General features: G+C 42.9%; 3 protein-coding genes across 4 annotated transcripts; 2 read left to right on the top strand and 1 right to left on the bottom strand.

The window, feature by feature from the left end:
• Positions 1 to 29,970: 29,970 nt before the first annotated feature.
• Positions 29,971 to 35,689, top strand: LOC109786223 (sphingoid long-chain bases kinase 1). Of its 2 annotated transcripts, none has more exons than XM_020344807.4 (9): positions 29,971 to 30,248; positions 30,754 to 31,261; positions 31,352 to 31,708; positions 32,533 to 32,626; positions 32,732 to 32,769; positions 32,855 to 33,001; positions 33,133 to 33,232; positions 34,194 to 35,146; positions 35,345 to 35,689. In XM_020344807.4, exons 2-9 carry the CDS (start codon positions 30,848 to 30,850, stop codon positions 35,492 to 35,494), a joined length of 2,253 nt encoding a protein of 750 aa, XP_020200396.1. In that variant the 5' UTR covers positions 29,971 to 30,248; positions 30,754 to 30,847; the 3' UTR covers positions 35,495 to 35,689. The 2 variants fall into 2 exon arrangements, with proteins under 2 accessions (XP_020200396.1, XP_020200395.1); XM_020344806.4 differs by having other exon boundaries at positions 29,979 to 30,248; positions 30,725 to 31,261.
• A 1,580-nt stretch (positions 35,690 to 37,269) lies between these two features.
• Positions 37,270 to 42,249, bottom strand: LOC109786218 (uncharacterized). Its single transcript, XM_040400516.1, has 7 exons — positions 42,150 to 42,249; positions 42,008 to 42,067; positions 41,851 to 41,910; positions 41,647 to 41,727; positions 41,419 to 41,551; positions 40,871 to 41,004; positions 37,270 to 39,218 (listed from the first exon to the last, which is right to left on the bottom strand). Exons 1-7 carry the CDS (start codon positions 42,247 to 42,249, stop codon positions 37,270 to 37,272), a joined length of 2,517 nt encoding a protein of 838 aa, XP_040256450.1.
• A 6,514-nt stretch (positions 42,250 to 48,763) lies between these two features.
• LOC109786224 (homeobox-leucine zipper protein HOX22) lies at positions 48,764 to 50,214 on the top strand. Its single transcript, XM_020344808.4, has 2 exons — positions 48,764 to 49,379; positions 49,481 to 50,214. Exons 1-2 carry the CDS (start codon positions 48,948 to 48,950, stop codon positions 49,808 to 49,810), a joined length of 762 nt encoding a protein of 253 aa, XP_020200397.1. The 5' UTR covers positions 48,764 to 48,947; the 3' UTR covers positions 49,811 to 50,214.
• The last annotated feature ends 21,875 nt before the right edge of the window (positions 50,215 to 72,089 follow it).

Below are 72,089 nucleotides of genomic sequence, written 5' to 3'. Positions count from 1 at the left end.
AGATTAAAAATTATGAGTGTTTTGCTGTGTGTGACTTGGGTGCTAGTGTTTCTACAATTCCGAAATCTTTATGTGATGTGCTTGGTCTTACTAATCTTGAAGAATGCTCTTTGAATTTGCACTTGGCGGATTCTACTATTAAAAAGCCTATGGGAAGAACTAATGATGTTCTTATTCTTGCAAATACGAATTATGTGCCCATAGATTTTATTGTTCTTCGTATTGATTGCAATCCGTCTTGTCCAATTATTCTTGGTAGACTGTTTTTACGCACTATCGGTGTCGTGATTGATATGAAAGAAGGCAATATTAAGTTTCAATTCCCTTTGAGGAAGGGTATGGAACACTTTCCTAGAACAAGAATTAAGCCACCTTATGAATCAATCATGAGGGCATCTTATGGATCTCGAACCAAAGATGACAAAACTTAGATCCTTGCTTTATGCCTAGCTAAGGGCGTAAAACTATAGCTCTTGTTGGGAGGCAACCCAATAAATAAATTTTATTTTTGCTTTTTGCTTTCTGTTCTTGAGTGTTAGCACAATTATGCTACTATTATGATTGTGTTTTTTGTGTTTTAATTAGTGTTTGTGCCAAGTAGAACCAATAGGATCTTCTTGGGTGATAGTTGTTTGATCTTGCTGAAAAAGACAGAAACTTTGCGCTCACGAAAATAATTCACATTTTTTATCAGAATTGCTACAGACTGTTCTGTTTTGACAGATTCTGTTTTCTTTGTGTTGTGTGCTTATTTTGATGGCTCTATGGTTTTCTTTGATGAGTTTTTGCCATAGAAAAGTTAGAATATAGTAGATATAATAAAAAAACAAAATTTTAATTGGTTTGATACAGTACTTATAGTAGTGGTTTGCTTTCTTACACTAACAGATCTCACGGAGGTTTTGTTGAGTTTTGTGTGATTGAAGTTTTCAAGTTTTGGGTTATCTTACGATGGGTGAAGGAAGGATAGAAGAGCCTAAGCTTGGGGATGCCCCGGCATCCCAAGCTATTATCCAAAAATGAGCAACCAACTAAGCTTGGGGATTCTCCCGAGTGGCATCCCCTCTTTCTTCCAACAACCATCAGTATTTTACTCGAAACTATATTTTTATTCGTCACATGATATGTGTTTTGCTTGGAGCGTCTTGTATGATATGAGTCTTTGCTTGTTTTATTTTGTGTTTTAAGTCATCAATCCTTGCTGGACACACCTATTTGAGAGAGCCAAAATTATGTCATGACTTGTTAAAATTGCTCTCTATGCTTCACTTAAATTTTTATGAGCAATAGACTTGCTCTAGTGCTTCACTTATATCTTTTTGAGCACAGTGTGCTTTAGTATTTTTGAATAAATGATCTCTTGCTTCACTTAATTTGTTTGAGAGTTAGTAAAATTTTCAAGAAATTCTCTGTTACTTCACTTTAATTAATTTGAGAGAAAGAAAAAATTTATGCTCATGATCTTCACTTATATTTGTTTGAGCTTGTCAAAAGCAACACATGAAAAAATAGTCCCAAAGTGATAGATATCCAAGAAGGATATAATAAAAACTTTCATGAAGATCATTCGACAAAATAAACTTGATTCTTAGTAATAGTTTTGAGATATGATGATGTGATATGTGAGTTATGTTGGTGGGTAATTATGCTTTAGTAAGAATATTGGTGTTAAGGTTTGTGATTCCCTATGCAAGTACGGAAGTCAATAGTCATGCAATGAAATTATATCCTACTTGTGGTGCATTATTCGGTGTTATTTATGCTTAATGCTTGCTTATGATATTATATGTTTCTTGGTTGGTCGCTTCTCAATCTTTTGCTGGCCTTCATTTTGCACTAAGTATGATCTCTACTTGTGCATCCAAAACCCGTAAACCAGTTTTGCCACATGAGTCCACTATATCTACCTATATGCGGTATTCTTTTGCCGTTCTAAGCAAATTTGTATGTGCCATCTCTAATTTTCAAAATAAACTTCTCTTTTGTGTGTTTGTTTCGCTCGCGGAGCAGTGAGGGGTGGCTAATATTTTGCACTAAGTGTTCAGAAAACAGGCAGAAAATACTATTTTTGCTTTATTTAATCTAAATAACAGAAAGTAAAAGGAGGGTATAGAGAGTTGTGCTTTCTAACTTCATCCATCTCATGCTCATCAAAAGGAATCCACTAGCAAGGTTGATCAAGTCTTGTTAACAAACTCTTTCCGAATCGCATGAAACCGGAGAATTTTCGAATAACACTAGGTTACCTCAACGGGGATATGCATGTCCCCAACAATAAGTATCATATTTCTTCTTGACAGTAGGAAGAGGGAATTCAAAACCTCCAATAGTAATCGTTGAAATTTTTCCAATAGAATTGATACTGTGGACTTGAGGTTGTTTCCTCGGGAAGTGTACCGTATGCTCATTACCATTAACATGAAAAGTGGCATTGCCTTTGTTGCAATCAATAACAGCCCCTGCATTATTCAAAAAGGGTCTACCAAGGATAATCGACATACTATCGTCCTCGGGAATATCAAGAATAACAAAGTCTGTTAAAATAGTAACGTTTGCAACCACAACAGGCACATCCTCACAAATACCGACGGGTATAACAGTTGATTTATCGGTCATTTGCAAAGATACTTCAGTAGGTGTCAACTTATTCAAATCAAGTCTACGATATAAATAGAGAGGCATAACACTAACACCGGCTCCAAGATCACATAAAGCAGTTTTAACATAGTTTCTTTTAATGGAGCATGGTATAGTTGGTACTCCGGGATCTCCTAGTTTCTTTGGTATTCCACCTTCAAAAGTATAATTGGCAAGCATGGTGGAAATTTCAGCTTCCGATATCTTTCATTTATTTGTAACAATATCTTTCATATACTTAGCATAAGGATTCATTTTAAGCATATCAGTCAAACGCATACGCAAAAATATAGGTCTAATAATTTCAGCAAAGCGCTCAAAATCATCATCATCCTTTTTCTTGGATGGTTTAGGAGGAAAAGGCATGGGTTTCTGAACCCATGGTTCTCTTTCTTTACCGTGCTTCCTAGCAACAAAGTTTCTCTTATCATAACGTTGATTCTTTGATTGTGGGTTATCAAGATCAACAGCAGGTTCAATCTCTACATCATTGTTATTGCCAGGTTGAGCATCAACATGAACATCATCATTAACATTATCACTAGGTTCATGTTCATTACCAGATTGTGTTTCAGCATCAGAAATAGAAATATCATTGGGATTCTCAGGTGTGTCAACAACAGGTTCACTAGAGGCATGCAAAGTCCTATCATTTTTCTTTTTCTTCTTCTTAGAAGGACTGGGTGTATCAACATTAGTTCTCTGAGAATCTTGCTCAACTCTCTTAGGGTGGCCCTCAGGATACAAAGGTCCCTGAGTCATTCTACCCCCTCTAGTCATAACTCTAACAGCATTATCATTTTTCTTATTATTTAATTCATTGAGCAAATCAGCTTGTGCTTTAAGCACTTGTTCTACCTGAGTGGTAACCATAGAAGCATGTTTACTAATAAGTTTAAGGTCACCTTTAACTCTAGACATATAATCACTCAAGTGTTCAATCATATAAGCATTACATTTCAATTGTCTACCAACATAAGCATTGAAGTTTTGTTGTTTAACAATCAAATTATCAAACTCATCCAAGCATTGGCTAGCAGACTTATTACGAGGAATATCACCTTCATCAAATCTATAGAGAGAATTTACCTTTACTGCCTATGTTGGGTTATTAAGACCATGTATTTCTTCAATAGGTGGTAAATTCTTGACATCTTCAGGTTTAATACCCTTTTCTTTCATAGATTTCTTTGCCTCTTGCATATCTTCGGGACTGATAAATAGAATACCCCTTTTCTTCGGAGTTGGCTTAGGAGTTCGTTCAGGAAGTGTCCAATCATTATCATTACTCAATATATTATTCAATAGCAATTCAGCTTGCTCAACAGCTCTTTCCCTGAAAACACAACCAGCACAACTCTCCAGGTGGTCTCTTGGAGCATCGGTTAGTCCATTATAAAAGATATCAAGTATTTCATTTTTTGAGAGGATGATCAGGCAAAGCATTAAGTAATCGGAGAAGCCTCCCCCAAGCTTGTGGGAGACTCTCTTCTTCAATTTGCACAAAATTATATATTTCCCTTAAGGCAGCTTGTTTCTTATGAGCGGGGAAATATTTAGCAGAGAAGTAATGAATCATATCCTGGGGACTATGCACACAACCAGGAGCAAGAGAATTAAACCATGTTTTAGCATCACCCTTTAATGAGAACGAAAATAACTTAAGGATATAGTAGTAACGAATTTTTTCCTCATGAGTTAATAGGGTGGCTATATCATTCAATTTAGTAAGATGTGCCACAAAAGTTTCAGATTCATAGCCATAAAAAGGATCAGATTCAACCAAAGTAATTAACTCGGGATCGACAGAGAAATCATAATCCTTATCAGAAATGCATATAGGTGAAGTAGCAAAAGCAGGGTCATATTTCATTCTAGCATTCAAAGACTTTTCTTTCAGCTTAGCTAACAGTTTCTTAAGATCATATCTATCTTTGCAAGCAAAAAGGTCTCTAGGAGTTTCTTCATCCATGACATAATCCTCAAGCACATCAGGCAATTCATATCTAGGGGGAGAATCTTCATCATCACTTTCATCAATATTATCTGTTTCAATAATTTCATTCTCTCTAACCCTAGCAAGTTGTTCATCAAGAAATTCACCTAATGGCACATTATTATCAAGCATAGAAGTAGTTTCATCATAAGCATCATGCATAGCAGAAGTGGCATCAACAATAACATGCGACATACCAGAATCAATAACAGGTGTAGGTGTCGCAAATTTACTCATAACAGAAGGTGAATCAAGTGCAGAGCTAGATGGCAGTTCCTTACCTCCCCTCGTAGTTGAGGGAAAAATCTTGGTTCTTTCATCTTTCAAGTTCCTCATAGTGATCAACAGATGTAAATCCCAATTGACTCAAAGATAGAGCTATGCTCCCCGGCAACGGCGCCAGAAAATAGTCTTAATAACCCACAAGTATAGGGGATCACAACAATTTTCGAGGGTAGAGTATTCAACCCAAATTTATTGATTCGACACAAGGGGAGCCAAAGAATATTCTCAAGTATTAGCAGTTGAGTTGTCAATTCAACCACACCTGAAGACTTAATATCTGGAGCAAAATATTTAGTAGCAAAGTAGTATGGAAGTAACGGTAACGGTGGCAAAAGTAACAGTAATAGTTTTTGTAGCAATCGTAACAATGGCAACGGAAAAGTAACTAAGCAAAGATCAATATGTGAGAAGCTCGCAGGCAATGGATCAATGATGGATAATTATGTCGGATGCGATTCCTCATGCAACAGTTATAACATAGGGTGCACAGAACTAGCTCCAGTTCATCAATGTAATGTAGGCATGTACTCCGAATATAGTCATACGTGCTTATGGAAAAGAACTTGCATGACATCTTTTGTCCTACCCTCCCGTGGCAGCGGGGTACTATTGGAAACTAAGGGATATTAAGGCCTCCTTTTAATAGAGTACCAGACCATAGCATTAACACTTAGTGAATACATGAACTCCTCAAACTACGGTCATCACCGGGAGTGGTCCCGATTATTGTCACATCGGGGTTGCCGGATCATAACACATAGTAGGTTACTATTGACTTGCAAGATAGGATCAAGAACTCACATATATTCATGAAAACATAATAGGTTCAGATCTGAAATCATGGCACTCGGGCCCTAGTGACGAGCATTAAGCATAGCAAAGTCATAGCAACATCAATCTTAGAACATAATGGATACTAGGGATCAAACCCTAACAAAACTAACTCGATTCCATGATAAATCTCATCCAACCCATCACCGTCCAGCAAGCCTACAATGAGATTACTCATGCACGGCGGTGAGCATCATGAAATTGGTGATGGAGGATGGTTGATGATGACGATGTCGACGGATTCCCCTCTCCGGAGCCCCAAACGGACTCCAGATCAGCCCTCCCGAGGAAGATTAGGGCTTGGCGGCGGCTCCGTATCGCAAAACATGATGAATCCTTCTCTCTGATTTTTTTCTCCCCGAACGTGAATATATGGAGTTGGAGTTGAGGTCGGTGGAGTCTCAGGGGGCCCACGAGGCAGGGGGCGCGCCCAAGGGGGGGCGCCCTGCACTCTCGTGGACAGGGTGTGGGCCCCCTGATGCTGATTCTTTCGCCATTATTTTTTATTAATTCCAAAATGTGTCTCCGTGGATTTTCAGGTCATTCCGAAAACTTTTATTTTTGCACAAAAATAACACCATGGCAGTTCTGCTGAAAACAGCGTCAGTTCGGGTTAGTTCCATTCAAATCATGCAAGTTAGAGTCCAAAACTAGGGCAAAAGTGTTTGGAAAAGTAGATACGTTGGAGACGTATCAAGGACGAGTAGGAGCTAAGCTTGGGGATGCTGATACGTCTCCAACGTATCTATAATTTTTTATTGTTCCATGCTGTTATATTATCAATCTTGGATGTTTTACAATCATTTATAGTCATTTTATATCATTTTTTGGTACTAACCTATTGACATAGTGCCAAGTGCCAGTTGCTGTTTTTTCCATGTTTTTTACATCACAGAAAATCAATATCAGACGGAGTCCAAATGCCCCGAAACTTTACAGGGAATTTTTATGGGCCAGAAGGAACACAACGGGCCTTGGCTGCGCCTGAGGGGTGCCCTGAGGGGGGCACAACGGGCCTTGGCTGCGCCCTGTTGGGTTGTGCCCACCTCGGGTGCCCCCCGAACCGCCTCTTTACTCTATAAATACCCCAATATTCCAGAAACCCTAGAAGAGGCGACAAAATATTATCCAGCCGCCGTAGAGTCCAGAACCACCAGATCCAATCTAGACACCATCTGGATGGGGTTCACCACCTCCATTGGTGCCTCTCCAATGATGCGTGAGTAGTTCTTTGTAGACCTTCGAGTCCGTAGTTAGTAGCTAGATGGCTTTCTCTCTCTCACTGGATTCTCAATACAATGGTCTCTTGGAGATCCATATGATGTAACTCTTTTTGCGGTGTGTTTGTTGGGATCTGATGAACTTTGAGTTTATGATCAGTTATATTTTTTTTTATCCATGAAAGTTATTTGAGTTTCTTTGATCTCTTATATGCATGATTGCGTATAGCCTCGTATTTCTTCTCCGATATTTGGGTTTTGTTTGGCCAACTTGATCTATTTATCTTGCAATGGGAAGAGGTGCTTTGTAGTGGGTTCGATCTTACGGTGCTTCATCCCAGTGACAGAAAGGGAAACGACACGCATGTATCGTTGCTACTAAGGATAAAATGATGGGGTCTATCTCTACATAGATAGATCTTGTCTACATCATGTCATCGTTTTTATTGCATTACTCCGTTTCTCCATGAACTTAATACACTAGATGCATGCTGGATAGCGGTCGATGTGTGGAGTAATAGTAGTAGATGCAGGCAGGAGTCGGTCTACTAATCTTGGACGTGATGCCTATATAATGATCATTGCCTGGATATCGTCATAATTATTTGAAGTTCTATCAATTGCCCAATTGCGATCTAGTTTTCTCTTGCATGTATTTTCAGTTCTATTACACCAAAAATACAAAAATACCTTGCTGCAATTTTCCTTATTTATTTTATTTAGCGTTCGATCTATCAATTTACTATAAATTTATGTCACGTCCGTTTGCCACTTGAGGCGCCGTACCCCGAAAGGGATTGACAACCCCTTTAACACGTCGGGTTGCGATGATTTGTTATCTGTGTGCAAGGGTTGTTTACATGTATTGCTTGGTTCTCCTACTGGTTCGATAACCTTGGTTTCATATCTGAGGGAAATACCTATTGCCGCTATGATGCATCATCCCTTCCTCTTTGGGGAAATACCGACGTAGCTTCAAGCGACATCAACAATGCAAATGATAACACTTAGAAATCACATTTACTCATATCAATGGCATAATCAACTAGCGAAAAATAATAACATATCTCAAATGCCAACAATTTATCAAAACAATCATGATATAATATGATAACATGGTATCTCCCTAGCCCTTTCTGAGGCTGCAAAACATAAATGCAGAGCACCTCCAAAGTTCAAGCACCGACTAAACATTGTAATTCATGGTAGAAAATATCCAGTCATGATGCACACAGTATTAACTATACTCAATGCTAAGAATGACAATAGCACTCTCAGGACTGGTGCTTTAATTGATAAGGCGATGACTCAACAATAAAAGTAAATAACATAAAAGTAAATAGATAGGACCTTCACAGAGGAAAGCAGAGATTTGCAGAGGTGCTAGAGCTCGAAGCTTTAAATCAGAGATGAATACATTTTGAGAGGTATGCTTTTCCTGTCAATGTTACGACCAAGAATTTTCAATATCTTCCATGCTACACACATTATCGGCGGTTCCCAAGTACAAAGGTTAAGTTTACTCCCCCTCAACCATTCAAACATAAGCCATGGATAGCCGAATTCATGGGTGCCTTCCATACAATCAACTTTCTGGGGGAGTTTGTTTTAGTATCTTTTTCTTTATTTTGATTACAGGACTGGGAAATCCCAATTATGAGCCTCTCTCGTGCAATGACAAGTGAATAAACACCCCCCATGAGAATAACCCACTTAGTATGGAAGATACTGACCGCCCCCTGTCGCTCCGTGAGCTGTATGGGCACACAAAACAGATGCTTATTTGAATGATTAGAGGTAGCACATGCAAATTTACTTGGAATGGCAGAGTAATACCGCATTTAGGAAGATATGGTGGACTCATCTGGAACAACTTTGGTTTAAGGATTTGGACGCACAAGCAGCATTCCCGCTTAGTACAGGTGAAAGCTAGCAATTAGATTGAGAGCGACAATGGTCATAATCATGCATTGCGAATAATTAACATTGAATACTAGCATGAGTAGGATATAAACACCATGAACATAAATATCGTGGAGGTTATGTTGGTTTTGAGTCAGCTACATGTTTGAACACGTGCCAAGTCAAGCCACTTGAAATATTCAGAGGGGGATACCATACTATCATACTACATCATAACCATTTTAATGCATGTTGACATTCAAGATAAATCATTATCCACTCCTAGCTTGGCATAAGCAACTATAATCTCTAATTGTCATCACAAACATGTTTACTCATAATATGCTGAATTATGGATACCGAGTTAAACATACAAAAACAAAAACAAGAAGAGTTCATACCAACTTTTCTTTGCCACAGTCACTTCATCAAATCATCATCATTATTTCCTTTCACTTGCACGATCGAATGATGTGAAAATAATAATACTGTAAGAGTGTCGTGGACTAAGCTGGAATCTACAAACATTTTATTCAAATGAGAAGACAAGGTAATATTGGCTATTCTTTAGATCAACGGCAGTGCATATATGAGAGCCACTCAAATATTTCATCATGGTCTTCTCCTTACGACGATTCAAAAAAAGAAAGGAAATTCATAGAAACACACTGAAATATTTTTGGAGTTTTTAGTTTTTCTGAAGAAAGCAAACTAACGAAGGAAAAAAAATGAAAAAAATATTTATACTGGAAAGCTCCCAACAAGCAAAAGAAGAAAAGAGAAATATTTTTTGGGTTTTCTTTTAATACTATAAACTAACTAAACAAGAAAGAAAAAACAAAAAGAAGCGAGAACTATTTTTGGATTTTTCAAAGTTTTTCAAACACACAAGAAGAAAGAGAAAATAAGACTAACAGGGACATAAAATGAAAGAGGATGAACGCCGACAACTTGAATGAATGTGTGAACATGATGTAACGTCAGTGAGAAATACATACTCCCCCGAGCTTAGGCTTTTGGCCTATCTTTGGTAATCACCACTTCTGACCAGGATAGTAGTTGAAATGATAGCTCGAGGTGGCGTTTTGTGTTGCCTCCTCACCAAGACCAGGGGCCTCTATCGCCGCGTTATACTCACGTGCCTTGTTCTCATAGACAAAATACCTCTGTTTGCTCTGAAAGTCAAAGAGAATAGGAGCAGGCAAAATAATAGAGACAACACGGTATTTATCAAATATCAAGTTATAGTCATATCTGTGAGTATTGTTCTTAACAAATTAATGGAACTGCATTGCCTAAAAATTTAGATGTTTATTAGGTAATATGGGGTCATTGGGTCGAGGAGAGACCCCAAGCCTTGCGGCTACGCGGGAGGCATAAATTATTTCGTGCAAATCACCATTACCCCCGTTGCGGTGCAACCTGTTGGGGAACGTTGCATGGAAAAAAAAATTCTATGCACACACAAGATCTATCCATGGAGATGTGTAGCTACGGGAGGGGGAGAGCATCTACATACCCTTTTAGATCTCTAAACAGGAGCGTTTATCAACGCGATTGATGTAATCGTACACCTTCACGATCTGTCCCGATCACGTACCGAACGTACGACACCTCCGTGTTCAGCACACGTTCAGCTCGATGACGTCCTCGCCTTCTTGATCCAGCAAGAGAGGCGAAGTAGTAGATGAGTTACGACAGCACGACAACGTGGTGACGGTGGTGGTGAAACTATTTCAACAGGGCTTCTCCAAGCACAACAGACATGGATGGAGGAGGAACTAGAACTAGAGGGAGAGGGGGCGCCGGCACATGGCTTGGTGAATTGTGGTGTCCCCCAGGGGCTAGCCCTACTCCTCTATTTATATGTTGAGCCCTGGGGTCGTTTCTTGGAGAAAGAGCCTCCTCAAAGTCGGTTTGGAACGCAAGGAAGAGTCCTTCTCGGTTTCCAGTATCAGACGCCACAGGCCTCGGCACCTGGGTCAGGGCCAGACGCCAGGGTCCCTGGCGTCTGGTCCCTAACCTCCGCAAAACTTCCTTTTGCACCAACCTAAAGCCCCGTGGGCCTTACCCATTGGCCCAACCATATCATCCTATATATCAATCTTTACCTTCGGACCATTCTGGAGATCCTCGTCATGTTCGTGATCTCATCCGGGACTTCGAACAACATCCGGTCACCAATATACATAACTCATATAATACTATATTGTCAACGAACGTTAAGCATGCAGACCATGTGGGTTCGAGAATGATGTAGACATGGCCGAGACGCTTCTCCGATCAATAACCAATAGGAGGACCATTCTTCAAATACGAATGTGATATGATACTGACATTAGCTAACAGACACACATTTAATTGGTTAGCTAATGCTCTCACTTGAGTTTCCAAATGCATGTGGCCACATATAGAGAGACATCATGGAATTGCATTTCTTTGGGCGCTCTGATTCATCATGGGTGGGCAACCAACATTGTATAGAAAGAAGGGGAATCTCAATAATATGCTTCCCCTTCTATTCTTTAACATGTTCCTCTTCTGTTCTTCTTTAGTAAGTACAGTATGTTCCTTGTCAGGAAGGGGAGCAGGGACATTTGCAGTCGACAGCTCTATTGGGCTGGTTCTGCTACATGATTTTGCACTTTGAGTTGGTCTGCCATAATATCCCGAAAATGGTGGGAGCCGCGCGGTCTTTGATAGACTAAACAGATAGTAACAGTTGTGCGCCTTCAGATGAATAGAGCTGGCATGTAGGTGATCAATAGGTGCATATTAGTAGCGACAAAACCCTGTGTTTTCCAGCCAGTTTCGCTTTCCCGATTTATTTATGGTGGTTATGGTGTACCCCTATTATCTACACTATGACCTACCTACTGGCTCTGCGCTCTCGTTATCATGGTTTGGTAATAAAATTTCTATACGGTACATTATGAACCTATCATCTGCCAACTATCCTTACATCTAGAGCTCCCAACAGGGGGCCTATTTTTTGTGTAGTTGTGCGAGATTATATTAATCTACTCACCATATTACAACACACATGGGCTCTCTCATCAGAATCCAGTGATAGCACCCAAGGGTTTACAGGGAGCCCCTATTATATTACAATATCCTCTGCATTACAAAGATATCTCACTACTATTTTATGTTTTCATGCTTTTCAGATATTGTACGTAATCACAATGAATATAAGAAAGCGCACATCAGAAGAATATTACGGAACAGTTCAATGGGTAACAAACTTGGCATCAAGGGATTGAGGTCCATTGTGGATGCAATGAAACCCACATGCTCCTGACCTATAGATATTTGTATTCAGAATATGATCCTAATGACTATTCTGAGCTCAAGGAGTCAAAGGCAGATGGCCTATCCTGTTCACCCAATAAGGTGCATGTTCTAATTTGGCAAGGTTTTATTGGTTGCACATATCTTGCATAAGGTGTCTTGCATTTATTTGCTTCATTGCACCGCCATCTGCTTAGTTTACTCATGATATATGTGAAGATGCCTTGCCCATCCATTATCAACACCTACTCCATTTGTCGTCATACCATGTTTTTCCATTCAAATGCTATTCTTGTGTTTTAGACATCCAAAAGGAAGAGGGTGATTGCAGAACCTGCAGGAGTACAAGCAAAGTCCTTGAAAAAGGTGGTGCTACCGGAGAAATCACATAGCACCCGACGTATATTGGCGATAGAACCAGCGCTGCAAAACCTAGTATATCGCAACTATGCTGGTCGCTGCTTTGCTCTTGTGAGTACCTATTGTCCTATCGCTGTCCTTACATTCATACCTGGTGGATTATGTGACATCATTGTGCATTATAGCTTGCTTATCCACTGTTCGCTCCAAATTCTTTTATATATTTTTTTATTTTTCGTCCGGAGTCTCATCCCGACTTGTGGGGGAATCATAGTCTCCATCATCCTTTCCTCACTTGGGACAACACTCTAATAATGAAGGTCATCACACTTTTATTTACTTACAACTCAAAAATTACAACTCGATACTTAGAACAAAATATGACTCTATGTGAATGCCTCCGGCGGTGTACCGGGATGTGCAATGAATCAAGAGTGACATGTAAAAAATGATGAACGGTGGCTTTGCCACAAATACGATGTCAACTACATGATCATGCAAAGCAATATGACAATGATGGAGCGTGTCATAATAAACGGAACGGTGGAAAGTTGCATGGCAATATATCTCGGAATGGCTATGGAAATGCCATAATAGGTAGGTATGGTGGCTGTTTTGAGGAAGGATATGCGGTGGGTTTATGGTACCGGCGGAAGTTGCACGGTACTAGAGAGGCTAGCAATGGCGGAAATGTGAGAGTGTGTATAATCCATGGACTCAACATTAGTCATAAAGAACTCACATACTTATTGCAAAAATCTATTAGTCATCGAAACAAAGTACTACATGCATGCTCCTAGGGGGACAGATTGGTAGGAAAAGACCATCGCTCGTCCCCGACCGCCACTCATAAGGAAGACAATCAATAAATAAATCATGCTCCGACTTCATCACATAACGGTTCACCATACGTGCATGCTATGGGAATCACAAACTTTAACACAAGTGTTTCTCAAATTCACAACTACTTACTAGCATGACTCTAGTATCACCATCTTCATATCTCAAAACAATCATAAGGAATCAAACTTCTCATAGTATCAATGCACTTTATATGAAAGTTTTTATTATATCCCTCTTGGATGCCTATCATATTAGGACTAATTTTATAACCAAAGCAAATTACCATGCTGTTCTAAAGACTCTCAAAATAATATAATGAAGTACGAGAGTTCATCAATTTCTATAAAATAAAACCACCGCCGTGCTCTAAAAAGGTATAAGTGAAGCACTAGAGCAAAATTGCCTAGCTCAAAAGATCTAAGTGAAGCACATAGACAATTCTAATAAATTACGATTCATGTGTGTGTCTCCCAAAAGGTGTGTACAGCAAGGATGATTGTGGAAAACTAAAAATCAAAGACTCAAATCATACAAGACGCTCCAAGCAAAACACATATCATGTGGTGAATAAAAATATAGCCTCAAGTAAAGTTACCGATAAACGAAGACGAAAGAGGGAATGCCTTCCTGGGGCATCCCCAAGCTTAGGATCTTTGGACTCCTTGAATATTACCTTGGGGTGCCTTAGGCATTCCCAAGCTTAGGATCTTTCCACTCCTTATTCCATAGTCCATCAAATCCTTACCCAAAACTTGAAAACTTCACAACACAAAACTTCAACAGAAAATCTCGTAAGCTCTGTTAGTATAAGAAAATAAATCACCACTTTTGGTACTGTTGTGAACTCATTCTTTATTTATATTGGTGTAATATCTACTATATTCCAACTTTTCCAAGGTTCATACCCCCTGATACTAGCCATAGATGCATCAAAATAAGCAAACAACACGTGAAAAACAGAATCTGTCAAAAACAGAACAGTCTGTAGCAATCTGGATATTTTGAATACTTCTGTAACTTTAAAAATACTGAGAAATTAGGAATTCCTAGATAATTTGTCTATTAATCTTCTTCAAAAAGAATCAACTAAAAATCACTCTTCAGCTAAAAATGAGAATTGTTTTCGTGAGCGCAAAAGTTTCTGTTTTTCAGCAAGATCAAATTAACTATCACCGTAGGCTATCCCAAAGGTCTTACTTGGCACAAACACTAATTAAAACACAAAACCACATCTAACCAGAGGCTAGATGAAATATTTATTGCAAAACAGAGCCTAAAAATCAATAACAAAAATAAAATTGGGTTGCCTTCCAACAAGAGCTATTGTTTAACGCCCTTAGCTAGGCATAAAACACGAATAGATCTAAGTGTTATCATCTTCGGCATGCAATCGATAAGTGGATCTCATAATAGACTCATAAGGCAATTTAATTTTCTTTCTAGGGAAGTGTTCCATGCCTTTCCTTAACGGAAATTTAAATCTAATGTTCCTTCTTTCATATCAATAATTGCACCAATCGTTCTAAGGAAAGGTCTACCAAGAATAATAGGACATGTAGGATTGCAATCTATATCAACAACAATGAAATCTATATCAAGAACAATGAAATCTACGAGCACATAATTCCTATTAGCAACAATAAGAACATCATTAATCCTTCCCATAGGTTTCTTAATAGTGGAATCCGCAAGATGCAAATTTAAGGAACAATCATCAAATTCACGGAAACCTAACACATCACATAAAGTTTGCGGAATCTTGGAAACACTAGCACCCAAATCACACAAAGCATATCATTCATAATCTTTAATTTTAATCTTAGTAGTAGGTTCCCACTCATCATAAAGTTTTCTAGGATTAGAAACTTCCAATTCAAGCTTTTCTTCAAAAGATTGCATCATAGCATCAACGATATGTTTAGTAAAAGCTTTGTTTTGATTATAAGCATGAGGAGAATTCAACATGGATTGTAACAAGGAAATACAATCTATTAAAGAACAATTATCGAAATTAAATTCCTTGAAATCCAAAAGAGTGGGTTCATTGCTACTTAAAGTTTTGACCTCTCCAATCCCACTTTTATCAATTTTTGCATCAAGATCTAAAAACTCTGAATCATTGGGACACCTTCGAACTAAAGTTGACTCATCTCCAGTCCCATATTTATCAATATTTACATTGGAAAACAAAGATTCAATAGGAGTCACATCAATCACTTTAAGATCTTCATCATTATTTTCACGGAAACTAGAAGAACACGCTTTTATAAACCAATCTTTTAGCACGCATCTTAGCGGTTCTTTCTTTGCACTCATCAATGGAAATTCTCATGGCTTTGAGAGACTCATTGATATCATGCTTAGGTGGAATAGATATAATTTTCAAAGAATCAACATCAAGAGAAATTCTATCCACGTTCCTAGCCAAATCATCGATCTTAAGCAAATTTTCTTCAATCAAAGCATTGAAATTCCTTTGCGAACTTATAAATTCCTTAACACTATTCTCAAAATCAGAGGGCATCTTATTATAATTTCCATAACAATTGTTGTAGGAATTACTAGGAAACGGCCTAGGATTAAAATTACCTCTATACGCGTTATTACCAAAATTGTTCCTACCAACAAAATTCACATCCAAAGATTCATTATTGTTTTCAATCAAAATAGACAAAGTCATATCATTAGGATTAATAGGAGCACTCTTATTAGAAAACAATTTTATAAGCTCATCCATCTTTCCACTCAAATAATCTCTTCAATTGCATGCACTTTTTTACTAGTGGAAGATCTTTCGGTATGCCATTGAGAATAATTAACCATAATATTATCTAGGAGTTTAGTAGCTTCTCCTAAAGTAATTTCCATAAAAGTACCTCCCGCGGCCGAATCTAAAAGATTTCTAGAAGCAAAATTCAATCCGGCATAATTTTTTTGTATAATCATCCACAAATTCAAACCATGCGTAGGGCAATTTCTAATAATTAATTTCATCCTCTCCCAAGATTGTGCAACATGTTCATGATCAAGTTGCTTCAAATTCATAATATCGTTCCTAAGGGAGATGATCTTAGTGGGAGGAAAATACTTGGAAATAAAAGCATCTTTACACTTGTTCCATTAATCAATACTATTTTTAGGCAAAGATGAAAACCAAGTTTTAGCACGATCTCAAAGTGAGAACGGAAATAGCTTTAATTTAACAATATCATTATCCACATACTTTTTCTTTTGCATATCACACAAATCAACGAAATTATTAAGATGGGATGCGGCATCTTCATTGGGAAGGCCGGAAAATTGATCTTTCATAACAAGATTCAGCAAAGCGGTATTAATTTCACAAGATTCCGCATTAGCATCGGGAGAAATTGGAGTACTAATAAAATCATTGTTGTTGGTATTGGAAAAGTCACACTATTTGCTATTATCTTGAGCTATCATGACAAAGCAAGCAATCCAACACACGAGGACACAAAAAGCAAATGAAGAAGACGAACGAAAGAGGGGTGAAGAAAAGGCGAATATTTTTGAAAATCTTTTAGAAGTGGGGGAGAGGAAAACGAGAGGCGAATGGCGAATAATGTAATGTGAGGGATGAGAGTTTATGATGGGTAATTGGTATGTCTTGGCTTGGCGTAGATCTCCCCGGCAACGGTGCCAGAAATTCTTCCTGCTACCTCTTTAGCTTGTGTTGGTTTTTCCCTTAAAGAGGAAAGGGTGATGCAGCAAAGTAGAGTAAGTATTTCCCTCAGTTTTGAGAACCAAGGTATCAATCCAGTAGGAGACAACACGCAAGCCACCGAATGCCTGCACAAACAAACACCAACTTGCACCCAACGTGATAAAGGGGTTGTCAATCCCTTCACGGTTATTTGCAACGTGAGATCTGATAGAGATGGATAAATGGTAAAGTAATGTTTTTGGTATTTTTGGTTTATGGAACGGAAAGTAAAAGATTGCAAAGAAAGTAAATAGGAAACTAGAATTGTAGATCGAAAACTTATATGATGGAAAATAGACCCGGGGGCCATAGGTTTCACTAGAGGCTTCTCTCAAAAAGGAATTATTACGGTGGGTGAACAAATTACTGCCGAGCAATTGATAGAAAAGCACAAAGTTATGACGATATCTAAGGCAATGATCATGAACATAGGCATCACGTCCATGTCAAGTAGACCGAAACGATTCTGCATCTACTACTATTACTCCACACGTCGACCGCTATCCAACATGCATCTAGAGTATTAAGTTCATAAAGAATGGAGTAACGCTTTAGAAAGATGACATGATGTAGAGGAATTAACTCAAGCAATATGATGAAAACCCCATCTTTTTATCCTCGATGACAACAATACAATACGTGTCGGTTCCCCTTCTGTCACTAGGATCGAGCACCGCAAGATTGAACCCAAAGCTAAGCACTTCTCCCATTGCAAGAAAAACCAATCTAGTTTGCCAAACCAAATCGATAGTTCGAAGAGACTTGCAAAGATATCAAATCATGCATATAAGAATTCAGAGAAGATTCAAATAATATTCATAGATAAGCTGATCATAAATCCACAATTCATCGAATTTCGGCAAACACACCGCAAAAGAGTATTACATCAAATAGATCTCCAAGAACATCGAGGAGAACTTTGTATTGAGAATCAAAGAGAGAGAAGAAGCCATCTAGCTACTAGCTATGGACCCGTAGGTCTGTGGTAAACTACTCACGCTTCATCGGAGAGGCAATGGTGTTGATGTAGAAGCCCTCCGTGATCGAATCCCCCTCCGGTAGGATGCTGGAAAAGGCCCCTAGATGGGATCTCATGGGTACAGAAGGTTGCAGCGGTGGAAAAGTGGTTCCGTGGCTCCCCTGGAAGTTTTTGGGGTATATGAGAATATATAGGAGGAAGATCTAGGTCAGGGGGTCACCGAGGGGCCCGCAAGGTCGGGGGGCGCGCCCTCCACCCTTGTGGCTACCTTGTGGCTCTTCTGACTTGCACTCCAAGTCTCCTTGGTGTCTTCTGGTCCAAGAAAAATCATCGCAAAAGTTTTATTCCGTTTGGTATTCTTTTTCTGCGAAACTCTAAAACAAGGAAAGAACATAAACTGGCACTGGGCTCTAGGTTAATAGGTTAGTCCCAAAAATCATATAAAATAGCATATTAATGCATATAAAACATCCAAAACAGATAATATAATAGCATAGAACAATCAAAAATTATAGATACGTTGGAGACGTATCACTTGACACCTTGATCTCCATCGTAGTGTCGTGGTCGTCTCGCCAACTATTGCTTCTACAACTATCGCTAACGCATAGTGATAAAGTAAAGCAATTACATGGCGTTTACATTTCATACAATAAAGAGACAACCATAAGGCTCCTGCCGGTTTCCAGTAACTTTTACAAAACATGATCATCTCATACAATAATGTATATCACATCATGTCTTGACCATATCACATCATAACATGCCCTGCAAAAACAAGTTAGACGTCCTCTACTTTGTTATTGCAAGTTTTACGTGGCTGCTACGGGCTTCTAGCAAGAACCGTTCTTACCTACGCATCAAAACCACAATGGTGATTTATCAAGTTTGCTGTTTTAACCTTCAACAAGGACCGACCGCAATCAAATTCGATTCAACTAAAGTAGGAGAAACAGACACCCGCCAGCCACCTTTATGCAAAACTAGTTGCATGTCTGTCGGTGGAACGGGTCTCATGAACGTGGTCATGTAAGGTTGGTCCGGGCCGCTTCATCCAAAAATACTGCCGAATCAAAATAAGACATTGGTGGTAAGCAGTATGACGATCACCGCCCACAACTCTTTGTGTTCTACTCGTGCATATCATCTACTCATAGACCTGGCTCGGATGCCACTGTTGGGTAACGTAGCATGAAATTTCAAAAAAAATCCTACGCTCGCGCAAGATCTATCTAGGAGATGCATAGCAACGAGAGGGGCAGAGTGTGTCCACGTACCCTCGTAGACCGAAAGCGTACGCATTTGACAACGTGGTTGATGTAGTCGAACTTCTTCTCATTCCGACCGATCAAGTACCGAACGTACGACACCTCCGAGTTTTGCACACGTTCAGCTCGATGACGTCCCTCGAACTCTTGATCTAGCAAAGTGTCGAGGAAGAAGATGAGTTCCGTCAGCATGACGGTGTGATGACGGTGATGGTGAAGTGATCCGCGCAGGGCTTCGCCTAAGCACTACAAATATATGACCGGAGGCGTAAACTGTGGAGGGGGGCACCGCACACGGCTAACAGTTGTTGGTGTGTGTTCTAGGAGCCCCCTCCCCATGTATATATAGGTGGGAGGGGGAGGGGAGCAGCCTTGGGGCGCCCCAAGTAGGAGGAATCCTACTTGGGGGCCTATTCCAATTCGCCCCCCCCCCCCCTTCCATATTTTTGGAGAGGGAAAAGGGAAGAGGAAGGGGAGAAGGAAAGGGGGCCGAACCCCCTCTTTTCCCTTTCCCCACTCGGCCTCTTCCTTGGGGGGGCGCCACCCTTGTGGGCTGGTGTGCTCCCCTCCTATGGCCCATGTGGCCCATATCTTTTCCCCGGGGGTTCCGGTAACCCCCCGGTACTCCGATAAATGCCCGGTACTATCCGGATCACAGCCGGTGTCCGGATACTATCATCCTATATATCAATATTTACCTCTCGACCATTTCGAGACTCCTCGTCATGTCTGTGATCTCATCCGGGACTCCGAACAACATTCGGTCACCAAATCACATAACTCATATAATACTAAACCATCATCGAACGTTAAGCGTGCGGACCCTACGGGTTCGAGAACCATGTAGATGATGACCCACAGATATAGGGGATCTATCGTAGTCCTTTCGATAAGTAAGAGTGTCGAACCCAACGAGGAGCAGAAGGAAAAGATAAGCGGTTTTCAGCAAGGTATTCTCTGCAAGCACTGAAATTATAGGTAACAGATAGTTTTGTGATAAGATAATTGGTAACGAGCAACAAGTAACAAAAGTAAATAAAGTGCAGCAAGGTGGCCCAATCCTTTTTGTAGAAAAGGACAAGCCTGGACAAACTCTTATATATAGAAAAGCGCTCGCGAGGACACATGGGAATTATCATCAAGCTAGTTTTCATCACGTTCATATGATTCACGTTCGGTACTTTGAGAATTTGATATGTGGGTGGACCAGTGCTTGGGTGTTGTCCTTACTTGAACAAGCATCCCACTTATGATTAACCCCTATTGCAAGCATCCGCAACTACAAAAGAAGTATTAAGGTAAACCTAACCATAGCATGAAACATGTGGATCCAAATCAGCCCCTTACGAAGCAACGCATAAACTAGGGTTTAAGCTTCTGTCACTCTAGCAACCCATCATCTACTTATTAATTCCCAATGCCTTCCTCTAGGCCCAAATAATGGTGAAGTGTCATGTAGTCGATGTTCACATAACACCACTAGAGGAGAGACAACATACATCTCATCAAAATATCGAACGAATACCAAATTCACATGACTACTAATAGCAAGACTTCTCCCATGTCCTCAGGAACAAACGTAACTACTCACAAAGCATATTCATGTTCATAATCAGAGGAGTATTAATATGCATATAGGATCTGAACATATTATCTTCCACCAAATAAACCAACTAGCATCAACTACAAGGAGTAATCAACACTACTAGCAACCTACAGGTACCAATCCCAGACTTAGAGACAAGAATTGGATACAAGAGATGAACTAGGATTTGAGAGGAGATGGTGCTGGTGAAGATGTTGATGGAGATTGCCCTCTCCCGATGAAAGGAGCGTTGGTGATGACGATGGCGATGATTTCCCCCTCCCGGAGGGAAGTGTCCCCAGCAGAACAGCTCTGTCGGAGCCCTAGATTGGTTCCGCCTTGTGGCGGCGGAGTCTCGTCCCAAAAGCTTGCTTATGATTTTTCTTTGGAGGAAAGACTTCATATAGCAGAAGATGGGCACCAGAGGGCCAACAGGGGGCCCACGAGGCAGGGGGCGCGCCCAGGGGGTAGGGCGCGCCCCCACCCTCATGGCCAGGGTGTGGGCCCCCTCAGGTATTTCTTCCGCTCAGTATTTTTTATTATTTCCAAAAATAACTTTCGTGGAGTTTCAGGACTTTTGGAGTTGTGCAGAATAGGTCTCTAATATTTGCTCCTTTTCCAGCCCAGAATTCCAGCTGCCGGCATTCTCCCTCCTTATGTAAACCTTGTAAAATAAGAGAGAATAGGCATAAGTATTATGATATAATGTGTAATAACAGCCCATAATGCAATAAATATCGATATAAAAGCATGATGCAAAATGGACGTATCAGTAGACATGACCGAGACACCTCTCTGGTCAATAACCAACAGCGGCACCTAGATGCTCATATTGGCTCCTACATATTCTACGAAGATCTTTATAGGTCGAACCGTAATGACAACATACGTTATTCACTTTGTCATCGGTATGTTACTTGCCCGAGATTCGATCATCATTATCTTCATACCTAGTTCAATCTCGTTACCGGCAAGTCTCTTTACTCGTTCCGTAATACATCATCCCGCAACTAACTCATTAGTCACTTTGCTTGCAAGGCTTCTTATGATGTGTATTAACGAGAGGGCCCAGAGATACCTCTCCGAAACTCGGAGCGGCAAATCCTAATCTCGGTCTATGCCAACTCAACAGACACCTTCGGAGATACCTGTAGGCATCTTTATAATCACCCGGTTATGTTGTGACGTTTGATAGCACATAAGGCATTCCTTCGGTATCCGGGAGTTGCATAATCTCATAGTCGAAGGAATATGTATTTGACATGAAGAAAGCAATAGCAATAAAACTGAACGATCATTATGCTAAGCTAACGGATGGGTCTTGTCCATCACATCATTCTCCTAATGATGTGATCCCATTATCAAATAACAACTCATGTCCATGGTTAGGAAACCTGAACCATCTTTGATCAACGAGCTAGTCAAGTAGAGGCTCACTAGGGACACAGTGTTTGTCTATGTATTCACACATGTATTTAGGTTTCCGATCAATACAATTCTAGGATGAATAGTAAACATTTATCATAAATAAGTAAATATAAAATAACAACTTTATTATTGCCTATAGGACATATTTCCTTCAATATATATATCCTAAGCATTGCGAGGATTTTTTTCCGGAATACGCACGAGTGTGCATATCATTCATTAAAGAAGGATTGGGAGAGAATCCTGGTGTCTACTACACAACCTTCTTCTTGTAGACGTTGTTGGGCCTCCAAGTGCAGAGGTTTGTAGGACAGTAGCAAATTTCCCTCAAGTGGATGACCTAAGGTTTATCAATCCGTGGGAGGCGTAGGATGAAGATGGTCTCTCTCAAGCAACCCTGCAACCAAATAACAAAGAGTCTCTTGTGTCCCCAACACACCCAATACAATGGTAAATTGTATAGGTGCACTAGTTCGGCGAAGAGATGGTGATACAAGTGCAATATAGATGGTAGATATAGGTTTTTGTAATCTGAAAATATAAAAACAGCAAGGTAACTAATAATAAAAGTGAGCACGAACGGTATTGCAATGTTAGGAAACAAGGCCTAGGGTTCATACTTTCACTAGTGCAAGTTCTCTCAACAATAATAACATAATTGGATCATATAACTATCCCTCAACATGCAACTAAGAGTCACTCCAAAGACACTAATAGAGGAGAACAAACGAAGAGATTATGGTAGGGTACGAAACCACCTCAAAGTTATCCTTTCTGATCTATCTATTCAAGAGTCCGTAGTAAAATAACATGAAGCTATTCTTTCTGTTCGATCTATCATAGCGTTCGTACTAGAATAACACCTTAAGACACAAATCAACCAAAACCCTAATGTCACCTAGATACTCCAATGTCACCTCAAGTATCCGTGGGTATGATTATACGATATGTATCACACAATCTCAGATTCATCTATTCAACCAACACAAAAGTACTTCAAAGAGTGCCCCAAAGTTTCTACCGGGGAGTCAAGACGAAAACGTGTGCCAACCCCTATGCATAGGTTCATGGGCGGAACCCGCAAGTTGATCACCAAAACATACATCAAGTGAATCAATAGAATAACCCATTGTCACCACGGTTATCCCACGCAAGACATACATCAAGTGTTCTCAAATCATTAAAGACTCAATCCGATAAGATAACTTCAAAGGGAAAACTCAATCCATTACAAGAGAGTAGAGGGGAAGAAACATCATAAGATCCAACTATAATAGCAAAGCTCGCGATACATCAAGATCGTATCACCTCAAGAACACGAGAGAGAGAGATCAAACACATAGCTACTGGTACATACCCTCAGCCCCGAGGGTGAACTACTCCCTCCTCGTCATGGAGAGCGCCGGGATGATGAAGATGGCCATCGGTGAGGGTTCCCCCCTCTGGCAGGGTGCCGGAACAGGGTCCGATTGGTCTTTGGTGGCTACAGAGGCTTGCGGCGGCGAACTCCCGATCTATTCTGTTCCCCGATGGTTTTAGGGTACATTGGTATATATAGGAGGAAGAAATACATCAGGGGAGCCACGAGGGGCCCACGAGGGTGGAGGGCGCGCCCCCTGCCTCGTGCCTTCCTCGTTGATTCCCTGACGTGCACTCCAAGTCCCCTAGATTGCTTCTGTTCCAAAAATAACTTTCCCGAAGGTTTCATTCCGTTTGGACTCCGTTTGATATTCCTTTTCTGCGAAACACTGAAACAAGGGAAAAACAGAAACTGGCACTGGGCTGTGGGTTAATAGGTTAGTCCCAAAAATAATATAAAAGTGCATAATAAAGCCCATAAACATCCAAAACAGATAATATAATAGCATGGAACAATCAAAAATTATAGATACGTTGGAGACGTATCAAATCCCAAGTCCGCAATTTACATAACTTGGCACAACACAAACACGGCCAACCCACAACATCATCCACACTACAGCTATTGTCGTGGTTTTGTCACAGGAGATGCCCTTGTGAAAGGACTTAGGTGCGAGGCCATGGCTATGGTGATTAGCTTAAAGGGGTTGAGCGGGATGAGAGACACGAGTTTACCCAGATTCGGCCCCTCATGAGTGAGGTAAAAGCCTACGTCCTGCTTTGTGTAGTATTGCTTGAGTATCGATTACAAGGGAGCAGAATCGCTTAACCTAGCTATCGATGGATTGTCACTTAAGTTTACCCGCCGCAGGGACTCGCCTTTATATACACAGGTCGAGGCCCTGGGCTTACAAGAGTCTGGGTCGGGTCACACTCCGTGATCGACCCTGGTTCTAAATCGCCTTGCCTTGCTAGGCAAGTCGCCATTGGGCGGCTTACACCTCCGGGTCACACGCCGTCTCCGGGTCTTGGCCTTCAGTTGGCCCGCCTCGTAAGCCGCCTCCAGGCTTTCATGTCTTGGCTTCTTAGGCCTGTCTAGGCTTCATCATTGAGTCCCCAACAGCGTAACCCGGCCCCTCATGGGCGGGTTACACCGTGGGGTTATATCCCCAATAGCTATACTGTACTGGACTACTCACTCCAAACCCACCTCGATAGCACCGCAAAAAACCCGTCGAGGTCACCCTTGAGAAGACCAGCCTGCCTCCAAATCCTACCTTCTGTGTTGATCTGCTCGAAGACATGATTTGTGGAGGGCGAGGCTCCATCAAACACGATGCCATTGCGGTGTTTCCATAGCTCCCATAATCCAAGAATGCAAATGGCCCATGTGGTTCGCATGTTCGCGTGTTCCTTCAACGTTTCATCGATCCTTGGAGCTAAATATGGTCTGTCGGTCGCCATATGCACCAAATGCTAAACTTCCCTGGTAAAAATGCAACTTACCAAGATATGGTCCAGGGTCTCTCCATGTTGGTCACAAAATGGGCATGTATCTTATGCAGAAGGCCACGACGAACCAACCGATCCGACGTCCAGCAGCGGTCTTTGATAGCGAGCCATGTAAAGAACCTACACTACAGCGGTGCCTTCGATTTTCCACGTGAATGAAGCCGTCGCCGTGACCTCAAGTCCGGCAAACTTGACCACATATGTTGATCGTGCCGAGAAGGCGCCGTTCTTTTCCCAAGACCAACCGATGTAGTCTTCGCTTTTCGTGTCCAAAGTCATGTCATGTGCACGTCGCCAAAGGTCCATGAACTACTGCAGCTCGACAGCAGAAAGATCCGGGCCGATACTCCCAACCCAGGCACCATTGATCAAGGTCATCCCAACCGTCATCGAAACTTTGATTCTCCTCGAAACTCTCGCGTAGATGGAAGGTGCAAGTTCGGTAACTCGAAAACTGTCAAGCCACCGATCTTCCCAAAATAGCGTCGGGTTACCATTCCCAACTCTCGCCCTGGTGGCTGCGTGAAACAATGTCAGGGACTCGGGAGGCACCTTAATGATAAAACCCGCCCATGGTCTAGAACGGTCTGACCTTTGGAGCCACGGCCAACGCGCTTGGAGCGCTAAGTTGAGCCAACGCAGGTTGGGAATGCCCAAGGCACCTGCCCACTTGGGCCTGCAACCCATGTCCCAAGCCACCTTCCAGTTTCCGCCTCTGCTTTACCACAACAAAGGAAACCATGACAAATTTTGGTCATGGCCGTCAACGTCCTCGCCGGTAGATCCAAAGCAAGCATTCCGTGTATCGGAATCGTAGAGAGGACGGAATTGATCAGGAGGAGTCGTCCACTCATCGGCAACATTGCCGACCTCCACTTGGGCAAGCACCCGACGAGTTGATCTACTAAACCTTGAAGTTGTGCAGCCGATTGCTTTCTCAGGGTCAAGGGTAGGCCCAAGTACTTGCAGGGAAAGGAAGATCCCTCATAGCCAACGGAGGCACAAACAACCGCCATATGTTCTTGGGAGCGTCTGATGGGTATTGCGGCGCTCTTCATCATGTTTACTGTAAACCGAGAGGAGTGACCAAACAACTGTAGTATGGCTCCACACATCTCAGTTTCCATCGCACTCGGTCGGAAGAAGACCATAACATCATCAGCAAACATGAAGACTCTCTGTTGCATGCCGAAACGTAGGTCTGGACAAAAAGCTCGAAGCTCGTGAGCATAATGAGAGCTCGATAGTTCGGCTCGTTTCGGCTCGTGCTCGTTAGTTAATGAACCAAGCTGAACATTGTTTTTTGCTCGTTAAGTTTAACGAGCTTAACGAGCGAGCAAACGAGTTTCACGAGCTAACTCGTTTAGCTCACTAATTTTCAAAAGTTTTACCTGAGACCCTAGTTCAAATCAGCCCACTAACAGAAGAGTTACTAGTTAGCCCAGCCTAGGGGCCTAGCACCCTAGCCCACTTTGGCACTTCTCCTAGACCTAGGAACTAGCCGCCAGGAGACCCTAGAACCAACCAGAAGCAGCCACTAGGAGCCAAACGTCCTTGTTTAATTGATGCCTAAATTTTCGATGGGATCATGGGATTATTGTGTGTTCTTTATTACCTTAATGTTTTTGTTCGATTTACTCTAAAGTGAATTTTTATGGGATCATGAAAATCTTCTGTGTTGTTTATTACCTTAACGAGCACTCGGGAACACTCGCGAGCATAACAAGCCCATAACAAACCAAGCTGAACAGAGGTTTTTGCTTGTTAATATTAACAAGCTTAATGATAACAAGCTTAACGCTAATGAGCTTAATGATAACGAGCCGAACGAGCCGAGCAGCTCGTTAATCCAGCCCTACCGAAACGTGCCAGAGGTGTGAATAACCCTGTCACGGTGACCCGTTTAAGAATTTGCTATCCGCCTCATGATGAAAATAAAGCCATCATCTTCTTCTTTTTTTCTTTTTTGAGGGTATCATCAACTTCTTTTTTACAGTGAGCACCAGAGCATATCCTTAAAAAATAATCTTATCGTCCCCACCCGTGTACGGTGTACCTAACTGTATACACTAAACAAGACCGGAACGACTTTGTCCATGATATTCAGAGCAAGATAGACTAGCTGGCGTGCTGCCCACCCGGCAAGAACAAAAAAAGAATAGTTCAATGCTTACCATTTTTAATTGCACTCCAAGTTTGAAACGAGGCGAATATTCTTTTCCTTGCCTTTCAAGGGCACACACGTCACATCTGCCAACGTCCAGACGACATGGCGGACACCTTGCTAGACTAAAACTAAAGCAGACAAGGCAAGTTGGACCGAATCCAGGTCAGACATGTGTTGAACCTTTGCGATGACGAAATGGGTTAATTTGGGAACCTGTACCAGGTACTTCCGTCGGCTAGCTGAAATTTCCAGTGGGCCTCCGCGAATAGGCAAAGTGTGCAACCACGGCTCCATTTGGTAATGGTTTGGCTGTTTGCTTATTTTAATCAGTTTGCAGATAAACTTATCTTCTTTTGTGCAGCTTATGAGATGAAACTTGCATTCCCAATTGATATTACTCCCTCTCTGTAAACTACTCCCTCTGTTCCTAAATATAAGTCTTTTTAGATATTTCAATATGAACTACATATGGATGTATATAGACGTATTTTAAAATGTAGATTCATTTTGCTTCGTATGTAGTTCATATTGAAAATCTTAAAAAAGACTTATATTTAGAAACAGAGGGAGTAATATAAGCAGAGGGAGTATCCTTTATAAAAAAACGCAGATGAAATTAATGGTACAACTGTTACTCAAACAGGCTTTAAAAAGAATCTTTTTTTCCTCAAATTCTCGTATGCACCAGCTTATAATAAGCACGATGCAACACGATTCAGCAATCGCAGTTTGTGCCATGTTGCTGATAGAATACTCTATGTTGTAGATCTTTAATCCCCATCCGCCGGGTCAAATAGTTTATTAATTGTGCACTGGAGACCATGGTAATCTTGATAGCAAATAACCTCAGAAACCCGATTACATATATTTTACGGTTGTCCGGTGCAGTTGTACTCAAATTGTACAAACACATAGTAACAAGGGTGATGTAGTATTAGATAATTAAAGAAACACATACTAAACATAAATCGCTAACAACATTACTAAGATGATTAATTAGTTTATTTGATCTCCTCACATGATATAGGTATGACCTCATGTCGTCCTTTCACCTATAGTTAGTGGAGGAGTCAGGAATCAAAGATCCAGTTTATAGGGAATTCTGGATCGGAAACCTAAACAACCCTAGGGACACACACATCCTGCAGAGAAGTACAGAAGAAAGAAAACATCAGGACATAGTTACAACACAACACAAAGAACAACCTCTTAAACATCAGATAGGTGCATGTGGTTTACATCATAACCACGTAGAGGGCACCACTAGCAACATAGATGAGGCTCTCGAGGTGGCACGGCATGGTAGAAGACAACAGAGAGGTAAACTTTAAAGGATACATGAGAGTTCCACCAAGACAACACCGGAACCACCGTCTAGGGCAAACTACGGGTAGTCACATCAAAGAGCTGCGCCCATTACCAACACAGTGCCATCCAACACTCACATGACGGGTGAACATTGCCCACGATAGAGTGAAAAGAAGATGAGAAAGGCTCTGCCTCGTCGAGCACACGCGAAAAGAAGCACAATTTTGTTGCCGGAAGGTGATCATTGCCCATGAGAGTGATGAAAAAGAGCGATGATGATGGAGTGACATGATCATAGAGAATGCCGCTAATGAAATTATCTCTATTAGGGGTGCTCTTTTGCCCTAGTGGAGTGTAAATGATGGTCGCCACACAACAAACAGAGAGACGACGACAGGAGCTACGGCGAGGGAGCGAGTAGTGGTGGCAGTGGTCTCGAGGGGTTCCCTTTATTGGAAACCTTTTACTATTGTTTGCACCTCGTCATTTTTTCCACATTTTTCATCACAGCTGCAAAATGGTGTGCTGCCACAGTATTACACCAGTCTGGCTCGACAATAGCATACTATTCATACAAGCAACGTGTGCGAGACATGCAGGGGAGGGGGAACGGGGGCCTAGTCGTGTAATGAGAGTACGGCTACACGTCAAAGAAGAATGACGACGACCCACAAGAGGGAACGGGCAATTATGGTAACAACGAGTTCCAACGCTGAAGTAGCAGTTGCGATAAAAATCACACGTCAAAGATATTTATGGCAAGAAGGGTATTGCTCGACTCTCCATTATATGCCTACTAGACAAAGTGGATCGTAATACCAACCTAAAATTGATTTATTAGCGGTGATGTCTTTAAATCGTCGAATATTTGCGCGCACCCTTATCAAAACCCCCCCCATTCCCCTATACAATAGGCTCGAGCCGACGAAGAGTGCAAAGAACAAAGTTATTTCTTTTTCGAATAAATGGCAAAGAGATTATTGACTCAAGCTCCATATTTCTATCTATGCGTGAATCTACAAATGTTTGATTACTACGCCTAGACCCAGATTTCATTGGGTACTTTCGGACTACAAACTACTCACTCCGTTCCAAAATAGATGACCCAATTTTGTACTAACTTGGGTCATCTATTTTGGAACGAAGGGAGTATGTACTAAAAAAACTTGTTTTTACCATCCATCCGAGATAGACTGACACAATAATTTCTGATGCAGTCAGAATCTGCACCCTCCATCTACCATCAAATCACCCAATCGTGCCAGCCACCGATTTGAACCATCAGAAAACTCCACTCCTCCAGTCCTCCTCCCCAGCTAGACGGACTTTTCCTCTCCACCCTCCTGTACCTTTCCTCTTCCTCCCCGATCCCTTCCTCCGCCACGCTGCTCTCATGCTCTGCCCTACCCAATCTCCCCTATAGTCCACCACCGCTGTGCTCCCCCAACAACCCCGCCGCTGACGCGCGTCGCCGCCATCGCCGCCCGCGTTCCTACTTCACCGCGTCGCTGCCGTCTCCGCCCCGTCCGCAATCCTGGACACTGGCTTTTGAGGTACGAGCTTTTGGTCATTCGGTGATTACTTGACCCGAACTGATCCTGTAAATTTTTCGCGTGCCGGTTCGCACCCGCCAAACAATCTAGATCCGCCCCGTCGTGCTCCCCATATCTCTGTATGAAACCACGAATTCTAGACCTTGGTGCGCATCTGGAAATGTGTTGTAGCACACGCAGTCGTGGAGATCTGAATTTGTATGGCTACAGGAGTTGAATTGTTTCAAGTTCCACAAAAGGTGTTCTAGGGTACTAGACAGTTTAGTAGATATTAGGCATAATATATCATCACTTTAGATGTTACAACAGTACCAGTGAGGAGCTGCCCTTTTGTGGCTATCAGTCTTTGGGGGATGAAGCTCATATGTGCTCATTGCCCTGAACACATGCTTTTGATCCATGGGAAGCAATGAACAGCTACCGGCTATATATATATGCATCTTACTTATATTTGTTCTGTTTCTCCTTTGTTGCAGATTATTTAATTATGCCAATCCTTTCACAGGGCAACTGGGGTCATCATGTGCCATACACTTCTTAAGCCGTATCAAACTCCTTACCCGTTCCGATGCTCTTAAGGTTCTGCTTAAAACAAAGAGATGGACGCAGGTGATCTAGAGAATCCAACATCCAGAAACTCATCTCAGAAATCCAGCCGCCGTTCCAGTAGCCGGCGTTCTCAAAAGTCAGCTGGGCAACAATCTTCCCCCACTGTATTTCCAGAGAAAAGAGGCAAATCTAGATCTTTGAGGCAAAAGCATGTGGCTGTTGACAATAAAGATGCCAAAAAGGGTAAAAACCATGAGCGTAGAACTGATACGGTGGATGAGAGGTCCAATTTTGTAGGTTTCGAAGTCTATTCTGGCAAACTGTTCTATGACAGGAAAAATAAAAGTATAGGAGCAGATGGTCATTTGTCATCAAACAAGAAAGCTGATACAACTGATGCAAGACTCACAAGTAAAGCCCTTATATGGGGTTCTACTGTACTCAGCCTTGAGGATGTCATCTCTGTAAGTTTCAGAGACCAAGATGCACTTCAATTGTTATTTGGCCCAGTTGACAATCCCGTGATTTTGTGTGACGTGTTTGTATCTTCGCAGGTATCTTATAATTCTGGTCTCCAACATTTTACTTTACATGCATATCCTGCTAAGAACTCTCTATTTGGAAAGACACATAGAGCTCGGAAGGACTTCCGGTTTATGGCCTCTACACTAGATGAGGCCATTTTGTGGGTAACATGCTTTGCAGAACAGAACATATACATTAATGTACTGCCACATCCTGCAACATCCAGTATTAAGCAAGACACAGATGCCCCCCTTGGTGGGGTTTTATTTGATTACCCGCCAATCAAATGCAGAACTCCGCAGAGAATACTTGTTATATTGAACCCTCGTTCTGGACATGGTCGATCAATTAAAGTTTTCCATGAGAAAGCAGAACCTATATTTAAGGTAACTTTTGATGTTTTCACCGTAAATCTTCTACCTTTTGCACTGCTTTTAAAAGCAATATTCGAAGCGACTGTATATATCTGTCTGGTGGTAAACTTGCTTCATGAAACTTCTATTGACCATTTGGTCTTCAGCCTTATGGAAATCTCATGAAGAAGATGATAGTACTCTCCTCTGTCGTTTCTTAAGTTATACTGTTATATTCTTGGCCTTTTAGTGTATTTAATAATTAACTTTGAGCCTTACTATTCATAGGTTTATATGATAAATTATAATAAGATGATAATACTTTAACAAAAAATCTACTGATGTACTGACCTAAAACGTCTTACAAAAGTTTGTGGAGGGAGTAATTTTCATATAGATAATCCGGGTAGTCTTAAACATATTGGTGGTTAATTTTGAGTTTGAGTACACAAATTTTAAAATAACAGGAAAGCATGAGTATTTCAGCTTCTTATTAATTCAACTTGTAATAGTAAAGGTGGAAAAAAAGGAATACAGTAATTGAACAGGAACAAATAGCTCTGTTAAATTCCACAGGGAAAATGTTTAGGCAATATGATTAGCATTTTAACTCATCTCCCGTGGCAGCATGAAATGTGCTAACTTGGGTACTGCTAATCTCGTTTTCTGTAGATTATTTAGAAGATAGTTGCATAAGCTGAAATTTCTAAGCTCCTGTTTATGATGGATATTGGCGATTTGGTGCGCTGATTTATGGATTTTTCCTATCATATATAAATATTAGACACTCTTATTCGTAACTATGTAGGTTTTATATTGTTTACCTCCAGCAACTAATCCCCTGTGATCTGGTGTAGCTTGCAGGTTTTCACATGGAAGTAGTTAAAACTACTCATGCTGGTCATGCGAAGTCTCTCGCGTCTACTTTTGATTTTGGCGCATTCCCTGATGGTATAAACTTTACACATGTTGCTAAGTAGTTTAGGTAAGGCCCAATATAGAGGCAACCATTGCAGCTGGTCTAATTAATACCTTGATTTTTTTATTCTATTTTAGGGATTGTCTGTGTTGGCGGTGATGGAATAGTAAATGAGGTTTGCACATAATGTTCATATCACTATTTTATATGTGTAGTCATGTAGTGACTTAAATGTCAGCTGAACATTGATAATTTTGCAGGTGTTCAACGGTCTTCTCACCAGAAGCGATAGAACAGAAGCTGTGTCAATTCCAGTTGGAATAATCCCAGCAGGATCTGACAACTCACTTATTTGGACTGTTCTGGGAGTTAAGGATCCTATTTCTGCTTCATTGTTGATTGTTAAGGTATGCCAAATTTATCACAACTTCTTCTTACATGAAGAACGGAATTTCAGCTTATGTTCTCACTTTCACCTTTTATGAAATTAGTTTATCACTTTTAAACTTTTCTCACAAGAACTATCCCTTGGTAACAGGGCGGCTTTACAACCCTGGACATATTGGCTGTTGAGTGGCTCCAATCCGGGCTTATACATTTCGGCACAACTGTTTCATACTATGGTTTTGTTAGTGATGGTAAGTTGGTAACTGCAAATGAGCTTTCACATTTTTTTTGTTTCACTATTATCATGTTTCCTCTGATATACTCCTCCACAGTTCCCTAAACCTTGTTGTTGGACATTTGCAAAGTCAAACTTTAGAAACTCTGCCTACCAACATCTCTAAAGATTTAGATTGATACTTGAAAATCCTATGCGTAAATTTATCTTGATAATTACTTTCATGATATACAGTTTCGTTCGGTTGTCAAAGTTGCATTTTAGAGACCATGTCAATGTCTAATGTCTAAAACAACAAAAGTAATACTGTATGACATACTTTCTCCGTCTGTAAAAATAAATGACAATCATACAACAAACTATTCTAATTTTGACTACTATACATAGACAAATATTTAGATTGGTAAGGTGAAAATAGTACCTTTAGAATTTTCATGAAAACGTTTTCATAATATAAAATTTCATAATTTTATACTAACATGCACCTATAAAATTTCATAGTTCTATACGAACATGCATATGGATAACCATGTCAATGTCTAAAATGTCATCTTACGAACTGCATGAGTATATAATGATTCCACAGATAGTCAAATATGAATCCTATTCTGATTTTTTAAATATCAGTACAAAAGTATTTTAGTAGGTGTTTTTTGTCGTGCATTTTTAATTTGGAGGACTTCGTCAACAGCAACAGCATATGATAACCCACTTTTAATTTGCCTTTTGTAAGTTTGCATTCAATCTAAAGTTCCCTGAGCAAATGGTGTAGCTTTGTCCTCCTAAGTCAATTCTTAATGAGTTTCAAGATCTGCGTATAGTTCTTAATTACTAATTTACTAGCGTACCTTATCTGCCATAACTGCAGACATAGAAATTTAGTTTCTTTGTCTACTATCAAGTATTTGTAGAAGTGCAGCGTGGCATAGCACTGAAAAAGTTTACTGAGCTGAAAAACTATTTCAACTTTGCTGCAGTCCTGGAACTTTCCGAGAAATACCAGAAGAGATTTGGCCCTCTTCGATATTTTGTGGCTGGAGTACTCAAATTTTTGTGTCTACCAAGTTACTTCTATGAGTTAGAATATCTTCCTTTGTCCAAGGACATGTCTGGGCATGGAAAAGGTACAGGACAAGACAAGGTTGAATTGTCTGATGTCTATACAGATGTAATGCGCAGTCGATCAAAAAGAGAAGGATTTCCACGAGCTTCCAGTTTTTCAAGTATTGACTCTATCATGACTCCAAGTAGGATGTCTCTTGGGGACTTCGACACATCAGGTGGTACAGCGGCAAGCAGTGAACCGTCAGAGTATGTTCGTGGTCTTGATCCAAAAGCGAAACGGCAATCTATGGGCAGAAGCAACATTGTTTCGGAACCAGAAGAAGTCCTACGCCCTCAACAGCATCATGCATCATACTGGCCAAGAACAAGGTCCAAAACAAGGACCGATAGAAATTCAGTTGGTGTCATTGCTTCTAATGATACACGGTTATCTTGGGCAGCCCCTTCAATGCATGATAAGGAGGACATTTCCTCGACAATATCAGATCCAGGACCTATTTGGGATAATGAACCAAAGTGGGACACTGGGCCAAGATGGGACACGGAGCCAACTTGGGAGCCTGACCACCCTATCGAACTTCCTGAAGCACCAGAAGATATAGAAATCGGAACATCTATGGAACTTGTGCCAAATTTGGATGAGAAATGGGTTGTCAGGAAGGGGCACTTTCTTGGTGTCCTAGTGTGTAACCACTCATGCAAAACAGTTCAAAGTTCCCAGATTGTCGCGCCAAATGCGAGCCATGATGACAACAGTCTGGACTTACTTTTAGTTGGCGGAAGGGGGAGATGGAAGCTGTTGAGATTTTTCATACTACTGCAATTTGGTCGCCATCTTTCTTTGCCATATGTGGAATATGTGAAGGTATCATGCAACTTCTGTCCTTGCTCACGTTATTTTTCTGCCATGTTTCATTTGTGCTTTTTGAAGAGCTTCCATTTGTCGTCCGGGGGTGGGGTGGGGTTCATTTTTGTCAGAAATATTACTTCCTTTTGCACAGTAATTGTTTGCTTCTAGTAACCACACTGACTCGGTCTTAACTGTTTGGTCCGACATTGACAGGTGAAATCAGTCAAGGTTAAACCTGGTGCAAACACCCACAATGGCTGTGGGATAGACGGCGAGCTCTGCCGCGTCAAGGGGCAGGTAGTCTGCTCCATGCTACCGGAGCAGTGCAGGCTTATTGGCCGGCAGTGTAAACAGTCTATTTAAGCGCCATGAATCTGCCGAGCTTCACGAGTTTTTGAGGCGCTGTATGATCTGTTGTCACTTGTAACAGTTGATTTTTGAGTTGTCTATATTATCGTTTACTTGCCAGTGAGGGTGCGAGTGACTGGTCGGTCTGACAATGTTGTGACGGTTCTGTATATTTGAGTGATTATAGAGGGATACCTCCATCCTTTTTTCTGTGATCTTGCTTTTGCTAGCATCTGCTAATGCTGCATTTTCCGCTTCAACCTAGAGCACTTTGTTGACCACAGCTTGTTAATTGCTGCCCATGAGGCCTTGTACAATGCAAGGTGCTTAGTAAAATAAACCGAGCTTTCCTTAAGCGCTTATCTCTACGGAAGTATCTATTCTCTACAAATAAGCAACATTGAGGCTTAAGAAAAAACTAGTAAGATGCCCGTGCCTTGCATGAAATAACTATGCATGTGTTCAGATTGACGTATGTCAGGTCATCCCATGTATGTTATCAATATGCTTTTCCAAATATTCAATTATGTTCCCGAGCTTACATACATCCAAATGAATAGTAAATGCAAACAATATAGAATTTTTCAGTATTACACACACGCACATAGACACACCATACGGGCTGGGCATTAGCCACCCAAACCAATACACACACGCACATACACACACCATACGGGCTGAGCATTAGCCACCCAAACCCAACACGAAAGCGTAAACAACTACTCCCTACATCATCCTTGGTAACAGGAACAAGAGCATCGTCAACCAGTAACCTGACAAACTGCAGTTAACTCTCATACAGAAAAAAAAAGATATTGTACACAGAATCCCAAAATAGACCAACACAGGAGAGCACAAAAAGGACGACGACGACTACATCGCTAGTCTCATGACCATGGGGTTCCAGCCATGTCGACGCCCATACACTTCCTGCACCACCATCACCAGCTTGCTGGATCTATGTCACAACAGTCCTCAAAGAGCTCCTTTCTGCAAGGTTGCTCAAGATGTTAGGAACTGACAAACACACAAAACTACATTGGTTGGATCCCCAGGACCTTCTTTTAGTCGTTTGCTCAAAACCATCTATGCTAACAATGTTGGCCCTCGAGCTCTGGCTTCATCCATCTTCTCACCTAAAAGGAAATCAGGTAATCAGTACTGCATATATATGATGGTCTGTAGTATATTTAGACAAACGAAAAAACAAGGAGCTTATAGAGGGTATGTACTCTGTAGTATATTTAGGCAAAGGAAAAAACAATGAACAACACTTGTACATTTTGTACAGAAGCAAAGAAACAAATTGTTAAGTAAAAGATGTTTTTGAATCGTATGTATTTAGAAGGGGTGAGTGCACATGCATGTAGATACAAAAATATTAGTACTGGACTACTTGTAACTTTCTTACATCAACCAGGTTTATGCGAAGAAAAACAAAATGCCAATAACAGACAGAAAGGAAACAAATATTCAGGGTGTGCCCTGAAAATTGGATGTGGAGCTACCAACCAAATGAAATGCGTTTATGACAAAGCAACCTGCTGTCGGCATTGTCTGAATTATTATTATTTTTAACAAAGGGAGTAACAAAGGAAACTACTAAAAAACAATTCAAACACACATATAATTGTTGTTACAAAAAATCATGAACACCAAAGCAAGTATCTAAGTTGTCTTTCCGTAAATCCTCCACATGACCCTAGTTAGATAGATATAATTTTTACGGCAACCAAATTGTACTTGAGTGATTTATACCTTGGACTACATGCTGAGAACTTCTTTGTAGACTATGTTCTTTGTAATATTTGCAGTGGAGTTGGACTGGCCTTCCTTTTTTTATCCGGTACAGTAAGAATCTTCATATTACTTCTAGATGTAGCCCTAGAAAGAGCAACATAGAGCTGCCCATGTGAAAATACCGGTTCAGGGAGGTATACACCAACATTTGGTATAGTTTGTCCTTGTGCCTTGTTAATGGTCATAGCAAAGCTAAGTCTAACTGGAAACTGCTTCCTCTTGAACCTAAATGGAAACATCTCATCATCTGATGGGCAAAGAGGAATTCGAGGAAGGAACACCCTCTTACTAGCATGCTGGCCCAACACAATCTCAGCATCGATTGCATTCCTCATGAATCCTCGGACAATCAACCTCGTCCCATTGCACAAACCACTCGCTGGGTCAATGTTGCGTAACAATATAATAGGGCAATTAATTTTCAGCTTTAGGATATGGGGAGGTAGCCCATTAGGTGTTAATGAATTCAAGAATTCTGCAGGGTAGTAGTTGTGTGGATCATCCTCCGCGTGATCAAAACTGTAGTATATCATCTCCTCCCCAGGAAACCTCTCAATCATTTTCATGTTAATCTTGTCAACGTACTCATTCCGAGTTGACAAAATTGCTCGGGACGTTATGTAATTTGGATCCAAGAGGTTTTCTTCTAGGGTCATCTGGAAAACACTTTCAATAAGCTTATCAATATCAGTGGCGTCGCTGGTGTATGGTACACAAATCTCATCTGGAAGCCGTATGTAATCATCATCCACGGTATCTTCAGTGCCATTCCCAACACTGAGAAGGTAATCAGCAAACCATGGATCGCTTTGAGCCCTCATATTACGGACAAGTCTTAGTTGTCTCATATTCTCCCAAAGGTAAGACTTACGCAGCGTCGCGTCAGTTATTTGGGACCTTGTTCCCTTACGAACAACAGGAAGCACTTGTCTGAAGTCTCCCCCAAACACAATTGTCTTTCCACCAAACGGCAAGTCAGGTCGAGCCATGATGTCCCTCATGCTATTGTCAAGGGCCTCGACCGCATGCCGCTTTGTCATGGAGGCCTCGTCCCAAATTATGAGGGACGCCCTCATAAGAAGCTTAGCTGTCCCACTTTGCTTGGTGAAACTGCAGACCCCACCGTCTTCGGTGTTCAATGGTATTTTAAATCTTGAGTGTGCAGTCCTCCCTCCAGGCAAGATGGATGCAGCAACGCCTGATGTCGCTGTTGCAACAGCTATTTTACCCTCGGCACGTACTTTTGCAAGTAGTGCTTTGTACAGATAAGTCTTTCCCGTGCCTCCGGGTCCATCAACAAAGAACACACCTCCTTGGCCACTATTGATGGTCGCAAGTATCTCATCATATGCATATCTCTGTTCTGGGTTTAGGAAAGATGACAAGCCAAGGTGTTCTGGGTCCACCTCTATCGTGGACTCCTCTATGATCTCCCTAGCCTCATTATCTGAGGCATCATATGACTCATCAATTTCTGGGAGAGGGAATGATGATATGTCCTTACCCATCGATTCAAGCATATTCTTTATATCTAATAACGCCATCTGCTCAACTGCATGCGGGCACATTTGTGTTAGTCGATAGTCTTCTGTCATAGCTTCCATGTGTCTGTCCCATAGGCCACGCACATTGCTGGGTTCACAAAAGACCAATATAGTGGCAAATAGCCTCCGAAGGGAAGATGGCATATGAAAAACCTTAGCTTCATCAAGACACTCGTTGATAGTATTATCTGACTCGATAAGACCCCTCCTTTCAGCAGCTTCACGGAATGTTGAGTAAACAATACCATTCACTGTTCTAAGGTCTTGGAAGGATGTAGCACCTGTGACATGGTTTAGAAGCACTCTAAGATAATACCTCTCCCCTTCAGCTGGATGTGCAGACACAATTCTCCCAATCTGCATGCGTTCATCCCTCCTTTTCCAATACTTTCCACCTGACATCCAAACAAAATAAGATGGGAAATCCTTATATAAAATTCCTCGAGCCAACTCATATTTCTTGTTTGCCTCAAAATACTCAGTTAGCATGGTCTTGGAAGCTCCTTCTTGAGAGAGGACATCATCCAGATTTGCGCCCGCTGGAAATGACACCATGTGCATATTAGGGAGGTGGAGTTGGAGTTGTCTAACAGATGGAAATATCTGACTAAGGTCAAAACCATATATCCTCCATAATGCTTCTGGTGGGGTAACCCACCTGGAATCTCGGTATTGCTTTATCTCATCAATGTTCCTATCACTATCCACCTCGTCGATAGAAACAGATGCTCGATCATGCCCCTTATATATGTATTTAAAGAGGTACTTTACAGCTTTTATGCTTGAGCAAACCTCGACATTGATGTGGCAATTATACCTTCTTAGTAGGTAAGGATTATATGGAACAACCCACCTATTGTCTAACTCTTGGCCACGTACCTTTGCACGGCGTCCATCATCTCTCCTCCTATATATGGGATATGAGTCCTTTCCCTGAAGGGTTGACACATTAAATGGTCGTGGATAATAGTTCTTGCAGCTACCTTTCTGCATGCACACGTTCTTGGGGTTTAGGACTCCACACGGGCCATGCATCATGTGCTTCACGACCATTTTGTACAACTCAGGATATTTGGATTTGTCTGGCAATTCAGCAGATATGAGACAGTCATATTGCTCTGGGCATGTTAGCTTGTACCTCCCCTCCATGATTAGGAGGAAATGAGCATGTGGTAGACCTCTTTTCTGGAACTCAACTACATACACATATGTTGCTACCTTACCAAAAATGTGCCTTTTAAAAAGTTGTATCTTGAGGTCTTCCAACTTTGCTCGAAATACTCGTACAATAAGATCAGGACGATCCCGTGGGGTTTGTCCAGGCTCTAGCTCACTAATTATTTCATCCCAATTAGGGTTGCAAGTCATGGTTAAAAAAATATTTGGCTTCCCATACTTTTGCACCAAGGCCATGGCATCAAGGTATCTTCGTCTCCTATCTCTTCTTCCCCCAATAAATGATGAAGGAACTATAGTCCGTTTGCCCACTTCATCCGCACGGTTTTCCCCAGCTTGAAGGCTATCGACAACACCTTGGTATAGATCAGCACGTATTTGTTCCTGGTGTTTTTTTATATAGTCCAATCTTGAGCTTTCAACCTTGATGTACATATCAACCACATATTGTTGGAATAGTCGTTTACCGTATAGCATGGTGTTAAATACACCACGACGCATTTGAAACTTGTAGCAATAGTAGTCTCTAACGGAGACGCATAATCGACTATTTGTATATGAACCTATAAAATGAGAGATAACAAAAGGACAATATTGGGAATCAGGAAAAGTAAGTACAATGAGGATAAACAACATTAACACATGTTATTTTCGTTATATGAATTACCTAGACTCTGTCGACCACTGCGACGGGACTGAAGCATCTCATTCAAGCTGACACCTTTCTTTGGGATTTCAGGATGCCAACCAATCTCCCCTCTTGGGAAGAATAAAGGGTAGGATAACGGATCATAACATCCATAATATGGTTGGGTGCTATATCTCTTGTTGTCGTTGCCGAACAATACTATGCTACGCTCAAAGTACTTACAGAGTTCACTATCCTCAACCCAAATAGCTGCAACCTCCGATGATATAGGCACATTATACCTCCGTTGGTCCAACCTCATGTCGGTGTTCAATTCAATACGGTATTCCTCAAGGTCATCGACTCCACCTAGATTCCTGAACGTTTCGGAATAAGGATTATCCTTCAGGATGTCAACAAGCCTTCGAATGACATCTCGGTCTAGGTTCGGGGAGCGCTGAAACCTATGTTGTAAACCGGGATCGTCATCATAGAAGTAGAGTTCCAAATGCTTTGGCCCATCTTGAGTTGGACCAAATGAGAAGATGTTGTGGTAAATCTGACCGTGAGCTCGAAACGTATAGACTCCTGACTTCATGTTTGTGTATTTGTTGTCCAGACTGACTCCAAGGGTAGTGAATGAAAAGTGTCCATTGAAGTATCGAATGTTATCCCTAAAATGCACGGCATTGGGATCTGAACTTGTGTATAGCATTTTAAGTTCCAAGGGTGGTTCTAAGTGTGCCAACTTAACTTTTCCAGACCGGCAACAAAATCCATTTGCCTCATACTGGAACCTCTTTGCACCACAATGCTTGCAATCAGGTTTAGGTGCCAGCATGTGAGTACTTGCAGGTATATTCTCATAGACACGATCATATGGATCAGGAACTGCTGTAAATGCATCCATCATGTCATCACAGTCTTCATCCATACATGAGATGAATAGTGTTATATAGGTCTTGCAGTTTTTGTGCAATACATGTAGGGAAGTAAGGCATCCACGACATTGGCAATACCTCTGCCAGCAAATATGAAGTACTCATCATCTTCTTCTTCAGACTGATTATCGTCCGCAACAAAGCTTTCTGTTGGGGAACCTAGACATATGAAGCCATTGGGAGCCAATAATGAATTGTCCATTCTAAGTTATAAGGATGGTTCTGAATGTGTGTTATAATATAATCAGTAATGAAAAGAAGGCATCCACACCACAAGCATACCTGTGTTAGTGAAAACTGTGTGATCCTCTTCCACCGCTTCAGGTATGCTCTCAAGATTACCTGTTATTTCAATGATAGCGTAAAATACCGGCTCAACCTTTGAAAAAAATGTAATGTAATCAGTAATGAAAAGAAGGCATCCACACCATAAGCATACCTGCGTTAGTGAAAACTATGTGATCCTCTTCCACCGTTTCAGGTATGCTTTCAAGATTACCTGTTATTTCAATGATAGTGTAAAATACCGGCTCAACCTTTGAAAAAATTGGTGGATAAAGGAATGTGTATGTGAGAATTACCTTGAACCGTAGCAGAAGTTTGCGCCAGCGTACTTGGGCAGCTAAAGACATAAGAGCTTGATGATAGATGTCCCACCAACGAACCTTTAGGGCACTGCATTACGACATAATCCTTATAGAGGGTATCTCGTTTGGCTGCGTAGCTTGCTTTACGCTGAGCTAGGAGTGCTTGCCGCTCTTCGGGTGGTAGGCTTTTCCTACGTGCTCGCTGGCGTGCATTTCTTTCTTGCCTCTCATCTAGCGTCAAACTTTGCCTACGTGCTCGCTGGCTTGCATTCCTCTCATCAAGTGTCATGCATTGTCTTTTCTCTCTTCTCTGTGCATTAACCCTTTCCTTCTTATTTGGTGTTAAATTTTGCCGACGTGCTCTCACACGTTCTCGCCTTGCTTGGATTTGTTGAGGGGTACGGCTAGCATATCTTAGTGCTTCGCGTGTACGCTTTCTCCCTACAGTATTTTACGATGAATTAATTAAGTGGGTAAACAAAATTACATAAGCACACACTTTCGCCTTATAGACTTACCTTTGGAGCTTTCTCCTCGCTCCAAGTACTCAATTGATGTCAGCATACCATTATTAGTAGAAAAAATCACAGCTGATTGGTTTGTCACTTCATCATCCGAAGAAGACGAGTAACTCAAATGCGTCACACATGTCGGCTCGCGTATAAATAGACCTGTCTGAGTCGGTGGCATGCCATTGGGCCCAGTTCTGTGGGACTTATTATTGTCATCGACCACTGTGTTATTTAAAGTTGAATCAATAGTCAGATAATACAAATATATGCAAACAGATTGTTCCGCCAAGCGATAAGGGACAAGATAGCAACCTTTTTGTTTTCCTTTATTGCTTTGTTGGCACGAGGATTGTAACATTTGGGCGCAAGACCTGATTATTTCTCCCCAAAACAGAAGAGTATGAGGTAGCCAAATGAATTAAAAGCTCAAAACACAAAAGCTAATAGGAATGTTATATGTAATCTAACAAGAATACTATTCTTTGCCAAAAGACAACATGATAATTTGTTTTAAGCCAACGACATGTATGATAAATTTAGAGCAATTTATATTTAGATCTGAAATTGCACATATGATAAATTTCATCATCATCAAGTAACAATATGAATAAAACAAATGATATGCACATGTATGGTAGCCAAAAACTACAAATCAGAACATAGTAGTATACATAAGTGATCAAGTATGAATTTTTCACAGCATTTCCATAGAACCTATTACAATAATTTCCAAGCATGTCTAATAATAGGCTTCACAACTTCCAGTCAACAGTGGGAGTATGAAGCATGATGCACTCGCACATACTGAATATTCAGCCTAACTCACCCAGTATGTCCTGACCTTGTGATTATTCAGTTTCACACCTAAATCCAAGGGTTTCTCCTAGAGACTTCTAATTTCTGAGCTTGATGAGTATCTTTTGGACCTGCCATGTGGATCGTCATTTTAAAAATCAATGATTCGGTGAGAAAAAAAATTCCAATTGTAGTTGGAGCTGCCACTGAGTATTTATGTGCATATTTAGTACCAATGCATATTTACTATTTGGTTAACTTAAGCAACTATACTTCAAGATTTCAATTGTAAGCAATATCGCAATACAAGTATAATGTGGTACTACAAAAGTATAAGATCAATTGACAAGAATGTGGCTATCTGTGGTCCAGCAATCTATGCCAATAGATGAATAAAAAATCAAACTGCTATTATATTCGCTAATTATCAGTGCTAGCATTTATTGTGTAAAAATCATATTAGAATAGAAGTGGGCTAGCATAGCAATCTAAGCATAGTAAACCATTCCTCTAGTATTAATATTGGAAAAAGGTACTGGTGCTTGATCTCCTAATCAGATCAGTCATTTCTGTCATTGCACATCTACAATTGCACAAGTAAGAAGATCCACCCATACCTTGGTCCTTCACGAAGTAGAACAGAAGACAAAGTCCTCACAATCCGTTCAATCTGAAGAATGCCGTGACCAGCATTTGGCTTCTTTGGGTGCAGCAGCGAGAGTCCCATTTGCTTTATATTGGTATTCAATAGTAGTTTCTAGACAGCTCCACATTGGCGCGCGGATTTGAACTCAGAGTGCTAGAAAATTTGATATATATAAGCCTGCAAGGATGGTTTCTAGACAGTTCCGCCTGGGCGCGCGGGTTTGGCGGAAAATTTGAATTTGGGAGGCGGCATATGGGTGGACAGGATGACAGTAGCCAAGAATAGCGCGCCGGTGGGGAAGGGCAAGGAGTAGTATGTGGCGGCGCCGCCGCCGCTATGAATGAGCAGCTCGTAGCCGGCGGCGTACTTGGGGCAGTCAGCGTTGGAGGAGAGGGTGAAGGGGGCGGATGAGACATCGAGGAGGGGGAGGTGGTGGCGATGGTGGGCGGAGGTCGGTGGGAACACTACCGCAGAGGAAGAGGCAGAAGATTCGTTGGCGGTGGACCAGCGGCGGACCAGCGGCGGAGGAGACGGGTGAGACGGCGGAGGGGACGGCAAGGGGGAGAGAGGTGGCAGTGATGATCTACGCTAAGCCTGCAGCAGCAGAGGAGGAGGCAGTACATGCGTCGTTAGGCGGACGGCGGCGGCGGCCTGCTTGCCGAGGTTGGCATCGGATGAGACGGGGAAGGGGGCAGAGCCACGGAGGAGACGGCGAGGAGGATGGGGTCGTCGCGGCGGTGAGAGGTGGGGCTGGTAGAAGGCATAAGGCGGGGGGAGGGGGGAGGGGGCAGGGGTTGAACGGCGCCGGCAGCTGCCACATCGCCGGATCGATTCCAGCGCTGTCGGCGGCGGTTCGTACGGTGCCTCCCGTTCTGGAGAGGAGATGGATAAGGTCGATAGTTGTTTTTTTACCTGGTGGGGGTGGGGCAGAGACTCGAACAGGAAAGATAGACTGAGGGGGCTTATCTGCAAATGTGTGATGCAGCGGGCGTTTTTTGCAAAATGTACCACAGATTGATTACAATGCGTTGGATGCAGATCCGATGGTTGAAATTGAAGCAAGGCAGGCACACCATCATCACCAACTCGTATTTTTATAGGAGTAGAGATAGTATATCTTGAAGCATCTTCCTTAAACACTTTGCATTGTACAAAGCCTGACTAGGATGAATCCAGTTCCTATGTGTATTTATCTAATGCTCGCAGAACACCTTTACATGATTACATCACTTGCAAAAAAGTTTAGATGCAGAGTTTCCGAGCTAAACCAGGTTCAGAGTTTAGTCATTTTATACCATCCTTGACTACTAATCAAAACATGTTGCTTGTATGTTTGTCACTCTGATTAGTCTTGGACATGAACTCACTCGGGAACAGCTGTAGTAGTACCAATGGATGGGAAACCAAATCCTAAGAAAAAACATCCAACTAACGTGTGAAACTATGATGGTTTTTCAGAGGCCTGACAGCAAACTCGTGTGCGGATATGGTTCTCTAGTACGCAACGGCTCCCTGATTGGAGAAGGTGCACCGTGGTCGGAGGTCAAACTTAAAAGATTGAATAAGAGGGGATGCCACAAGCAATCTGGTAGGGCCTACTAATCAACTACGACAAAACTTACAGAATTGTGCTGATTAGTGCGATTTAGCGCAACGCAAAGTGGTATCGCTTTGCAGAATAACTTAGCCTGACTACTACTACTACTTAGCAAAGGTGCTTTCCTTCTCCATTTGATTGGACTATCTTGCTTTTGAAGTAAATATAAACTAAGAAAAGGATGTACCAGTATAGCGAAATTAAGTAGTATATTATACTTGATTTTGCCACGTGCATTATCAGGAACTTGTGTTAGGCCCCCGAAAAACACGAACCGGAAGAAACAGAATCAGATGAAAAACTCATGACAGACATCAACAGGGCATGTACAATGGTTGTTAAGACGGTGTTATCTTAAGCCTTGCATGTAATTTAGAAATGACATGGTGCGGAGCAGGCTACAATGCAATTCCATGGAACTACGGTTTTCAGGATCTCAGATCTGTAAGATCACATAGTTGATAAGATTTACGAAAGAATTGCCACCACCAAGTGGAAAACGGTTGGGCGGCCACGCCTGACTCGCTCGCGTATGCGGTTCAGCCTCTCCTCCTGAATCACGAGCGAAGCTGCTTGCCAAACAGTTTTTTTTTCTAGCGCTATTTTTTACAAGAAGAGGCATTTTGGGTGGAGGAGCGGGAGTTGAGGATTCAAAGGAGCTGGACCATTTCCGAACACGCTCTAAATAAGAGAAGATGGGCCTTTTCTTATAATTTATCTCTCCTCACCTCAGCATTTATCCTATGTTGCATTCCTAAGATAGCATCATTGTACATGCCCTCACTTGCTGGCCCATGACAAGTAGAAACAAATACCGCAAGAACATGTAGATTTCGGACTCAAATTGCCTACGGATAGGATCGTTCATTCCTTCACGCGACTGATCTTAAAGAGGTAGGCAGATACAGGTGCACAGTACCATGCATGCATACACGAACGAAAAAAGAGGTAGGTAGGCAGTAGCTTGAGCCGGCGCACAGTACCATGCATGCATACACGAACGAAAATGAAACACGGACGGGTCGAACTCCTTCCCGCGCCCGTCTCGATCCCCAGGACCAGCGGAATTTAAATCGTAGTACACCAGATGGCGCCATGAATCCCCACGAGCTCGGGAGGAAGGGAAGGCGTGCGCGACTGTGGCCACGCGGCCAAGCTTTTGATCTCTCCACAGAAACTGGCGCGACGCCGACGCGCGCACCAGCCACGAGTAGCGCGCGACGCCGACCCGCCTCTGGCCCCTCGCCACCCGCGCGGCGCCGCGTGTGCCACCCCCGCCCGGCGCCACTGGGGTGCGGACGCGTGTCCGCCTCCGGCCGGCCGGCCGTCGACGTCCGCGGTGGCCCCGCCGCCGCGCGCGCGCGCCCCCTTCTGCTCCTCCTCCTCCTCTCCCTCCTGGTCCCGGTCGCCTAACCTGTCCGTGTAATAACTGTGCCTTCTGCGTACCTTGCACACCTCTCCCTCCTAGAGCCTGCTACCGCACTCGAGTAAGTTATCGCCGCGATTAATCACGGTGGTCACCAGCTACTCAGCTGCGCCGCTTGGGCGCACACGCGCGCGGCGCGCCGGCTCGATCTCCTCCCTACCCGCGAAAACTTGATCGCACCACTTTTCGTTTCTGTGAGCGTTTGCGTTTTTACCTTTTTCTCGAAAAAAAAACTATCACTATTCGTTTTCGTTTCTGTGAGCGTCATCGCCGCGTTTATCACGGTGGTCACCACGGACAGCTACTCAGCTGACCCTGCCCGTGCATAGCATAGCAGCTCGGCACCGCTTGGGCGCCACAGATGGGCGCACGCGCGCGCGGCGCGTCGGCTCGATCTCCTCCCCTACGCGTGAAAACTTGATCAACGTTTCTTGACGGGATGAACTACCAATATTCGTGTCTCTGAGCGTTTGCGTTTGTACTGTGTTTCTTAGAAGAAAAAAACTATCCATAGTTCGGATGATCGATACAAACCGGCAGTGGCATCTTTACAGGGTTATCAACTTTTGTGTCGTGCTACTGCGCCTCGAAATGACCTGACCCCCGCCGTTACCGAAGCCGGAAGAACTCCACCAGCGCACTAGTAGCATTCAACAAATAAAGGCAGTTCAGTCGCACCGGGTCACCGCTTTTAACTTACCTGATCTGCTCTAGCACGTTTGGATCGTGGGAGGTCGGGGGCAGCGAATCGCCGGCCTCCGGGTGGAAAACGATCGATCGGGGATAACCTCTGCTCCCCGCACTGACCCCCCAAGTGCTCGCCTATCACCTTCACTTCACTCACCGTATCTATCTATCCTGAGTTACCATGATGTCCCTTCCTTCCTGGTAAACGATCAATGGAGTAAACTAGTGGAGCGCACAACGACAACAGGCGACAAGACCGGCCAACGCGACGAGCTAGCTTGCACTCGTAGCTAGCTATTGTGGTGTGTGCATCGGCCCGGTCGTTGGAGCCCGGCGAACGGGACAAACGCGGCGCGCCACCTCGACGCCCCTTCCGGCGGAAGCCCCCGCACACCTGGCGCCGCGACGGCGACGCGTGCAGCCCCCGACGGAGCCGCGCACGGCCATTGGTCCTACCTGTTCCTCCCCCCGCGCCCGTCCCCGTCTCCCCGTGGAACACCAAGGCGCACACCTTTCCACCACCCATTGGCGGGCAAGCCCGCCCCATGATACACTACCGGAGTAGTACTACGTAGTGCTGACCCTTTCTCGTGCAGCCGATCGATCGGTTCGTGTACATGAAAACGCGAGAAGTGGACAGACAGAGAAGAAAATAAACGAAAAGAACACGTCTGGTCGACTTATAATTTGCAATCCGTAGGCCGGAAGGAAGCCTTGAATGAGCGGGAGGAGGAGGAGAAGCAAGATCTTTGCACCCGTGGCCACGTTTCGGGTGCGGATCTCGAGGCGGGAGGATAGACATGGGGGCGCCGTGGTGGGCACAGCCTCTGGCGCCGCTGGATCCGCGACACTTGGCCCGGGGCACGAAAGCGGCTTTCGCTCGGTGTCAGGCCGCGTGGGCCCCGGGCGGGGGGGTTTCTTTATCCGCCGTCGCGAAGACCACATGTTCGCATCTCGCGCAACGCGGACACGTAACGCCGTCCGCCGGTATAAAACGGGCCTCCCGGCGCCGAGAGGCAGAGGAAGAGGAAGGAACGGACGGCATAGCGTAGGGAGGGGATCCATCCAACAGAGCAGAGCAGAGTAGCGACCGGTCGGAGCAGAGCAGTGGCCCACCGGGTCGGTTGACATGGATTACCACCAGCAGCAGCAGTTCCTGATGCCCCCGCCCGCGTCGCTGCCGGCGCAGCAGCAGCAGCTGTGCGCGCCGATGATGGGCATGGACATGGAGATGGAGATGGAGGAGCAGCTGTGCTTCGTGGGGAGGGGCGGCGGGGGTCGTGGGGCGGAGAGGAAGCGGCGGTTCACGGAGGAGCAGATACGGTCGCTGGAGTCCATGTTCCACGCGCACCACGCCAAGCTGGAGCCCCGGGAGAAGGCGGAGCTGGCGCGCGAGCTGGGCCTGCAGCCGCGCCAGGTGGCCATCTGGTTCCAGAACAAGCGCGCGCGGTGGCGCTCCAAGCAGCTGGAGCACGACTTCGCCGCCCTCCGCGCCGACTACGACGCCCTCCACTCCCGCGTCGAGTCGCTCAAGCAAGAGAAGCTCGCCCTCGCCGCACAGGTAAATATATCCGGCAAAGCTAATCGCTTCGCGCGTATTCTTAATTTGATCTTCCCGATACTTAATCCAGCTGCTAACTGTACGTACGTACGTGTGTGCAGTTGCACGAGCTGAGCGAGAGGCTGAGGGAGAGGGACGGCGGCGGCGGTGGCGCCACCGCCAGCAGCAGCAGCTGCAACGGAGGCGGCCAGGAGCTGGACGACGACAAGAGGAACGTCGTCGCCGGGTGCGTCGACGTCGAGCCCCCAGAGAGCTGCGTGCTCGGCGGGACGGCGTGCGCCACGCCGGCGGACGTCTCGGCGTCGGTGGAGTCCGAGTGCGACGACCACCTCCGCTACGACGGGGCGGTCTTCCCGGAGTCCTTCTGCGCCACGCCGGAGCTGTGGGAGCCGTGGCCGTGGCCGCCCGTCGAGTGGAACGCGGTGGCTTGAAGCCGCGGAGTAGTATATACATGTTGTGAACCCACGTAGGCGGCTTGTGTGTGTAGCTTCACGTACGTGCATGTTGTGCTCGATTTCTCATCTGGCTGGGGATACATGTGAGAGGCGAACGGGGACGCGGCAATGTCGGGTGGGTCCGTGTGAATGTAAGATAGAGGATGATGCACCTGAATCGAAAGAGAAGTGACCGAAGTGATGAAACCATGGAGGCGACCACCCAGCCAATGGGATCAGTGATTCGGATGCTGCTAAAATGTTGCCACTTTTAGTAGAGATCATTGGTAGAGTTTGCATCAGCTCTTCTGTTTGTCGTTGCTCCCGCTGTGAATTCAAGTGTTGGAGGCAGGATCGATCCATCAATTGATAGTAATATAAAATACTGCTTCTCAATTTTAGGATCTTGCGTAGAGCATCGGCAGTAGGTTCTTGTCTAGGAGTCTCCAAACGTTCATCATGGTTAGCCGTTTTGCTAATTAACTTTCTGCAGCCTGCTTTTAGAAAAAACTTAACATTAACGCCTGAAATTGCACTATTTTAGGGTGTGCAACTTTAGACAAAATTTGCTACAATATGTGTTTTGTAGGTTATATGTAGATCGACTTAGAGATAAGTTTGGTTAAAGCCTGATTCAAAACCAAAGAAATGTGACTGATTTAAGCAAAGTTCAGACACCGACCCATCGTTTAATTTGAGTTCAAATTTCAACGGTTTTGATTGGTTTGCTAATTGTTAGTAAATCATCCTGGAAAAACAACATGTTGCTATTATGTTTTCCGTCACTTTTGCTTCTAATTTTTTCGCAAATGTTAGGGCAACACTAGTCGATCCCTCAAAAAGGGTTAACTACTCAAAATATCCTCTTTCAAGGAGTTAACTGCACCTAAACAAACTCCTATCCGGCTAACTCCTAAAAAATTTCAGGAGTTAAGCCCAAGGGTGAATTCCATATATGCCACTCAAAACTTGCCCGTACCTTCATCTGCCATTGGAAATTTCCCTCTCCCAAATATGCCATTGAAAATTTGCACCGTGTACAGATATGCCACTATGGCCAGTTTGACCGTTAGTTGACTGTCAAGTGGCATGTGAAAAGACGACTTTGCCCCTGTACTGTAGTGGCGACATACTGTAGCATTCCGAACAAATTTGGCCAATCTCGAATTGCGGGGCGTCCGTACTGTAGCGACGATATACTGTAGCATCCGAACAAATTTGAAATTCAAACATTTTTTTTGAATTTCAAAATAAATCTCCGTAATTTCAAATTCTGAATTCCTAACACTTTTTTTTGAAAAAATTGTTCGCAATTTCAAAAAACTAGCATTTTTTTTGTAAAAGTGGACGCTACAGTACGTGTGCCCGCAATTTCGAAAGTGATCAAATTTGTTCGGAGTGCTACAGTGTATCGCCGCTACAGTACCAGGGGCAAAATCGTCTTTCCAAGTGCCACTTGACAGTCAACTAACGGTCAAACTGACCATAGTGGCATATCTGTGTGCGGTGCAAATTTTCAATGGCATATCTGGGAGAGGGAAATTTCCAATGGCAGATGGGAATATGGGCAAGTTTTGAGTGGCATATATGGAATTCACCCTAAGCCCAAATAAGTTCTAAACTTTCTCAATTTTGAGAGGCGATATAAGTTCACACTAAAATTACTCCTGCTACCCTGAGCAGAAATATTTCTTGATCTTTCCCATGTACGACGCCTTCTCCGTCCGCCTTCGTCACCACCGACCGCCTCGGGAGTGAAACTGTTGGCTGCCTCCGCTCCCCCGGTGACCCCACCCGCCAAAGTTATGCCGCCGGTGTCGCCGCCCGCAGGAATTTGGTCAAAGTTGTGGCATATTTGGCTGATCTGCGTGTTGTTCCAGGTTCTTTGTCGAAACGGACAAGTACCTAACATAAAGATCGTCGTCGATTGGTGGGTGTTCGGTGTCTTCCCTTTTTATGAGTTGTTGCAAGACACCACGCCTTTCAAGGGGATGGAAACCACGCCACGTTGTTCAACGTCTTCAGCCAACCGATGCGCTTCCCGGTCGCATCGGGCGTGAGCGCCACCACCAGGGACCTCATCCAACGCGCCATTCCTCGCTTTGTAGAGCTAGACAACATGGGCATGGGCGCGTCGAACCTCGCGGCGATGGTGAGGCGGCGGGGTCAGGCAGGGCGACATGTCGGAGTTGTGTGTGGTCGAGATACTGCTCCGGTTGGGCGCACCAGAAAGAAGAAGAAGAGGAAAAGAAACTTCCATGTGGGGTCTAGTTCATTTGATGGGTTAAATTTGAGGGTCTGGTTAGTTCCGACCACTTTCTGAACTCCTCGGCTTTGATGAGTTAAGGTTTAGAAAAGCATTTGAAGAGCTAGAGGATAAGGGGTCTGCTAGAGTTGCCCTTAGCCATCTAAGATTGCAACATTTTATCTAAAACTGCAATTTTGAAAGTATTGGTCCATCTAAGATTAGCAAAATATTGGTGCATTTTTTATTTTATGCAAAGCAAATATGAGCCAAAAGGTTTTTATAACAATAGACATGAAAAAAATAAAGGACCCAAATAGGGAGGGAATGTGAGCGTCCTTCGTGTCGGGGAGCTCCTTCGAGGGAACGATGCTTTGCGTCTGCTCATTGAGGACCACCCACCCCTTCTCCTCTCTTCACACAAAGAATTAACATGATGCTGAAGGAAATATGCCCAAGAGGCAATAATAAAGTTATTATTTATTTCCTTATATCATGATAAATGTTTATTATTCATGCTAGAATTGTATTAACCAAAAACTTGATACATGTGTGAATACATAGACAAAACAAAGTGTCCCTAGTATGCCTCTACTAGACTAGCTCGTTAATCAAATATGGTTAAGTTTCCTGACCATAGACATGTGTTGTCATTTGATGAACGGGATCACATCATTAGGAGAATGATGTGATGGACAAGACCCATCCGTTAGCTTATCATAATGATCGTTAAGTTTTATTGCTATTGCTTTCTTCATGACTTATACATGTTCCTCTGACTATGAGATTATGCAACTCCCGAATACCGGAGGAACATCTTGTGTGCTATCAAACGTCACAACATAACTGGGTGATTATAAAGATGCTCTACAGGTGTCTCCGAAGGTGTTTGTTGGGCTGGCATAGATCAAGATTAGGATTTGTCACTCCGTGTATCGGAGAGGTATCTCTGGGCCCTCTCGGTAATGCACATCACTATAAGCCTTGCAAGCAATGTGATTAATGAGTTAGTTGCGGGATGATGCATTACGGAACGAGTAAAGAGACTTGCCGGTAACGAGATTGAACTAGGTATGATGATACCGACGATCGAATCTCGGGCAAGTAACATACTGATGACAAAGGGAACAACGTATGTTGTTATGCGGTTTGACCGATAAAGATCTTCATAGAATATGTAGGAGCAAATATGAGCATCCAGGTCCGCTATTGGTTATTGACCGGAGATGTGTCTCGGTCATGTCTACATAGTTCTCGAACCCGTAGGGTCCGCACGCTTAACGTTCGATGACGATCGTATTATGAGTTTATGTGTTTTGATGTACCGAAGGTTGTTCGATGTCCCGGGTAAGATCACGGACATGACGAGGAGTCTCGAAATGATCGAGACATAAAGATTGATATATTGGAAGGTTATATTCGGACACCGGAAAGGTTCCGGGGGTCACCGGATAAATACTGGAATACCGGGGAGTTACCGGAACACCCCGGGGGGTCAATGGGCCTTCCTGGGTGATACGTCTCGAACGTATCTATAATTTTTGATTGCTCCATGCTTTTATATATTTTGTGATGGATGTTTAATGGGCTTTATTATACACTTTTATATTATTTTTGGGACTAACCTATTAACCCAAGGCCCAGTGCAAATTGCTGTTTTTTTGCCTATTTCAGTGTTTCGCAGAAAAGGAATATCAAACGGAGTCCAAAAGGAATGAAACCTTCGGGAGCGTGATTTTTGGAACAAATGTGATCCAGAGGACTTGGAGTGGACGTCAAGAAATGAACGAGGAGGCCACGAGGCAGGGGGCGCGCCTACCCCCCTGGGCGCGCCCTCCACCCTCGTGGGACCCTCGTGGCTCCACCGACCTACTTCTTCCTCCTATATATACCTACGTACCCCGAAACCATCGAGGAGCACCACGAAACCCTATTTCCACCGCCGCAACCTTCTGTACCCGTGAGATCCCATCTTGGGGCCTTTTCCGGCGCTCTGCCGAAGGGGGCATCGATCACGGAGGGCTTCTACATCAACAACATAGCCTCTCCGATGATGTGTGAGTAGTTTACCACGGACCTTTGGGTCCATAGTTATTAGCTAGGTGGCTTCTTCTCTCTCTTTGGATCTCAATACAAAGTTCTCCTCGAACTTGGAGATCTATTCGATGTAACTCTTTTTGCGGTGTGTTTGTCGAGATCCGATGAATTGTGGGTTTATGATCAAGATTATCTATGAAAAATATTTGAATCTTCTCTGAATTCTTTTATGTATGATTGGTTATCTTTGCAAGTCTCTTCGAATTATCAGTTTGGTTTGGCCTACTAGATTGATCTTTCTTGCGATGGGAGAAGTGCTTAGCTTTGGGTTCAATCATGTGGTGCTTGATCCCAGTGACAGTAGGGGAAACGACACGTATTGTATTTGAAGGAAATATGCCCTAGAGGCAATAATAAAGTTATTATTTATTTCCTTATATCATGATAAATGTTTATTATTCATGCTAGAATTGTATTAACCGGAAACATAATACTTGTGTGAATACATAGACAAACAAAGTGTCACTAGTATGCCTCTACTTGACTAGCTCGTTGATCAAAGATGGTTATGTTTCCTAACCATTTACATGAGTTGTTATTTGATTAACGGGATCACATCATTAGGAGAATGATGTGATTGACTTGAGCCATTCCGTTAGCCTAGCACTCGATCGTTTAGTATGTTGCTATTGCTTTCTTCATGACTTATACATGTTCCTATGACTATGAGATTATGCAACTCCCGTTTACCGGAGGAACACTTTGTGTGCTACCAAACGTCACAACGTAACTGGGTGGTTATAAAGGTGCTCTACAGGTGTCTCCGAAGGTACTTGTTGGGTTGGCGTATTTCGAGATTAGGATTTGTCACTCCGATTGTCGGAGAGGTATCTCTGGGCCCTCTCGGTAATACACATCACTTAAGCCTTGCAAGCATTGTAACTAATGAGTTAGTTGCGGGATGATGTATTACGGAACGAGTAAAGAGACTTGCCGGTAACGAGATTGAACTAGGTATCGAGATACCGACGATCGAATCTCGGGCAAGTAACATACCGATGACAAAGGGAACAACGTATGTTGTTATGCGGTCTGACCGATAAAGATCTTCGTAGAATATGTGGGAACCAATATAAGCATCCAGGTTCCGCTATTGGTTATTGACCGGAGAGGTGTCTCGGTCATGTCTACATAGTTCTCGAACCCGTAGGGTCCGCACGCTTAAGGTTACGATGACAGTTATATTATGAGTTTATATGTTTTGATGTACCGAAAGTTGTTCGGAGTCCCGGATGTGATCACGGACATGACGAGGAGTCTCGAAATGGTCGAGACATAAAGATTGATATATTGGAAGCCTATGTTTGGACATCGGAAGTGTTCCGGGTGAAATCGGGATTTTTCCGGAGTACCGGGAGGTTACCGGAACCCCCCGGTAACTTAATGGGCCTTAGTGGGCCTAGGTGGAAGAGAGGAGAGGAGGCCAGGGCAGGGCCGCACGCCCCTCCCCCTAGTCCGAATAAGACAAGGAGAGGGGGGCGGCGCCCCCCCTTTCCTTCCTCCCCTCCACCTCTTTCCCCTCTCTCTCCTAGTCCAACATGGAAAAGGGGGGAGTCCTACTCCCTGTAGGAGTAGGACTCCTCCTGGCGCGCCTCTCCCCTTGGCCGGCCGAACCCCCCCTTGATCCTTTATATACGGGGGCAGAGGGGCACCTCTAGACAACACAATTGATCATTGATCTCTTAGCCGTGTGCGGTGCCCCCCTCCACCATATTACACCTCGATAATATCGTAGCGGTGCTTAGGCGAATCCCTGCGTCGGTAGAACATCATCATCGTCACCACGCCGTCGTGCTGACGAAACTCTCCCTCAACACTCGGCTGGATCGGAGTTCAAGGGACGTCATCGAGCTGAACGTGTGCTGAACTCGGAGGTGCCGTGCGTTCGGTACTTGATCGGTCGGATCGTGAAGACGTACGACTACATCAACCGCGTTGTGTTAACGCTTCCGCTTTCGGTCTACGAGGGTACGTGGACAACACTCTCCCCTCTCGTTGCTATGCATCACCATGATCTTGCGTGTGCGTAGATTTTTTTTGAAATTACTACGTTCCCCAACAGTGGCATCCGAGCCTGGTTTTATGCGTTGATGTTATATGCACGAGTAGAACACAAGTGAGTTGTGGGCGATATAAGTCATACTGCTTACCAGCATGTCATATTTTGGTTTGGGGGTATTGTGAGATGAAGCGGCCCGGACCGACATTACGCGTATGCTTACGCGAGACTGGTTTCACCGTTGCGAGCACTCGTTGCTTAAAGGTGACTGGCGGGTGTCTGTCTCTCTCACTTTAGTTGAACCGAGTTTGGCTACGCCCGGTCCTTGCGAAGGTTAAAACAACACCAACTTGACAAACTATCGTTGTGGTTTTGATGCGTAGGTAAGAACGGTTCTTGCTAAGCCCGTAGCAGCCACGTAAAACTTGCAACAACAAAGTAGAGGACGTCTAACTTGTTTTGCAGGGCATGTTGTGATGTGATATGGTCAAGACATGATGCTATATTTTATTGTATGAGATGATCATGTTTTGTAACCGAGTTATCGACAACTGGCAGGAGCCATATGGTTGTCGCTTTATTGTATGCAATGCAATCGCCATGTAATTGTTTTACTCTATCACTAAGCGGTAGCGATAGTCGTAGAAGCAATAGTTAGCGAGACGACAACGATGCAACGATGTGGATCAAGGTGTCGCGCCGGTGACGATGGTGATCATGACGGTGCTTCGGAGATGGAGATCACAAGCACAAGATGATGATGGCCATATCATATCACTTATATTGATTGCATGTGATGTTTATCTTTTATGCATCTTATCTTGCTTTGATTGACGGTAGCATTATAAGACGATCTCTCACTAAATTTCAAGATAAACGTGTTCTCCCTGAGTATGCACCGTTGCCAAAGTTCATCGTGCCCGGACACCACGTGATGATCGGGTGTGATAAGCTCTATGTCCATCTACAACGGGTGCAAGCCAGTTTTGCACACGCAGAATACTCAGGTTAAACTTGACGAGCCTAGCATATGCAGATATGGCCTCGGAACACTGAGACCGAAAGGTCGAGCGTGAATCATATAGTAGATATGATCAACATAGTGATGTTCACCATTGAAAGCTACTCCATTTCACGTGATGATCGGTTATGGTTTAGTTGATTTGGATCACGTAATCACTTAGATGATTAGAGGGATGTCTATCTAACTGGGAGTTCTTAAGTCATATGATTAATAGAACTTAAATTTATCATGAACTTAGTCCTGATAGTATTTTGCAAATTATGTTGTAGATCAATAGCTCGCGTTGTTGCTTCCCTGTGTTTATTTTTGTTATGTTCCTAGAGAAAAATTATGTTGAAAGATGTTAGTAGCAAAGATGCGGATTGGATCCGTGATCTGAGGATTATCCTCATTGCTGCACAGAAGAATTATGTCCTTGATGCACCGCTAGGTGACAGACCTATTACAGGAGCAGATGCAGATGTTATGAACGTTTGGCTAGCTCAATATGATGACTACTTGATAGTTTAGTGCACCATGCTTAACGGCTTAGAATCGGGACTTCAAAGACGTTTTGAACGTCATGGACCATATGAGATGTTCCAGGAGTTGAAGTTAATATTTCAAGAAAATACCCGAGTTGAGAGATATGAAGTCTCCAACAAGTTCTATAGCTAAAAGATGGAGGAGAATAGCTCAAGTAGTGAGCATGTGCTCAGATTGTCTGGGTACTACAATCGCTTGAATCAAGTGGGAGTTAATCTTCCAGATAAAATAGTGATTGACAGAATTCTCTAGTCACCATCACCAAGTTAGTAGAACTTCGTGATGAACTATAGTATGCAAGGGATGACGAGAGTAATTCCCGAGCTCTTCGTGATGCTGAAATCGACAAAGGTAGAAATCAAGAAAAACATCAAGTGTTGATGGTTGACGAGACCACTAGTTTCAAGAAAAGGGCAAAGGAAAGAAGGGGAACTTCAAGAAGAACGGCAAGCAAGTTGCTGCTCAAGTGAAGAAGCCTAAGTCTGGTCCTAAGCCTGAGACTAAGTGCTTCTACTGCAAAGGGACTGGTCACTGGAAGCGGAACTACCCCAACTATTTGGTGGATAAGAAGGATGGCAAAGTGAACAAAGGTATATTGGATATACATGTTATTTATGTGTACTTTACTAGTGTTTATAGCAACCCCTCGCTATTTGATGCTGGTTCAGTTGCTAAGAGTAGTAACTCGAAACAGGAGTTGCAGAATAAACAGAGACTAGTAAAAGGCGAGGTGACGATGTGTGTTGGAAGTAGTTCCAAGATTGATATGATCATCATCGCACACTCCCTATACTTTCGGGATTAGTGTTGAAACTAAATAAATGTTATTTGGTGTTTGCGTTGAGCATGAATATGATTTGATCATGTTTGTTGCAATACGGTTATTCATTTAAATTAGAGAATAATTGTTGTTCTGTTTACATGAATAAAACCTTCTATGGTCATACACCCAATAAAATGGTTTGTTGGATCTCGATCGTAGTGATACACATATTCATAATAATGAAGCCAAAAGATGCAAAGTTAATAATGATAGTGCAACTTATTTGTGGCACTGCCGTTTAGGTCATATTGGTGTAAAGCGCATGAAGAAACTCCATACTGATGGGATTTTGGAATCACTTGATGATGAATCACTTGATGCTTGCGAACCGTGCCTCATGGGCAAGATGACTAAAACGCCGTTCCCCGGAACTATGGAGAGAGCAACTAATTTGTTGGAAATCATACATACAGATGTATGTGGTCCGATGAATATTGAGGCTCGTGGCGGATATCGTTATTTTCTCACCTTCACAGATGATTTGAGCAGATATGGGTATATCTACTTAATGAAACATAAGTCTGAAACATTTGAAAAGTTCAAATAATTTCAGAGCGAAGTGGAAAATCATCGTAACAAGAAAATAAAGTTTCTACGATCAGATCGTGGAGGAGAATATTTGAGTTACGAGTTTGGCATACATTTGAAACAATGCGGAATAGTTTCGCAACTCACGCCACCCGGAACACCACGGTGTAATCGTGTGTCCGAACATCGTAACTGTACTTTATTAGATATGGTGTGATATATGATGTTTCTTACCGATCTACCACTATCGTTTTGGGGTTATGCATTAGAGACAGCTGCATTCACGTTAAATAGGGTACCATCTAAATCCGTTGAGACGACATCTTATAAATTGTGGTTTGGCAAGAAACCAAAGTTGTCGTTTCTTAAAGTTTGGGGTTGCGATGCTTATGTGAAAAGGTTTCATCCTGATAAGCTCAAACCCAAATCGGAGAAATGTGTCTTCATAGGATACCCAAAGGAGACAGTTGGGTACACCTTCTATCACAGATCCGAATTCAAGACATTCGTTGCTAAGAATGGATCCTTTCTAGAGAAGGAGTTTCTCTCGAAAGAAGTGAGTGGGAGGAAAGTAGAACTTGATGAAGTAACTGTACCTCATCGCTTATTGGAAAGTAGTTCATCACAGAAACTGGTTCCTGTGACACCTACACCAATTAATGAGGAAGTTAATGATGATGATCATGAAACTTCAGATCAAGTTGTTACTGAACCTCGTAGGTCAACCAGAGTAAGATCCGCACCAGAGTGGTACGGTAATCCTGTTTTGGAGGTTATGTTACTAGACCATGACGAACCTATGAACTATGAAGAAGCGATGGTGAGCCAAGATTCCGCAAAATGGCTTGAGGCCATGAAATCTGAGATGGGATCCATGTATGAGAACAAAGTATGGACTTTGATTGACTTGCCCAATGATCGGCGAGCCATAAAAATAAATGAATCTTCAAGAGGAAGACATACGCTGATAGTAGTGTTACTATCTACAAAGCTAGACTTGTCGGAAAAAGGTTTTTGACAAAGTTCAAAGTGTTGAATACGATGAGATTTTCTCACTCGCAGCGATGCTTAAGTCTGTCCAAATCATGTTAGCAATTGCCGCATTTTATGAAATCTGGCAAATGGATAAACAAAACTGCATTCCTTAATGGATTCATTAAAGAAGAGTTGTATATGATGCAACCAGAAGGTTTTGTCAATCCTAAAGGTGCTAACAAAATATGCAAACTCCAGCGATCCATCTATGGACTGGTGCAAGCATCTCGGAGTTGGAATATACGCTTTGATAAGTTGATCAAAGCATATAGTTTTATACAGACTTGCGGTGAAGCCTGTATTTACAAGAAAGTGAGTGGGAGCACTACAACATTTCTGATAAGTATATGTGAATGACGTATTGTTGATCAGAAATAATGTAGAATTATTCTGCAAAGCATAAAGGAGTGTTTGAAAGGAGTTTTTCAAAAAAAGACCACGGTGAAGTTGCTTACATATTGAGCATCAAGATCTATAGAGATAGATCAAGACGCTTGATAAGTTTTTTCAATGAGTGCATACCTTAACAAGATTTTGAAGTGGTTCAAAATGGAACAGTCAAAGAAAGAGTTTCTTGCCTGTGTTACAAGGTGTGAAATTGAGTAAGACTCAAAACCCGACCACAGCAGAAGATAGAAAAAGAATGAAAGTCATTCCCTATGCCTCGGCCATAGGTTCTATAAAGTATGCCATGCTGTGTACCAGATCTATTGTATACCCTACACTGATTTTGGCAAGGGAGTACAATAGTGATCTAGGAGTAGATCACTGGACAGCGGTCAAATTTATCCTTACTGGAATAAGGATATGTTTCTCGATTATGGAAGTGACAAAAGGCTCGTCGTAAAGGGTTACGTCGATGCAAGTTTTGACACTAATCTAGATGACTCTAAGTCTCGGTCTAGATACACATTGAAAGTGGGAGCAATTAGCTAGAGTAGCTCCGTGCAGAGCATTGTAGACATAGAAATTTGCAAAATACTTACGGATCTGAATGTGACAGACCCGTTGACTAAAATTATCTCACAAGCAAAACATGATCACACCTTAGTACTCTTTGGGTGTTAATCACATAGCGATGTGAACTAGATTATTGACTCTAGTAAACCCTTTGGGTGATGGTCACATGACGATGTGAACTATGGGTGTTAATCACATGGTGATGTGAACTATTGATGTTAAATCACATGGCGATGTGAACTAGATTATTGACTCTAGTGCAAGTGGGAGACTGAAGGAAATATGCCCTAGAGGCAATAATAAAGTTATTATTTATTTCCTTATATCACGATAAATGTTTATTATTCATGCTAGAATTGTATTAACCGGAAACTTGATACATGTGTGAATACATAGACAGAGTGTCACTAGTATGCCTCTACTTGACTAGCTCGTTGATCAAAGATGGTTATGTTTCCTAGCCATTGACATGAGTTGTCATTTGATTAATGGGATCACATCATTAGGAGAATGATGTGATTGACTTGACCCATTCCGTTAGCTTACCACTTGATCGTTTAGTATGTTGCTATTGCTTTCTTCATGACTTATACATGTTCCTATGACTATGAGATTATGCAACTCCCGTTTACCGGAGGAACACTTTGTGTGCTACCAAACGTCACAACGTAACTGGGTGATTATAAAGGTGCTCTACAGGTGTCTCCGAAGGTACTTGTTGGGTTGGCGTATTTCGAGATTAGGATTTGTCACTCCGATTGTCGGAGAGGTATCTCTGGGCCCACTCAGTAATACACATCACTATAAGCCTTGCAAGCATTGTAACTAATGAGTTAGTTGCGGGATGATGTATTACGGAACGAGTAAAGAGACTTGCCGGTAACGAGATTGAACTAGGTATCAAGATACCGACGATTGAATCTCGGGCAAGTAACATACCGATGACAAAGCGAACAACGTATGTTGTTATGCGGTCTGACCGATAAAGATCTTCGTAGAATATGTGGGAACCAATATGAGCATCCAGGTTCCGCTATTGGTTATTGACCGGAGAGGTGTCTCGGTCATGTCTACATAGTTCTCGAACCCGTAGGGTCCGCACGCTTAACGTTACGATGACAGTTATATTATGAGTTTATATATTTTGATGTACCGAAGGTTGTTCGGAGTCCCGGATGTGATCACGGACATGACGAGGAGTCTCGAAATGGTCGAGACATAAAGATTGATATATTGGAAGCCTATGTTTGGACATCGGAAGTGTTCCGGGTGAAATCGGGATTTTTCCGGAGTACCGGGAGGTTACCGGAACCCCCCGGTAACTTAATGGGCCTTAGTGGGCCTAGGTGGAAGAGAGGAGAGGAGGCCAGGGCAGGGCCGCACGCCCCTCCCCCCAGTCCGAATAGGACAAGGAGAGGGGGGCGGCGCCCCCCTTTCCTTCCTCCCCTCCACCTCTTTCCCCTCTCTCTCCTAGTCCAACATGGAAAAGTGGGGGAGTTCTACTCCCGGTAGGAGTAGGACTCCTCCTGGCGCGCCTCTCCCCTTGGCCGGCCGAACCCCCCTTTCTCCTTTATATACGGGGGCAGAGGCGCACCTCTAGACAACACAATTGATCATTGATCTCTTAGCCGTGTGCGGTGCCCCCCTCCACCACATTACACCTCGATAATATCGTAGCGGTGCTTAGGCGAAGCCTTGCGTCGGTAGAACATCATCATCGTCACCACGCCATCGTGCTGGCGAAACTCTCCCTCAACACTCGGCTGGATCGGAGTTCGAGGGACGTCATCGAGCTGAACGTGTGCTGAACTCGGAGGTGCCGTGCGTTCGGTACTTGATCGGTCGGATCGTGAAGACGTACGACTACATCAACCGCATTGTGTTAACGCTTCCGCTTTCGGTCTACGAGGGTACGTGGACAACACTCTCCCCTCTCGTTGCTATGCGTCACCATGATCTTGCGTGTGCGTAGAATTTTTTTGAAATTACTACGTTCCCCAACACATATAATATTAGAAATGCTACAGAGCTCCCACTCACTTTCTTGTAAATACAGGCTTCTCCAAAAGTCTGTATAAAACCATATGCTTTGATCACACTATCAAAACATTTATTCCAACTCCGAGATGCTTGCACCAGTCCATAAATGGATCGCTGGATCTTGCACACTTTGTTAGCATCCTTTGGATCGATAAAACCGTCAGGTTGCATCATATACAACTCTTCTTCGAGAAATCCATTCAGGAATGCAGTCTTTACATCCATTTGCCAAATTTCATAATCATAAAATGCAGCAATTGCTAACATGACTCGGACGGACTTAAGCATCGGTACAGGTGAGAAGGTCTCATCGTAGTCAACTCCTTGAACTTGTTGAAAACCTTTCGCAACAAGTCAAGCTTTGTAGACAGTTACATTACCGTTAACGTCTGTCTTCTTCTTGAAGATCCATTTATTCTCGATGGCTTGCCGATCATCCGGCAAGTCAACCAAAGTCCACACTTTGTTCTCATACATGGATCCCATCTCAGATTTCATGGCCTCAAGCCATTTCGCGGAATCTGGGCTCATCATCGCTTCCTCATAGTTCGTAGGTTCGTCATGGTCAAGTAACATGACCTCCAGAACAGGATTACCATACCACTCTGGTGTGGATCTCACTCTGGTTGACCTACGAGGCTCAGTAGTAACTTGATCTGAAGTTACATGATCATCATCATTAGCTTCCTCACTAATTGGTGTAGGAGTCACAGGAACATATTTCTGTGATTAACTACTTTCCAATAAGGGAGCACGTACAATTACCTCATCAAGTTCTACTTTCCTCCCACTCACTTCTTTCGAGAGAAACTCCTTCTCTAGAAAGGATCCTTTCTTAGCAACGAATGTCTTGCCTTCGGATCTGTGATAGAAGGTGTACCCAACAGTCTCCTTTGGGTATCCTCTGAAGAAACATTTCTCCGATTTGGGTTCGAGCATATCAGGTTGAAGCTTTTTCACATAAGCATCGCAGCCCCAAACTTTAAGAAATGACAACTTTGGTTTATTACCAAACCATAGTTCATAAGGTGTTGTCTCAACGGATTTAGATGGTGCCCTATTTAACGTGAATGCAGTCGTCTCTAAAGCATAACCCCAAAACGATAGCGGTAAATCACTAAGAGACATCATAGATCGCACCATATCCAGTAAAGTACGATTACGACGTTCGGACACACCATTACGCTGTGGTGTTCCGGGTGGCGTGAGTTGCGAAACTATTCCGTGTTGTTTCAAATGAAGACCAAACTCGTAACTCAAATATTCTCCTCCACGATCAGATCGTAGAAACTTTATTTTCTTGTTACGATGATTTTCCACTTCACTCTGAAATTCTTTGAATTTTTCAAATGTTTCAGACTTATGTTTCATCAAGTAGATATACCCATATCTGCTCAAATCATCTGTGAAGGTGAGAAAATAACGATACCCGCCGCGAGCCTCAACATTCATCGAACCACATACATCAGTATGTATGGTTTCCAACAAATCTGTTGCTCGCTCCATTGTTCCGGAGAACGGAGTTTTAGTCATCTTGCACATTAGGCATGGTTCGCAAGTACCAAGTGATTCATAATCAAGTGATTCCAAAAGTCCATCAGAATGGAGTTTCTTCATGCGCTTTACACCAATATGACCTAAACGGCAGTGCCACAAATAAGTTGCACTATCATTATCAACTCTGCATCTTTTGGCTTCAATATTATGAATATGTGTATCACTACTATTGAGATTCAATATAAATAGACCACTCTTCAAGGGTGCATGACCATAAAAGATATTACTCATATAAATAGAACAACCATTATTCTCTGATCTAAATGAATAACCGTCTCGCATCAAACAAGATCCAGATATAATGTTCATGCTTAACGCTGGCACCAAATAACAATTATTCAGGTCTAAAACTAATCCCGAAGGTAGATGTAGAGGTAGCGTGCCGACCGCGATTACATCGACTTTGGAACCATTTCCCACACGCATCGTCACCTCGTCCTTGGCCAATCTCCGCTTAATCCGTAGTCCCTGTTTCGAGTTGCAAATATTAGCAACAAAACCAGTATCAAATACCCAGGTGCTACTGCGAGTATTAGTAAGGTACACATCAATAACATGTATATCACATATACCTTTGTTCACCTTGCCATCCTTCTTATCCGCCAAATACTTGGGGCAGTTCCGCTTCCAGTGACCAGTCCCTTTGCAGTAGAAGCACTCAGTCTCAGGCTTAGGTCCAGACTTGGGCTTCTTCACTTGAGCAGCAACTTGCTTACCGTTTTTCCTGAAGTTCCCCTTCTTCCCTTTACCCTTTTTCTTGAAACTGGTGGTCTTGTTGACCATCAACACTTGATGCTCCTTCTTGATTTCTACCTCCACAGCCTTTAGCATTGCGAAGAGCTCGGGAATTGTCTTATCCATCCCTTGCATGTTATAGTTCATCACGAAGCTCTTGTAGCTTGATGGCAGTGATTGAAGAATTCTGTCAATGACACTATCATCCGGAAGATTAACTCCCAGTTGAATCAAGTGATTATTATACCCAGACATTTTGAGTATATGTTCACTTACAGAACTGTTCTCCTCCATCTTGCAGCTATAGTACTTATTGGAGACTTCATATCTCTCAATCCGGGCATTTGCTTGAAATATTAACTTCAACTCCTGGAACATCTCATATGCTCCATGACGTTCAAAACGTTGTTGAAGTCCCGGTTCTAAGCCGTAAAGCATTGCACACTGAACTATCAAATAGTCATCAGCTTTGCTCTGCCAGACGTTCATAACATCTGGCGTTGCTCCTGCAGCGGGTTTGTCACCCAGCGGTGCTTCCAGGACGTAATTCTTCTGTGCAGCAATGAGGATAATCCTCAAGTGACGGACCCAGCCCGTGTAGTTGCTACCATCATCTTTCAACTTAGCTTTCTCTAGGAACGCATTAAAATTCAACGGAACAACAGCACGGGCCATCTATCTACAAAAACATAGACATGCACAAAACTATCAGGTACTAAGTTCATGATAAATTAAAGTTCAATTAATCAAATTACTTAAGAACTCCCACTTAGATAGACATCCCTCTAATCATCTAAGTGATCACGTGATCCAAATCAACTAAACCATGTCCGATCATCACGTGAGATGGAGTAGTTTTTAATGGTGAACATCACTATGTTGATCATATCTACTATATGATTCACGCTCGACCTTTCGGTCTCCAGTGTTCCGAGGCCATATCTGCATCTGCTAGGCTCGTCAAGTTTAACCCGAGTATTCTGCGTGTGCAAAACTGGCTTGCACCCGTTGTATGTGAACGTAGAGCTTATCACACCAGATCATCACGTGGTGTCTTGGCACGACGAACTTTCGCAATGGTGCATACTCAGGGAGAACACTTGTACCTTGAAATTTAGTGAGAGATCATCTTATAATGCTACCGTCGATCTAAGCAAAATAAGATGCATAAAAGATAAACATCACATGCAATCAAAATAAGTGATATGATATGGCCATCATCATCTTGTGCCTTTGATCTCCATCTCCAAAGCACCATCATGATCACCATCGTCACCGGCGCGACACCTTGATCTCCATCGTAGCATCATTTGTCGTCTCACTAACTATTGCTTCTACGACTATCGCTACCGTTTAGTGATAAAGTAAAGCAATTACATGGCGATTGCATTTCATACAATAAAGCGACAACCATATGGCTTCTGCCAGTTGCCGATAACTCCGTTACAAAACATGATCATCTCATACAATAAAATTTAGCACCATGTCTTGACCATATCACATCACAGCATGCCCTTCAAAAACAAGTTAGGCGCCCTCTACTTTGTTGTTGCAAGTTTTACGTGGCTGCTACGGGCTGAGAAAGAACCGGTCTTACCTACGCATCAAAACCACAACGATATTTTGTTAAGTATGTGCTATTTTAACCTTCACCAGGACCGGGCGTAGCCACACTTGATTCAACTAAAGTTGGAGAAACTAGCACCCGCCAGCCACCTGTGTGCGAAGCACGTCGGTAGAACCAGTCTCGCGTAAGCGTATGCGTAATGTCGGTCCGGGCCGCTTCATCCAACAATACCGCCGAATCAAAGTATGACATGCTCGTAAGCAGTATGACTAGTATCACCCATAACTCACTTGTTTTCTACTCGTGCATATAACATCTACGCATAAACCTGGCTTGGATGCCACTGTTGGGGAACGTAGTAATTTCAAAAAAATTCCTACGGACACGCAAGATCATGGTGATGCATAGCAACGAGAGGGGAGAGTGTCGTCCACGTACCCTCGTAGACCGTAAGCGGAAGCGTTATGACAACGCAGTTGATGTAGTCATATGTCTTCACGATCGATCGATCCTAGTACTGAATGTACGGCACCTCCGCGATCTGCACACGTTCAGCTTGGTGACGTCCCATGAACTCACGATCCAGTAGAGCTTTGAGGGAGAGTTCCGTCAGCACGACGGCGTGATGATGGTGATGATGAAGCTACCGTCACAGGGCTTCGCCTAAGCACCGCTACGATATGACCGAGGTGGAATATGGTGGAGGGGGGCACCGCACACGGCTTGGAACAATCAACTTGTGTGTCCTAGGGTGCCCCCCGCCCCCGTATATAAAGGAGCAAGGGGGGAAGCCGGCCGGCCTTGGTGCGCCCCAAGGAGAGGAGGAATCCTCCTCCTAGTAGGAGTAGGATTCATCCTTTCCTAGTCCTACTAGGAAGGGGAAAGAGGGAAGGAAGGAGAGGGAGAGGGAGAGGGAAAGAGGGGCCGCGCCCCCCTCCCCTAGTCCAATTCGGACTCCCCATGGGAGGGGGCGCGCCACCTCCTGGGCTGCTGCCCTCTCTCTCCCCTAAGGCCCAGTAAGGCCCAATACTTCCCCGGGGGGTTCCGGTAACCCCTCCGGCACTCCGGTTTTCTCCGAAACCACCCGGAATACTTCTGTTGTCCGAATATAGCCGTCCAATATATCAATCTTTATTTCTCGACCATTTCGAGACTCCTCGTCATGTTCGTGATCACATCCGAAACACCGAACTATCTTCGGTTCATCAAAACACATAAACTCATAATACCGATCGTCACCGAACGTTAAGCGTGCGGATCCTACGGTTTCGAGAACTATGTAGACATGACCGAGACTCATCTCCGGTCAATAAACAATAGCGGAACCTGGATGCATATATTGGTTCCTACATATTCTACGAAGATCTTTATCGGTCAAACCGCATAACAACATACGTTATTCCCTTTGTCATCGATATGTTACTTGCCCGAGATTCGATCGTCGGTATCTCAATACCTAGTTCAATCTCGTTACTGGCAAGTCTCTATACTCGTTCCGTAATGCATCATCCCGCAACTAACTCATTAGTCACATTGCTTGCAAGGCTTATAGTGGTGTGCATTACCGAGAGGGCCCAGAGATACCTCTCCGACAATCGGAGTGACAAATCCTAATCTCGATCTATGCCAACTCAACAAGTACCATCGGAGACACCTGTAGAGCACCTTTATAATCACCCAGTTACGTTGTGACGTTTGGTAGCACACAAAGTGTTCCTCCGGTATTCGGGAGTTGCATAATCTCATAGTCATAGGAACATGTATAAGTCATGAAGAAAGCAATAGCAATATACTAAACGATCAAATGCTAAGCTAACAGAATGGGTCAAGTCAATCACATCATTCTCTAATGATGTGATCCCGTTAATCAAATGACAACTCATGTCTATGGCTAGGAAACTTAACCATCTTTGATTCAACGAGCTAGTGAAGTAGAGGCACACTAGTGACACTCTGTTTGTCTATGTATTCACACATGTACTAAGTTTTCGGTTAATACAATTCTAGCATGAATAATAAACATTTATCATGATATAAGGAAATATAAATAACAACTTTATTATTGCCTCTAAGGCATATTTCCTTCAACTAGAACTTCGTGATGAACTATAATATGCAAGGGATGACGAAAGTAATTCCCGAGCTCTTCGCGATGCGGAAATCGACGAAGGTAGAAATCAAGAAAGAGCACCAAGTGTTGATGGTTAACAAGAGCACTAGTTTCAAGAAAAGGGCAAAGGGATAGAAGGGGAACTACAAGAAGAATGGCAAGCAAGTTGCTGCTCAAGTGAAGAATCCCAAGTCTGGACCTAAGCCTGAGACTGAGTGCTTCTACTGCAATGGAAATGGTCACTGGAAGTGGAACTACCCTAGATACTTGGCGGATAAGAAGGATGGCAAAGTGAACAAAGGTATATTTGATATACATGTTATTTATGTGTACTTTACTAGTGTTTATAGCAACCCCTCGGCATTTGAAACTGATCTAGTTGCTAAGAGTAGTAACTCGAAACGGGAGTTTCAGAATGAACAGAAACTAGTTAAGGGTGAAGTGACGATGTGTGTTGGAAGTAGTTCCAAAATTGATATGATCATCATCGCACACTCCCTATACTTTCGCGATTAGTGTTGAACCTAAATAAATGTTATTTGGTGTTTTCGTTAAGCATGAATATGATTTTATCATGTTTATTGCAATACGGTTATTCATTTAAGTTAGAGAATAATTGTTGTTCTGTTTACATGAATAAAACCTTCTATGGTTATACACCCAATGAAAATGGTTTGTTGGATCTCGATCGTAGTGATACACATATTCATAATATTGAAGCCAAAAGATGCAAAGTTAATAATGATAGTGCAACTTATTTGTGACACTGCCGTTTAGGTCATATTGGTGTAAAGCGCATGAAGAAACTCCATGCTGATGGGATTTTGGAATCACTTGATTATGAATCACTTGATGCTTGCGAATCATGCCTCATGGGCAAGATGACTAAGACTCCGTTCTCCGGAACAATGGAGCGAGCAACTGACTTATTGGAAACAATACATACTGATGTGTGCGGTCCGATGAGTGTTAAGGCTCGCGGTGGGTATCGTTATTTTCTGACCTTCATAGATGATTTGAGCAGATATGGGTATATCTACTCGATGAAACATAAGTCTGAAACATTTGAAAAGTTCAAAGAATTTCAGAGTGAAGTAGAAAATCATTGTAACAAGAAAATAAAGTTTCGACGATCTGATCGAAGAGACGAATATTTGAGTTATGAGTTTGGTCTTCATTTAAAACAATGTGAAATAGTTTCACAACTCACGCCACCTGGAATACCACAGCGTAATGGTGTGTCCGAATGTCATAACCGTACTTTATTGGATATGGTGCGATCTATGATGTCTCTTACCGATTTACCACTATCGTTTTGGGATTATGCATTAGAGACAGCTGCATTCACTTTAAATAGGGCACCATATAAATCTGTTGAGACGACACCGTATGAACTGTGGTTTAGCAATAAACCTAAGTTGTCGTTTCTTAAAGTTTGGGGTTGCGATGCTTATGTGAAAAAGCTTCAACCTGATAAGCTCGAACCCAAATCGGAGAAATGCGTCTTCATAGGATACCCAAAAGAAACTGTTGGGTACACCTTCTATCACAGATCCGAAGGCAAGATCTTTGTTGCTAAGAGTGGATCCTTTCTAGAGAAGGAGTTTTTCTCGAAAGAAGTGAGTGGGAGGAAAGTAGAACTTGATGAGGTAATTGTACCTTCTCCTGAATTGGAAAGTAGTTCATCACAGAAATCCGTTCCAGTGATTCCTACACCAATTAGTGAGGAAGCTAATGATGATGATCATGAAACTTCAGATCAAGTTACTACCGAACCTCGTAGGTCAACCAAAATAAGATCCGCACTAGAGTGGTATGGTAATCCTGTTCTGGAGGTCATGTTACTTGACCATGACGAACCTACGAATTATGAGGAAGCGATGATGAGCCCAGATTTCGCGAAATGGCTTGAGGCCATGAAATCTGAGATGAGATCCATGTATGAGAACAAAGTATGGACTTTGGCTGACTTGCCCGATGATCGGCAAGCAATAGAGAATAAATGGATCTTCAAGAGGAAGACAGACGCTGATAGTAGTGTTACTATCTACAAAGCTCGAATTGTCGCAAAAATGTTTTCGACAAGTTCAAGGTGTTGACTACGATGAGATTTTCTCACTTGTATCGATGCTTAAAAGTTTGTCCGAATCATGTTAGCAATTGTCGCATTTTATGAAATTTGGCAAATGGATGTCAAACCTGCATTCCTTAATGGATTTCTTAAAGAAGAGTTGTATGTGATGCAACCAAAAGGTTTTGTCGATCCTAAAGGTGCTAACAAAGTGTGCAAAGCTCCGGCGATCCATCTATGGACTGGAGCAAGCATCTCGGAGTTGGAATATACGTTTTGATAGTGTGATCAAAGCATATAGTTTTATACAGACTTGCGGTGAAGCCTGTATGTACAAGAAAGTGAGTGGGAGCACTACAGCCTTTCTGATAAGTATATGTGAGTGACATATTGTTGATCAGAAATGATGTAGAATTTTCTGGAGAGCATCTAGGAGTGTTTGGAAGGATTTTTTCAAAGAAAGACCTCAGTGAAGCTGCTTACACATTGAGCATCAAGATCTATAGAGATAGATCAAGACGCTTGATAAGATTTTTCAACGAGTACATACCTTGACAAGATTTTGAAGTAGTTCAAAATGGAACAGTCAAAGAAGGAGTTCTTGCCTGTGTTGCAAGGTGTGAAGTTGAGTAAGACCTCCGACCACGGCAGAAAATAGAAAGAGAATGAAAAGTCATTCCCTATGCCTCAGGCATAGGTTCTATAAAGTATGCTATGCTGTGTACCGGACCTATTGTGTACCTCGCCATGAGTTTGGCAAGAGGGTACAATAGTGATCCAGGAGTGGATCACAGGACAACGGTCAAAATTATCCTTAGTGGAATAAGGAAATGTTTCTCGGTTATGGAGTTGACAAAGAGTTCGTCGTAAAAAGTTACGTAAGCTTTGACACCGATCTGGATGACTCTAAGTCTCGATCTAGATACATATTGAAAGTGGGAGCAAATAGCTAGAGTACCT

Source organism: Aegilops tauschii, chromosome 2 (genome assembly GCF_002575655.3).
Source record: "Aegilops tauschii subsp. strangulata cultivar AL8/78 chromosome 2, Aet v6.0, whole genome shotgun sequence".
Taxonomy (NCBI): domain Eukaryota; kingdom Viridiplantae; phylum Streptophyta; class Magnoliopsida; order Poales; family Poaceae; genus Aegilops; species Aegilops tauschii.
The sequence above is the reverse complement of the archived record's forward strand: the minus strand, read 5'-3'. Positions and strand labels throughout refer to the sequence as shown.

Bases quoted from the DNA above. Each gene is read 5' to 3' on its own strand.
- LOC109786223 (XM_020344807.4), top strand. From the start codon at position 30,848: ATGGACGCAGGTGATCTAGAGAATCCAACATCCAGAAACTCATCTCAG. The intron at 32,770-32,854 runs GTTTGCACATAA...ATAATTTTGCAG, and splicing joins GTGATGGAATAGTAAATGAG to GTGTTCAACGGTCTTCTCAC. The intron at 33,002-33,132 runs GTATGCCAAATT...CCTTGGTAACAG, and splicing joins CTTCATTGTTGATTGTTAAG to GGCGGCTTTACAACCCTGGA.
- LOC109786218 (XM_040400516.1), bottom strand. From the start codon at position 42,249: ATGCAGTGCCCTAAAGGTTCGTTGGTGGGACATCTATCATCAAGCTCT. The intron at 41,911-42,007 runs GTATGCTTATGG...TTGAAATAACAG, and splicing joins CATAGTTTTCACTAACGCAG to GTAATCTTGAGAGCATACCT. The intron at 41,552-41,646 runs GTATTGCCAATG...GTATGGATGAAG, and splicing joins CTTCATATTTGCTGGCAGAG to ACTGTGATGACATGATGGAT.
- LOC109786224 (XM_020344808.4), top strand. From the start codon at position 48,948: ATGGATTACCACCAGCAGCAGCAGTTCCTGATGCCCCCGCCCGCGTCG. The intron at 49,380-49,480 runs GTAAATATATCC...ACGTGTGTGCAG, and splicing joins AGCTCGCCCTCGCCGCACAG to TTGCACGAGCTGAGCGAGAG.